This window comes from Pristis pectinata, chromosome 14 (assembly GCF_009764475.1).
Source record: "Pristis pectinata isolate sPriPec2 chromosome 14, sPriPec2.1.pri, whole genome shotgun sequence".
NCBI lineage: Eukaryota > Metazoa > Chordata > Chondrichthyes > Rhinopristiformes > Pristidae > Pristis > Pristis pectinata.
Genome location: NC_067418.1, coordinates 7801072 through 7873160, shown reverse-complemented (window position 1 = coordinate 7873160; position 72089 = coordinate 7801072). Strand labels below are relative to the sequence as shown.

At 45.8% G+C, this 72089-nt stretch overlaps 1 protein-coding gene across 1 annotated transcript; it reads left to right on the top strand.

Moving 5' to 3' along the window:
* The first annotated feature begins 19515 nt into the window (after nt 1-19515).
* On the top strand, nt 19516-68380 carry LOC127577959 (uncharacterized). The gene is made up of 2 exons (XM_052029666.1): nt 19516-19742; nt 67984-68380. Exons 1-2 carry the CDS (start codon nt 19516-19518, stop codon nt 68378-68380), a joined length of 624 nt encoding a protein of 207 aa, XP_051885626.1.
* Nucleotides 68381-72089: the final 3709 nt, after the last annotated feature.

Below are 72089 nucleotides of genomic sequence, written 5' to 3'. Positions count from 1 at the left end.
GGGTAGGAAGGGGGATGAGGTCCTGAAGAGTGAGTTCAGGGAGCTAGGCAGAAGACTGAGGAACAGGACCTCAAGGGTAGCAATCTCGGGATTGCTGCCGGTGCCATGCAATAATGAGGAGGAGGAGGTGGCAGATAAATGAGTGGCTGAGAAGTTGGTGCAGGAGGGAGGGTTTTAGATTTCTCGATCATTGGAATCTCTTCTCGGGAAGGTGGGACCTGTACAGAGAGGACGAGTTACACCCGAACCAGAAGGGGGCCAATATCCTTACAGCTAGGTTTGCTAGGGTGGTTCAGAAGGGTTTAAACTAGTTTGTGAGGTGGATTGGAACCGGAGGAGTAGGTCAGAGGAAGAAGGGGATGGGGAAAAGTTAGATCAAACAGGTAGAAAGGCTTTGGGGAAGGAGAAGCAGAATACAGGCCATAAAAGTAGTAAGGTAGATGGACTGAAGTGTGTTTACTTAAATGCAAGAAGTGTCAGGAATAACGGAGATGAACTGAGGGCTTGGATGTATGGGGGACTATGATATTGTGGCTATTACTGAGACATGGCTGATGTCAGGGCAGGAGTGGATATTGAATATTCCTGGTTTTCGGTGTTTTGAGAGGGATAGGGAAGGGGGGAGAAGAGGAGAAGGGGTGGCGATACTGGTCAGGGACACTGTTACGGCTGTGGAAAGGATGGGTTGTAGAAGGATCATCTCTAGAGTCCGTATGGGTGGAAGTAAGGAACAAGAAAGGAGCAGTTACTCTACTAGGAGTATTCTATAGGCCCCCCGGTAGCAGTAGAGATATAGAGGAGCAGATTGGCAGGCAATGTTTGGAGAGAAGCAAAAATAACAGGGTTGTTATAATAGGAGACTTCAACTTCCCAAATATAGACTGGAATCTGCTTAGTGCCAAAGGTTTAGATGGGACGGAATTTGTTAAATGTGTCCAGGAGGGATTCCTGATGCAGTATGTCGACAGGCCGGCTAGAGGGAATGCCATGCTAGACCTAGTTTTAGGAAATGAACTGGGACAGGTGAAGGATCTATTGGTGGGAGAGCATTTGGGGGACAGTGACCATTGCTCCATAACCTTTAAAATTGTCATGGACAGGGACAGGTGCAGAGAGGACAAGAAGATATTTAACTGGGGAAGGGCGAACTATGAGGCTATAAGGAGAGAACTTAGGAGTGTAAATTGGGATGTCCTTTTTGAAGGGAAATGTACCATGGAGATGTGGTTGATGTTCAGGGATCTTATGCAGGACGTTAGGGATAAATATGTCCCGGTGAGGCAGAGAAGGAATGGCAGGGTGAAGGAACTGTGGGTGACGAGAGAGGTGGAATGACTAGTTAGGGAGAAGAAGGTAGCATACATAAGGTATAAGCAGCAAGGTTCAGACAGGGCCCATGAGGAATATAGAGTAGCGAGGAAGGAACTTAAGAAAGGGCTGAGGAGAGCTAGAAGGGGACATGAAAAGGCGTTGGTTAGTAGGGTTAAGGAAAATCCCAAGGCCTTTTTCACGTACGTGAAGGGTAAGAGGATGGCTAGGGTAAAGGTAGGTCCGATTAAAGACAAAGGTGGGAGAATGTGCCTGGAGGCGGCGGAAGTGGAAGAAGTTCTCAATGAGTACTTCTCTTCAGTATTCACCGAGGAGAGGGGTCTTGATGACGCGGAAGGGAGTGCTGGTAGGGGTAATGTTCTCGAGGTTGTAGATATCAAGAGAAAGGATGTGTTGAAGTTGTTAAATAATACCAAGACAGATAAATCTCCGGGGCCTGACTGGATTTTCCCCAGGCTGCTTCGAGAGGCGAGGGAGGAGATTGTTGAACCGCTGGTAAGGATCTTTGAGTCCTCGTTGTCCATGGGGATGGTGCCGGAGGATTGGAGGGTGGCAAATGTTGTCCCCTTGTTCAAAAAAGGTAGTAGGGATAGTCCAGGGAATTACAGACCGGTGAGCCTTACGTCTGTGGTGGGCAAGCTGTTAGAAAGGATTCTAAGGGATAGGATCTATGAACACCTGGAAAATCATGGACTGATTAGGGACAGCCAGCATGGCTTTGTGAAAGGAAGATCTTGCCTCACAAGCCTGATAGAGTTCTTTGAGGAGGTGACGAGGAAGATTGATGAGGGCAGTGCGGTGGATGTGGTCTATATGGATTTTAGTAAGGCATTTGATAAGTTTCCTCATGGTCGGCTTCTTCAGAAGGTCAGAGGCCAAGGGATCCAGGGAAGCTTGGCCGTGTGGATTAGGAATTGGCTTGCCTGTAGAAAGCAGAGGGTTGTGGTGGAAGGAGTGCCCTTGGATTGGAAGGCAGTGACTAGTGGTGTCCTGCAGGGATCGGTTCTGGGACCTCTACTTTTTGTAATATTTATAGATGACTTAGATGAGGGGGTGGAAGGCTGGGTTAGTAAGTTTGCGGACGACACTAAGATCGGTGGTGTTGTGGATAGTGTGGAGGGCTGTCGGAACTTACAGAGGGATATTGATAGGATGCAGAGCTGGGCTGACAAGTGGCAGATGGAGTTCAATCCGGAGAAGTGTGAGGTGGTACACTTTGGAGGGACAAACTCCAGGGCAGAGTACAGGGTAAATGGCAAGGTACTTGGCAGTGTGGAGGAGCAGAGGGATCTGGGGGTTCATATTCACAGTTCACTGAAAGTTGCCTCACAGGTGGATAGAGCAGTTAAGAAGGCCTATGGGATGTTAGCTTTCATAAGTCGTGGGATTGAGTTTAAGAGCCGCGAAGTGATGATGCAGCTTTACAAAACTCTAGTTAGACCACACTTAGAGTACTGTGTTCAGTTCTGGTCGCCGCATTATACGAAGGATGTGGAGGCGTTGGAGAGGGTGCAGAGGAGATTTACCAGGATGCTGCCTGGATTAGAGCGTATGGAATATGAGGAGAAGCTTAAGGTGCTGGGGCTTTATTCACTGGAAAAGAGGTGGATGAGAGGAGACATGATCGAGGTATCTAAAATATTGAGAGGAATAGATAGAGTAGACAGTCAGCGCCTCCTTCCCAGGGCACCAATGCTCAAGACGAGGGGGCATGGCTTTAAGGTTATGGGTGGGAGGTTCAGGTGAGATGTCAGGGGGAGGTTTTTCACCCAGAGAGTGGTTGGTGCATAGAATGCACTGCCTGGGGTGGTGGTGGAGGTAGATACATTGGACAGGTTCAAGAGTTTGTTGGATAGGCACATGGAGGAATGTGAGATAGAGGGATATGCGGGAGGAAAGGGTTAGATAGTGTGAGGGTGGTTTGATGGACGGCACAACATGGTGGGCCGAAGGGCCTGTTTTGTGCTGTATTGTTCTATGGAGAGTGAGAGAGGGCGAGGGAGAGAGAGAATCACACAAGCTAACAGGAACACCACTCCCAGAACCACAACTTTCATTGTGTTGATCTAGACAGGATTCAGCGCTGGTGTGGGAAGAGGTCGGTGTGCACACACTTCGCGCCAGTCTCCAGTCACTTCACTTCAATGCCGAGAGTATAAGAATAAATTACACCCATGAGAGTTCAATGTTTTATTCCTTAGTTCATTGTCTTATACAAACTGTTCTTGTTCATGAAATATGAAGGACAAACACCAAAACAAAAGAAGAGATGGTTACTGCACTGCTCAAAAAGATTAACGATACCTTTTATTGAATGAGTTCCCTGGGAACACAGAATGATGCCAGAATGTCCCAGCAAGATGAGGCCTTGTTCTCTTGGCAGAGCATAGAATGAATGGGGGATCTCTGGATTCAACAGCTCCAGCCTCATGTATATCACCTCCACTTCCTTCAAGTGCCATCAGTGACACTGATCCAGACAGGTTCTTGACTCAGTATCACATTGCTCTTTGTGGGAGCTTGCTCTTAGAACGGTGGCTGCAATGATTCCCACATTCTAAAAATGGCCAAACATATTTCAATGGCTGTAAAGCACATTGGGAGGTGCTGTAAGGGAGCTGCTATAGAAATGAAAGTGTGTCTTTATTCTGAAGCAACACACACAAAGTGTTAGAGGAACTCAGCAGGTCAGGCAGCGTGTGTGGAGGGAAATAAACAGTCGACATTTCAGGCTGAGACCCTTCATTGGGACTGGAAAGGAAGAGGGCAGAAGCCGGAAATAAAAGTAGGTGGGGGGGGGAAGCAAAAGATGGCAGGTGATAGGTGAGTCCAGGTGAGAGGGGGAGGGTAGGTGGGTGGGCAGGGGAGGGGGGATGAAAGGGAGTGATGTGCGCAGCTGGGAGGTGATAGGTGGAAGAGGCAAAGGGCTGAAGGAGGAGGAATCTGGTCCTGATGAAGGGTCTTGACCAGAAACATCGACTGTTTATTTCCCTCCATAGATGCTGCCTGACCTGCTGAGTTCCTCCAGCATCTTGTGTGTGTTGTTCCAGATTCCAGCATCTGCAGAATCTCTTATGTCTCTGTCTTTATTTTAAACTCCAGAATTCTCTTACCACCTACCTCTTCCCTTAGGCTATTCTTAAAAGCTACTGCCTCAAGTTTAGGGCATGCCTCTCAATGTTTCCCTCGTTGACTCAATACTGGTATATGTGCATGTGAAGGGGCTTGGATGGTTTTGATATGTTAAAGGTGCCATGTCAACACAAATGAGAAAGTGGCTGCACAGGAAGGAGGGAGTGCTGGCTCAAGAGGGCAGGCACGGTAGTAGCGGTTAGTGTAATGCTATTACAGCGCCAGTTACCCAGGTTCAATTCCCGCCGCTGTCTGTAAGGAGTTTGTATGTTCTCCCCATATCTGCATGGGTTTCCTCCAGGTGCTCCAGTTTCCTCCCACATTCTGAAGATGTACGGGTTAGGAATTTGTGGGCATGCTGTGTTGGCGCTGGAAGCGTGGCGACACTTGCGGGCTGCCCCCAGAACACTCTGCGCAAAAGATGCATTTCACCGTGTGTTTTGATGTACATGTGACTAATAAAGATATCTTATCTCATATGGAGCAAACAACAAACTGCTGGAGGAACTGAGCAGCTCATCTTGATGCAGCTTCTTGACCCGCAACGTCTGCCTACACAGACACTGCCTGACCAGGGGAGATTCCAGCTCAGCACAAGCCAATGCCACGCAGCTCCTCCCGTCATTGTTTGAAGCGTTGGAGCAAGTGACCAATCATCCTTAGTCAGGAATAACCCAAGGAAAGACAATGAACTGGATATAACTTCGAAAGCAAACTATGTTCTACCAATAGCAATAATCTGTTTTATTTTTCAGCTGGCATTAGCGCTGAAGTTGAAATCAGTGTTTGAAGACCGTTCAATAAATTCAACATAAGTTAATGTGATAGTTGCATTGTAAAGTCCCCTTGTGGAGCTTGTTAATATGTCACTGCCCCAGGGCAGGTTGGATCATTAACATGAGAATACTGGAAACCTGTGGAGAATGTTTGCTGTTCGAAATTGGCAGTGAAGATGATTCTGTGCAGAAACTGGGATTGAGGCGGTTGGAACAAAGCTCACTGAAGTAAGGTATCTCCTTATTAGGTATTTGCTTACTTTGGCTGCTGCTTGCAGTCAATAAATCCCTTGGATTCCTGAATCCTTTGGGTTGTCACAAGGACGATTGGCATCCAAGTACTGAATCCCAGGATCCTGGTGTTGATTTCAAGCATCCACACTGGATCTCAGCATTCAAGCTCCAGATCCCAGCATCCTGGGACTGGATTCCAGCAACCATACTGGATCCACGCATCCAAGAACAGGAACCCAACATCAGTACCAGACCCCAACATCAGAGTATTGATCCCAGCATTCTCATTCTGGATCCCTGCACAACATTGCAGAACTGGATCCCAGTATCTAAGTATCAGAGCCCCACATTGGATCTCTGATCTGAGCACTGGATCCTAGCATCTGAGTCCCAGATCCCAAAATTTGCATGCTGACTCTCAGAGCCTGGAGCCCATGTACTGCATCCCAAAGTTCATGTCCTGGATCCCAGCACTGTATTCCTGCAGTGGACTCTGACATCCGAGTACTGAATCAGAGGACGGGAAGCTGACACCCATCTAAGACTTCTGCCATCTGAGTACTGGAGGTGCAGTACGCGGCCTTTCTCTAATCCTTTCAGATAAGATATTTATTTATTAGTCACATGTACATCGAAACACACAGTGAAATACATTTTTTTATGTTGCAAAGAATGTGCAGGGGGCAGCCCACAAGTGTCGCCACGCTTCTGGCGTCAACATAGCATGCCCACAACTTCCTAACCCGTATGTCTTTGGAATGTGGGAGGAAACTGGAGCACCCGGAGGAAACCCACGCAGGCACGGGGAGAACGTACAAACTCCTTATAGACAGCAGCGGGAATTGAGCCCAGGTCACTGGTGTTAACTGCTATGCTACCATACCACCCCTATGCTGCTTATGCAGCAGTACACTTTGCAGTTTTGTAGAACGTGTCCTCCAAAGGTACCTCAAAGGACATTTTCCTGCAGTATAAGGCAGTGACTCAGGCAGGCAGATATTGAGGGTCTGTAATTGGCCTTGCAGTGCCTGGGGAGGCAGGGATAGTGAGGGTGGTGTGTATCTGGCATCACCATACATTTGTGTTACGTGCATCTGATGCATTCCTCTGTCTAATTCATTTTGTAACCCACATAACAAATCTGCCTTACAATTGCTGTGTGGAAAGATTTTATGTGTGAATGCTACGAGTTCTCTGTCTTAAAGTCTATCTGTTAACGTAGACGTTGTTGGGTGAGTAACCCAGGGGTAGGATTTGGCCTGTTAGTACTTTACAGCCAAGGCCCATTTGAAGTCAAACCCTTACAGCTCAGACCCCACTTGTTTTCAAAGGTGTTTATTGTCATATTCCTACTTTAATCATTGCCAGACATGCCTTCAGCTATCGGAGCTCTGAATTCTTTCTCTAATCGTCTCCATCCCACTGCCTCATTGTCCTCCTCAAACTCACCTCTTTAACCCATGTGTCTTCTATTGTGACTTTTCATCAACCTTTGTTTGATGCCTTTCCCATAAGCAGCTTGAATTGCCTCAAAACGTTAACGCTGTTGTATAAATTCAAATTCTTTCTCAACTTATCTAATCCTTATAATGACACAAAAGGCCATTCAACCCACTGGCTCCATGATGGCTCCCAGGATACCTATCCCATAGTCCCATTCCCCGGCCTTCTTCTCCTGTATCTTTGCAACATTCCCTCTCACGTGCCCATCGACCCACCCCCCCCCTTGATTTATTTGCCCCACAGTCCAACAATTACAGTGGGCAATTAACCTACCAGCATACCTTTGGGCTGTAGGAGGAAACCAGAGTACCTGGAAGAAATTTGGCTGGTCACAGGGAGGACATGTAAACTCTGCACAGATGGCACCCGAGGTTAGGATTGAACCCAGGTCACTGGTGATGTGAGGCACTAACTGCTGCAACACCAAGTAGAACAGTTTCCTAGTTTTTTAAAGAAGTTTTATTTGCCAAGAGTGGTCTTACCTGGACTCTTGTAACTAACTTGAGAATGAGGAATCACAACCTTGGGATAAGGGTGGGTCCAAGGACAGAGTGATGGGACATTCCTCACAGAGGGAGTTGCCAGCCTTTGGAATACTCTACCTCAAGAACTGTGGATAATTGAGTCTCAAGACTTACATTGATAAATTTTGGAATGAGAAAAGAATCAAGGAAAATGGGAATTAAACATGGAATTGGATGAGGTAAGGGATCAGCCAAGATGTTATTCAATTTTGGACCCAGGATGGAATTACTGGGATACCTCAGGATGTGTCAGTGAGCCATGGTGGGGGTCATCCTTGAGTTGAGAGGTGACCAATAATGGAAAAACACTCTGTACTTAAGGGGACATTTACTGTTGGATGGTGTTGCAGCTAGTGGAGCCACTGCCTCACAGCTCCAGTGACCCGGCTTCGATCCTGACCTTTGGTGGTGTGTGTGTGTGTGTGTGTGTGTGTGTGTGGAGATTGCGCATTCTCCCTGTGACCGTGTAGATTTCCCCCGGGTCCTCTGGTTTCCACCCACATCGCAAAGACGTGCTACAAACAATCTGCTGGAAGACCTCAGCGGGTCAAGCAGCATCTGTGGTGGGGGAAGCAATTGTCGACATTTTGGGTGACACGAAACGTTGACAATTCCTTTCCTCAGATGCTGCTTGAGCTGCTGAGTTCTTCCAGCAGATTGTGTGTTGCTCCAGATTCCAGCATCTGTAGTCTCTTGTGTCTCCAAAGATGTGCTAGCTGCTCATTGGTTTCTGTAACTTGACCCTAGGACAGGAGGGTGGTAGGAATATTGGTGCTGAGGTCAAGAGGGTTGAGACCTTCAAGTTCCCAGGAGTGAACATCACCAACAGTTTGTCCTGGTCCAACCACTTAGATGCCACGGCCAAGAAAGCTCACCAGCGCCTCCACTTCCTGAGGAGGCTAAAAAAATTTGGCATGTCCCCTTTGATACTCACCAACTTTTATCGATGCACCATAGAAAGCATCCTATCTGGATTCATCATGGCTTGGACTGCTCTGCCTGGGACTGCAAGAAACTGCAGAGAGTCGTGGACACAGCCCAACACATCATGGAAACCAGCCTCCCCTCCATGGACTCTGTCTATACCTCTCACTGCCTAGGTGAAGCAGCCAGCATAATCAAAGACCCCACCCACCCACCCAGGTCATTCATGATGGAAATCAGGCTGAAGATACAGGAGCCTGAGGGCACATACCACCAGGCTTAAGGACAGCTTCTATCCCACTGTGATAAGACTATTGAACGGTTCCCTTATACGATGAGATGGACTCTTGACCTCACAATCTACCTTCTTATGACCTTGCACCTTATTGTCTACCTGCAATGCACTTCCCTGTAGCTGTGACACTTTACTCTGCATTCTGTTATTCTTTTTACCCTGTACTACCTCAATGCACTGTGTAATGAATTGATCTGTATGAACGGTATGCAGGACAAGTTTTTCACTGTACCTCGGTACAAGTGACAATAATAAACCAATACCAATATTGGGTGGAGTTGGTGGAGAATAGGTCGCAGGAAATAAGTGGGGGGATGGAACTGATGGATTCACTCTGAGAGGCAACATAGACTCGACGGGCGGAATGGCTTCCCTCCATGTCATAAGAAAATATAAAAATGTATGTTCCTGTTTCCATTTCCCCCGAGACAAAACCTTTTTGTTCCAATGATGTGCAACCTCACATTTTGTTTACAGTTAGCTTGACGGTTTGGTGTGTTACTTTCATGGCTAATTCAATCTGTTGGATAATTCTTTTCTTTTTAAGTGCCAGAGTGACTTGAGCGTTATCAGGAGGAGTCAGCATGAGATCTGTGTGCCACCATTCATTATGCACGAGTTAAATTGTCACCTCTTTTGGAAGAAAAATAATGAAAAGAGCATCCTTATAACATTAATATCGAAGGGCCTAATTAGCAAGTCTGCTGAAAGGCAGCCAGGTGCCTTCAGGGCAAAGAGGAGTGTGTACTCATTAACCTGTAAACACCAGGAGGGTTGTTGGCAATTTTGTTGAGAACGGAAATGACATAATGTGAGTTCCTAACACGACATTAGAAATACGTGCTGCGGGAAGCGAAGCTCCCTGACTTCACTCAAGGTGCAGACTCCCCACAGGAAAAGCCCTGAGCTAGGGGGGTGCATTCTGTGATGATAAACATACGTAAACTACATAAACGCCAGGCATTGTGGGGGTGACAGGGGTTGGACTTGGGGACACTGTTACCCAACTTTTAAGAGGATATCTGTCATCATGTAGCTTCAGAGAGACACTCACCATTCTGGGAGCAATCCACTGTAGTTGGATATTAATTAAATTTATTAAACAAATAACACTGTGGCCTGGGGAGGCAGGGGTCCATCTGTTTGCTTTGTGAATTGATCTCTGTGGAAATGGATTTTGAATGGTAGTTAAACTTCAGATGCAAAGCTCAGCAGATGGGTCCTGTGTCTCCAGTGAGGAGATTTGGAGGCTGTCCAACGTCTATTTTCCCTCCAGCTTTTTTTATGTGACTGTGAGACGGCATCTAGATTCCTGTTTTGTTTATCTGAATGAGGTTTTAAGTCTGATTGATATGGTTGGTGCGATGTGTCCCGACTGATCCTAGTTTTGCCTGTTTGTTGGAAAGACAAATCGGGAGATAATTAGCAGAATTTAATCCTGTTGATTTAATATCTTGTGTGTATACATGTTGCTGCCACACAGCCCTTGCATCTGAATCTAACAATGAAGGACAGGCCTGACTTCCTATCAGTGATTTATTCAAACTTGTAATAGAGTCATAGAATCGGACAACACCAACACCAAAACAGGTGCTTCAGCCCACTGAGTATCACTGACCGTCAAACACCCATTTACACTAATCCTACACTAATCCTATTATTATTCTCCCCACATTCTCGTCAACTCTCCAGTCCAGATGAAGGGTCTTGACCCGAAATGTCCGTCGTCCGTTTCCGTCTGTAGATGCTTCCTGACCCGCTGATTTCCTCCAGTAGTTTGTTTCATGCTCATCAACTTCTCCCCAGATTCTATCATTCACCCACGCACCAGGGGCGATTTACACTGGCCAATTAACCTACCAACCTGCATGGGTTTGGGTTGTGGGAAGAAACCAGAAGAAATCCCACACAGTTAAAAGGAGAACATGCAAACTCCACACGGACAGCACCGGAAGTCAGGATTGAACCCAGGTCATGGGAACTGTGAGGTAGGAGCTCCACTGGCTACTAGAAGCATCGTATCTGGACGTATCATAGCTTGGTACGACAACTGCTCTGCCCAGGACTGCAAGAAGCTGCAGAGAGTTGTGGACACAGCCCAGCGCATCACGGACACCAGCCTTCCCTCTTGGACTCTGTCCTTACCTCTTGTTGTCTTGATGAAGCAGCCAGCATAATCAAAGACCCCACCCACCTGGGACATTCTCTCTTCTCCCCTCTTCCATCGGGTAGAAGATACAGGAGCCTGAGGGCATGTACCACCAGACTTAAAGACAGCTTCTATCCCACTGTGATAAGACTATTGAATGGTTCCCTTATACAATGAGATGGACTATGACCTCACGATCTACCTTGTTGTGACCTCGCACCTTATTGCACTGCACTTTCTCTGTAGCTGTGACACTTTACTCTGTACTGTTATTGTTTTTACCTGTACTACCTCAATGCACTCTGTACTAACTCAATGTAACTTCACTGTGTAATGAATTGACCTGAACGATCTGTATGCAAGACAAGTTTTTCACTGTACGTCGGTACAAGTGACAGTAATAAACCAATACCAATACCAATACTAGCTCTGTACTGCCCCTGGTTATGATTTAACAAACCATTTTAGTATTATCACCACTGTGTTTCCCTATCCCAACAGCATCTTGGACCTATTTATAAAACTTCCTTCATAGGATATAGATGTTGTGAGTAAGACTGACATTTATTGTTCATCCTTATTTGTCCCCTTGTAATGGCTTTACAAATATGTTTAGGTACAGAATATATACATCCAAAAGAGTTAGTGTTTTACTTAAGAGAGACACAAGAGACTGCAGATGAAAAACACGATGATGCTGGAGGAACTCAGTAGGCCAGGCAGCATTGTGGAGAAAAGCAGGTGGTCAACGTTTCGGGTCAGGACCCTTCTTCAGGATTGAAGATAGGAAAAGGGGAAGCCTGGTATATAGGAGAGAAAAGCAGAGCAGTGAGAGGTGGGCAAAAGAAGGGGAGGTGGGGTGGGCACAGGGTGGTGATAGGTAGATGCAGGTAAGAGACAGTGATAGGCAGGTGCGGGGGAGGAGGGGAGAGCAGATCCACTGGGGGATGGTGGGATTTGAACATGTCTGTAGATGAATGGTCCAGCCTTTGGATATCAACCCAGTATCTTAACCAGTGTCCTAACCGTCCCCAGTTTATTGACTCCCTAATACTATGTTAGGATTATCATCAATGAAATCACTTCATTCATCTAACCCAGCACTAACTTATATTTGTACAGGGCCTTCCATGTAGCAATACACCTCAGGAGCATCTTCATGTAAATATTAGCATCAAGTCACACAAGGGGATGTTCAGGAAAGTTGGGCATGGAGACAGGAATGGATGGGATGAGGGGAAAGAGAGATGGAAAGGCTCAGATTTGGGACCTCGTCAGCTGAAGGAATGTAAGTGTTAAAAATTAGGCATGTGGAAGGGGCCAGATAAGGTAGAGAGCAGAAAACCTGGAGGCTTGTAGAATCGAAGGACGTAACAGAGGCTGGGAAGTGCAAGGTCTTGGAAGGATGTGAAAATAAGGATTTCAGATCAGGAGCCAATGTCGGTCAGCGAACTCAGGGCTGACTGGTAATCGGTGTGAGTTAGGGGACTGTCACAGACTCTTGGATGAGCTCATGGTTACAGAGGGAGCAAGCCATTAATCTGGCCAGGAGAAAGTCGGATAGTCACGTTAAGATCCACTGAAAGATGACATATTTCACCTGGGATCCATTTCAATTCTATTCCCATCATTTTCCCCTTAAAAGAAACATTTTGTTATCCGGGCTTAATGTGAAGTAATTACTGATTAACATTTTTGGCTCTGTCCCAATATTTACTTTTGCTAAAAGCAAGTCTAGTAATGAGTCACTGTTCTGACTCTCGACTTGTGGCAGTACTAATCAATTGTGTATGAATAGTGTCAACATACAGATTTCCTCCTGCTGTTCAAGGCATCATTTGCACTCAGCCGAGGGTTGCAGTGTCCAACACAATGTGCTACAAATGCGTTTTGATGTGGTAACCTAATTACAAGCAGTTATTTCTATATCTGCAGAGTCAGTACATTTTAAAGAGACCTTATCATAAACTTTCTACAACAAGTGAACTGAAACCATAAAAATTAGCAAAAAGAAAAGCAGATTTAAGTGCTCAGAGAAGGGGTTTCCATTCAAGACTTAGTGAGGTATGAGTGTGGTTTGCTCATTGTTTCTTTGGTATCATAGTTCTGATACTGCTTCTGTCAATTGACAGTGTTTGTTGGAAGTGGTTGTATTTGTTGGAGATTTCAAAACTCTTTGTTACAGGCACGGTAGTGTAGCGATTAGCATAACGCTTTACAGCGCCAGCGACCTGTGTTCATTTCCGGCTGCCATCTGTAAGGAGTTTGTACGTTCTCCCCGTGTCTGTGTGGGTTTCCTCTGGGTGCTCCAGTTTCCTCTCACATTCCAAAGACATATGGGTTAGGAAGTTGTGGGCATGCTATGTTGGCACCGGAAGCGTGGCGACACTTGCGGGCTGCCCCCAGAACACTCTCCACAAAAGATGCATTTCACTGTGTGTTTCGATGTACATGTGACTAATAAAGATATCTTATCTTATCTTAGAATGTCTCATGGCTTGAAACACATTCACTGCTGGTGTGTGTACAAGAACATTGTCAGTCAGGATACTGGGAGAATTCCACTGGACCGCCAAAGGCCGACACAGTGACCCAGTTAATGGAGCTCTCTTTCACAGCTTCAACAACCCAGGTTCAGTCCTGACATTGGGTGCTGTCTGCGTGGAGTTTGCATGTTCTCCCTGTGACCATGTGGGTTTCGCCCAGGGGGCTCTGGATTCCCCCCGCCTCCTTGAAATGTGTGGGTTGGTAGGTTAATTAGCTGCTGTAAATTGTCCCTAGTGCTTAGGCGTGTGGTGGAATCTGGGGGAGTTAATGTGAGTGTGGGGAGAATAAAATGAGTGTAAATGTATGCTTGACAGTCAGCACGGACTAGTTGGGCCAAAGATCCTCTTTCTGTGTCGTTTGACTGTTTAACACAGAATCATGCTGAGAGAATGGTTAGCATCTTGTTGGATCTCATCTGAACTGTGTGGCTTCTCGGCCATTTCTGCTTCTAATTTTCCAGAGGGTTCTTCACCCTGGCAGTTTTGCAATCACCACGACTGATACTAGGTTTTTAATTTGAGAAGTAACTGTTTGTAAATTCATCGGCTGCCAAAGGAGGAATTATCATTTGACCACATCTTTGTAATAGTAATACAGTGACTCATTTACTAGAGTGCTGTTCTGGAGGAGGACTTGAACTCACAACCCTTCCTGATGAAGGGATGAGAAATACATCAGTTGAGCCACAGTTAGGCTCTGCGTTAAAGGGTGAGGAATTTGACCCTTTTGTAGTTAATGGAACTTGCTTTTATTAGGAGTTGATAACTGAATAACTACGAGCAAAACAGGCAGGAACATTTTGTGAAGTTGCTAACTTCTTTCTAAGGAAGTGAGAAATTACATTTATCTCGAGCATCTCACCATATCATAATGTCTTGAAGCATTTTTCAGACAACTATGTGCTTCTTTTGAAGCACATTCACAACTATAATTAGGAAATGCAACTGCTAATAGTGCACAATGAGGTCCACAAAACAAAACAATACAATAGTGACCAGATTATCTGTTTCATCAGGTGTTGGGTGAAGAGTAAGTATTGGCCAGGAGATAGGGGAGAACTACCCTAGTCCTTCCAGATTAGTTTTGGGGATTGTGTTGACTAGCAGTGGCAAGTAGTGTCTTGGTTTAACATCTAAGATATCTTTATTAGTCACATGTACATCGAAACACACAGTGAAATGCATCTTTTGCCTAGAGTGTTCTGGGGCAGCCCGCAAGTGTGGCCACGCTTCCGGTGCCAACATAGCATGCCCACAACTTCCTAACCCGTATGTCTTTGGAATGTGGGAGGAAACCGGAGCACCAGGAGGAAACCCACGCAGACACGGGGAGAACGTACAAACTCCTTACAGAGAGTGGCCGGAATTGAACCCGGGTCGCTGGTGCTGTAAAAGCGTTACACTAACCGCTACACTACCGTGCCTGCAGGGTTTTCTTACCAATCACTTGAGATTAGGCTCTGGAGTCAGTGAGTTTAACAAAGCATCACCCTATTAGCAGCAGAAGGTCACAGGAGCTTCCTGGGTTGGAGAACAGGAGAGGTGGATCAGCCAGTGCCAGTCCAGTAGCTGTGAGGTACCTTCTGGAGTGTGAGAGATCTGGATCAGTAAGCTTCATGTGGACTATATGCTTCAGACTAAATGCATTGGACAATTGGTGACACCATTGGCATCACACCTTAGCCCACTGGGTCCTTCTGTTGCGTTCTACTTGCCCTTCCAGCAGAGACCAGATACAATGAGATGCATTAGTGACTCATAGTAAACAAGACCAGCATTTATTGCCCGCCCTCTATTTTTCCTTGAGAAGAACATGATGAGTCTCCTTCCGGAGCCACTGAATTGTTCTGGTTAAAAGTAAGCTTTCATTGGCTTTAAGTAGGGAATCCCAGGATTATGACCAAGCACCAGCGAAGTTTTGGTGATTTATTGAAAAACACGATGATGCTGGAGGAACTCAGCAGGCCAGGCAGCATCTGTGGAGAAAAGCAGGCGGTCAACGTTTCGGGTCAGAACCCTTCCTCAGGACTGAAGATAGGTAAAGGGGAAGCCCACTATATAGGAGGGAAAAGCAGAGCAGTGATAGGTGGACTAAAGAGGGGAGGCGGGGTGGGCACAGGGTGGTGATAGGTAGATGCAGGTAAGAGACAGTAATAGGCAGGTGTGGGGGAGGAGGGGAGAGCAGGTCCACCGGGGGATGAGTCAAAGGTAAGGAGAGAGAGGATAAAAAAAGCTAGGAAAGAGAAAATGAGAAGAAGCATGGTGGGGGGAGTGGGGGGGTGTTGTGGGGAAGGGGGTTGGGGATTACCTGAAGTGGGAGAATTCAATATTCATGCCGTTAGGCTGCAAGGTTCCAAGATGGAAAATGAGGTGCTGTTCCTCCAGTTTGCACTTGGAATTCTCCTGGCAGTGGAGGAGGCCGAGGACTGATGTATCAGTGATAGTGTGGGAGGGGGAGTTGAAGTGACCGGCAATGGGGAGATGCAGGTCGTGGTTATGGACAGAGCGCAGGTGTTCTGCAAAACCATCACCTAGTCTGCGTTTGGTCTCACCCATGTAGACGAGGCCACACTTGGAGCACCGGATGCGGTAGATAATATATCAGGGGAGGTGCAGGTGAATCTCTGTCTCACCTGAAAGGACTGTTTGGGTCCCTGGATGGAGGTGATGGAGGTGGTGCTGGGGCAGGTGTTGCACCTATGGCGGGGGCAGTGGAAGGTTCCCTGGGTAGGAGCGGGATGGGTTGGGGGGGGGCAGTGAACCCGGGAATTGCGGAGAGAGCGGTCCCTGCAAAAGGCAGAAAGAGGTGGGGAAGGGAAGATATGCTTGGTAGTGGGGTCAGGATGTTGTGCATCTTGGAGGGAGTGCTGCAGGTTGTAGTGTCTTAAGAGAGGGTCAAGTTGAACTGGTAATTACTTCTAATAATCTCTCAGAGACACCAGGAACTTCAATGTTAACTCTTCAAACTACCAACAGCTACCACACAGGTTTACATCACACATGTTGTGGTGGCGTGTCCTGGTGCCTCCTGCATTCCTCCTTTTGGGTGGTATAGTTGGAGAGTTTGAGCGCTGCTGTCGGAGTAACCTTGGCATGTTGCAGATGGCACATTGCAGCCACTGTGCACTGCTGGTGGAGGGTGTGAATGCTTAGGATGGGGAATCGAGCGCTAAACAATGAAAATAATACTGTTGGTACTTGGAGCAGTTGGGTTACATACCTCCCAACCGTCCCGAAAGTGCTGTCCAACATTGGCATTCTGGGGAGGAGCCACAAGCAATGGAGAGCAGGGCGGATGGTTTCATGGTGATCATTCCAAGTCAGTGGAAAAGGCCCAGCTTTCCCCCAGTGACCTCAGCAAATGGTCACCATTATTTACACTGGCCATTAAAGTGATAGTTATACAGCAGTGAAACAGGCCCTTCAGCCCAGCACATCCATGCTAACCAAGATGTCTATCTGAGCTAGACCCATTTGCCAGCATTTCTCCCATATCCTTCTGTTTCTATCCGGAGTGGAGTGCAACGTTGGGAATCGACCACTGAACACTTCTGTCTGTCACAGTCCATCGCCATCACATAAGATATCTTTATTAGTCACATGTACATCGAAACACACAGTGAAATGCATCCTCTTGCGTAGAGTGTTCTGGGGACAGCCTGCAAGTGTCGCCACGCTTCCGGCGCCAACATAGCAACATAGCTCCATTGCTTTTTGTTTAATTTGCTATCAACTAGTTACATTTTGGTTAGTTTGCTTTATAGGTGCATTGCACCTTACTTGTATTGGTATTGGTTTATTATTATCACTTGTACCAAGGTACAGTGAAAAACTTGCCTTGCATACCGATCGTACAGATCAATTCATTACACAGTGCATTGAGGTAGTACAGGGTAAAAACAATGACAGAACAGAGTTAAGTGTCACAGCTACAGGAAAAGTGCATTGCAGGTAGACAATAAAGTGCAAGGTCAAACAAGCCCATCTGTCAAATTGTCTGCCTGCACTGCACTTTCCTTGTAACTATAACACTTTATTCTGCATTTTGTTATTGCTTTTCCCTTGTCCTACCTCGATATACGGGCAGGCACGGTAGTGTAGATAGGCAGTCGCGGTAATGTAGCGGTTAGCGTAACGCTATTACAGCGCCAGTGACCCGGGTTCAATTCTGGCCACTGTCTGTAAGGAGTTTGTAAGTTCTCCCCGTGTCTGCGTGGGTTTCCTCCGGGTGCTCTGGTTTCCTCCCACATTCCAAAGAAGTACGGGTTAGGAAGTTATGGGCATGCTATGTTGGTGCCGGAAGCGTGGCGACACTTGCAGGCTGCCCATAGAACACTATACACAAAAGGATGCATTTCACTGTGTGTTTTGATGTACCTGTACATGTGACCAATAAAGATACCTTATCTTATACTGATGTGATGAAATGACTTGTATGGATGGCATGCAAAACAGTTTTTCACTGTACATTGGTACACCTGGTGATAATAAGCCGATTTACCAATTGAAATTTTACCAATTTTAGGATAGCTTGGAACTTTTTTTTCTACACAATAGGACACATCTATCAAAATTTATCCCACAACTGGAACGTGTTGTGGCAACTAATTTGTTGAAGTGTTAAGCATTCTTTCACAGTTGGGGGATGGTATGATGTTAACAGAAACCTGGACTATTGATCCTGAGATTCAAGTTCAAATCTCACCGAAGCTGTGGGTAACTCAATGAATGTGGAATTTAAAAAGCACTCTAGTGATAATCGTGGTGACCCTGACCTTCGAGGGAAGTAAATCTGGTCTCCTTACCCAGTAATGTAAACCCCCTCCCTGCCTTCTTCCCCCTCCCCACTCCAAGACCCACACTGAACCCAACCCCTCCCCAGACTTGCACCAACCCCACCCTCTGATGCACCCTGCACCAGACCTACAGCAAAGTGGTTAAGTCATAGCTGCCCCCTGAAATAATCCAACATGTCACTCAGTCCCAGGGCAATTAGAGATGTGTATCCCTGCATGTGTTTATGATGATTGAATTTTGGTCTATTCATTATCACTCAGTTCTGCCTTGTGTGGGGTCACTGTGTTTTTCAGTTTGCCGCTGGTGGATTCTATGTGCTGCTTGTTGATGTTTCGTTAGGTCAAAGGTGTTCAATGATGAGCTGCAGGAAATACAGGCGGCCTGCTACCTTTAGCTGTGAATACCCAGGGTAATCAATGGCTGGTGCTGTGACTTGTGGGTTCATTGCTCTCTCAGGCAGTACCTAGTTTTGTTTGACCAAGGCGATGTGATGGCACTGAACTGTGAGAAACAAGAGGGCTAGTCACTCAGTACTTAGCATGGCATGGCTGCGGGCACCTCCTGATCTGTGTGAATTGAAAGGAATAAACCCATTAGTTTGATATCCTTTCCTCGATTAAACACAAAACTTACCAGAACAAAAACTACACATTTTCAATGCACCGTTCACAACATCTGGACATCCCAAAACTTTTCATGTGTATTCACTGTCATAGTGTAGGAAATGATGCTGCCAATTTGCACACAGAAAGATCCCACAAACAAGCAATTGAGTGATCTGCTTTCAGTGTCGATAGAGAATTAGTGATGGGCAGAAAGGAAACACTGGCGATTTTTCTTGAAGTAATGTCATGGTATCTTCTGGGTCCATTGTAGAGGGCAGGAGCTTTAACATCTCAGCTAAAGGAAGCACCTCCAACAAACAATCTGCTGGAGGAACTCGGTGGGTCAAGCAGCGTCTGTGGGGGGGGAAGGAATTGTCAACGTTTGGGGTCGAAACCCTGCAAAATACCTTTTGTCCCATAGGTGCTGCTCGACCCATTGTGTTCCTCCAGCAGATTGTTTGTTGCTCCAGATTCCAGCATCTGTAGCCTCTTGTGTCTCTGGCATGTCCAACAGTGTGGCACTCCCTCTGGGAAGCACTGGTACATCAGCCTTGACTAACAGCCAGACCAGAGCTTCTGACCGTGAAAGACTACCAAGTAAGATTTAAAATCAAAGGGGAACTTAATGGTTCATGATCATTTTGCTCGACTAATGGACATGTTACTTCCTCAGAGTTCCCCTCTGCCTTAGGAGAAGGATCATGAGACTGTTGGGCCACCTCAGCATGCTCCGTCCCTTTGGCACCACCGTGAGACGGACTGCCCTAGCCCAGGCCACCGACTCTGAGAACGCCTACCGGCTGCGAGGGACCTATCCCTACTTCCTGCCAATTCAGACCCGTTGGCAAGACAACGATCAGTATGGCCACGTTAACAACATAGTATATCACGGGTACTTTGACACACTAATCAACTACTATCTTATCAGGTAAGGAATCGCTAACTATTTAGTCTGTTCACACTTGCCTTCATCTAATGATGCTGAAGTAAAGGATTTAATGTGGCAATAAAAGGTTTATTGTTATCAGTGACATAGAAGGGTTAATTCTTTTGAACAGTTTATCTCTTATCAGTTGTAATTAAATGTGCTTATAATAAATTATTTGGTGTAATTAATGTAAAAATCTTCTTGCCTGTACTGTTATTAGAACCAGATGCTGAAGGATCAACAATATTACAACATGGCGATATACCCTTGCCAGCTGCCTAACTGTAATTACTTTAATCTCAGCTTGTTATCTAATTATCACCTTTGTAAAGGGAATACTACCCTCTATTGCATGCTGATTGTTTCAGATGATGATGAAGAGTTTAAAACAGCTGTCAGAAATCTGGGGCCTGCCTGGATATCTCGGTTACCAGGAGGCTGTGTTGAGGCCTAGTTCAGGCCTGATTCGTCTCCCACAGGAGACGTGGGCTTTGAGCTGGCTAGTCTCCTCCTGCGAAGAGGTGAAAGAATGTATAGACTTCAATGTGGGGCAGAGTTTGGCTCTTGTCAGTGAAAAAAACAACCTTATGACCAGCCTCATGTTACTGACCTCTCTGTATCTGTGCACTGGGACCGGAGTGAAGGAAGATGTTCTAAACAGAGAGAATAACAAGGGTCAATTACTTCTGTAAATCAGCTCAGCTGTGGAACACTTCCTCTTCTGTTTAATGAGGAAATATTCGCAAAAGAAACAAGTTTGTCAATTGAAGGTCAACAATGGAAACTGATATTAGTTGTTACCTGGCTAGAAAAATATGAGTTTAAAAATGATGGAAAAATATGAGTTAAAAATGATGAAAAAATATTCATTGGTATCATTTATTTATACTTTAGTTTCAAGAATAGTGAAAGAATCATACAATTGTCTGTAAATAAACAATCTTTCTCAAATGGTAGTTCAGGCAGGCAACTCGGTCGGTCTGGATGAGTTGGGCTGAAGGGCCTCTTTCAGTGCTGTATACCTCTGTGGTTCTATTTTGTGTATTAAATATTGAAGAAATGTCATCAGGAAACAGTGAGAGTGTCAGCAGGGTGTTTGGTAAATTGGCAGAATTGGTGATTCTCTCTTTGGAGAGGAGGATGAGAGGTGACTTGATAGAGGTGTACAAGATGATAAGAGGCATCGATGAGTGGACAGTCAGAGACTTTTTCCCAGGGCGACAATGGCTAACAATGAGGGGACAAAATTTTAAGGTGATTGGAGGAAGGTATAAGGGGGATGTCAGAGTTAAGTTTTTAACACAGAGTGGTGGGTGCGTGAAACGCACTGCCTGCAGAAGTTGGGGCAGATACATTGGGGACATGTAAGAGACTCTTAGATAGACACATGAATGACAGAGAAATAGGGAGCTATGTGGGAGGGAAGGGTTAGACAGATCTTAGAGCAGGATAAAATGTTAGCACAGCATTGTGGGCCGAAGGGCCTATACTGTGCTGTAGTGTTCTATGTTCTATTTCTGGCTTTGTTTTGACACTATTTTCCCACATTCTGTTGTACACCCAGTAGTCATAGGCTGAAGTTCGTGGGAGAACTATCCTTGCTGCAGACAGCATCACCTGCTCTCTGTTTTAGTGGGAATTAATACTTGAAAGAAAATGCCCCAAGCGTCAGCCAAATTAAAACACCTTCAATACTTCAAACTGGTAAGCACATTTTGCAATTCGGAGCTGCAAATCTTTTGATGAGGATTAATCCTGTCACTGAAGGTTAACATACAGGTACAGCAAGCAATTAGAAAAGCAAATGGTACATTGGCTATTATTGTAAGAGGATTTGAGTGCAAGAGAAGTGATGTCTTGCTGCAATTACATAGGGCCTTGGTGAGATTGCACCTGGAATATTGTGTACTGGCCTGGTCTCCCTGCCTAAGAGCAGATATACTTGCGATAGAGGGGGTGCAACAAAGATTCACCGGGCTACAATGAATCTTAGGAGCACGAGGAGCCCATTCAGCCCCTCAAGCCTGCCCTGTCATTCATGGTGGATCTGCCCCACACCTTAACTCTTCTTCTGTGCCAGTTCTCCAGAGTCTCAATTCCTTGATCACTCAAAAACTTACCTGCTTATTCTTTCTTTAAATACCCCCAGCAAACTAATCCCCACAACCCTCCAGGATGGAGAGCTCCAGGGATCCCCTACCCTCTGAGAGAAGAACTACACAGTACACACCTCATTTTTAAATGACTGCTTCCTAATCTTGTAACTATGTACCTCTTTCGAGATTTCCCTCACAGACATCTACCCCGTCGTGGCTCCTAAGAACCTTGCATGTTTCAATGAGATTTATAGTGGTCCTGGGAATGTGTCAATACTTACAGAAGTCTGGGAGTGTGTCAGTGTTTAAAGGGGACCTGGAAGTAGGTTGGAACGTATAAGAGTCCTGGGAAGTATGTTGGGATTTACTATGGTCCCTGGGGGTGTGCCATTATTTACAGGGTGACCCTAGGAGTGTGTTTGTCTTGGGAATGTGTTGATGTTTACAGGAGTCATGGTAATTTTTCAGTACTAAATAGCCATTAAGCTGGAAAGAGTGCAGAGGAGATTTACGAGGATGTTGCCGGGACTCAAGGGACTGAGCTATGGAGAGAGGTTGAGCAGTTTGGGACTTTTTTCATTGGAGTGTAGGAGAATGAGGGGCGAGCTTAATAGAAGTATATGAAATTATGAGTGGATTAGATAGAGTGAATGCGCACAGTCGTTTTCCCAGGGTTGGGGAATCAAGAACTAGAGGGCATAGGTTTAAGATGAGAGGGGAGGGATTTAATAGGAACCTGAGGGTTAACCTTTTCACCCAGAGAGTGATCAGTATATGTAATGAGCTGCCAGAGGAAGTGGTTGAGGCAGGTACATTAACAACATTTAAAAAAGGTTTAGAGGGATATGGGCCAAACATGGGCAGATGGGACTGGCTTAGGTGGGAATCTTGGTCGGCATGGACCAGTTGGGCTGAAGGGCTTGTTTCCATGCTGTATGACTCTAGATGGATATTTACTAGTGTCCCTGAGTGTCACAGTATTTATAGGGTTCCTGAGAACATCTCAATATTCACAGCGGCTCCACAGATTATTTATTGACAAAATCTGCAGTGTGTCAGGGGTTCTGGGGGTTCTGTGAGAGTGTCAGGATTTACAAGAGTCCCCATATGTTTCTGTCAGTATTTACAGGGTTCCTTGGGAATGTGTCAGCATTTACATGGGAGGCTGTGTATGTCTCAGGGATTATGAGGGTCCATGGGAATCTGTCAGAGTTTTCAGGGGTGCTAGGAGTGTCTCAGTATTTACAAGGGGACTCTGGGGGTATGTCAGTATTTAAAAGGTCCCTTGGTGTGGAAACATGGGAGTGTACTGCGGTACATCACTAGTCACAGACTTTAAATTGCAAAGACCTCTGACCAGTGCCCTCTGCCTTCTAACACAAAGCTAATTTTTGGTCCAATTTGTCAAATTGCCCTGTTTCCCATGGGCATTTACCTTATGGACCAGTCTCCCATGAAGCTCACACAGACTATATCAATGGCACTGCAGTCAGAGAGGATCTCCCTTTAATAAAGACCCAATTAATCAAGTGTGGATTAAATCTGACCCTCAGTATTTATTGCAAAAATGTCCCTACCACCAATGTTAGGCTCACTGGGTAGTAATTACATGGCTTTGTCCTGCTGTCTCGGTATTTACAGAGACTACTGGGAGTGTGTTAGAACTTAGATGGATCTCTGAATGGGTTTTAGTATTGACAGGTGTCCTGGGAGTGTGTCAATATTTACAGTGGTCTCTGGGAGTGTTTTAGCATTTAAATACCACTACTTGGAACATATCATTATTTACAGCGACTTCAGTAAGTGTATCAGTGTATACTGAAGTTCCTAGCTCAGAGTGAGTATTTACTGCACTTGTCAGGGAGCGGTCTCTGTATTTACTGGGTGTTGCTGGGTGTGTGTGATTATCGACCGGGTGTTGCTGGGTGTGTGCGATTATTGACCGGGTGTTGCTGGGAGTGTGCGATTATCGACTGGGTGTTGCTGGGAGTGTGCGATTATCGACCGGGTGTTGCTGGGAGTGTGTGCTTATCGACCGGGTGTTGCTGGGAGTGTGTGCTTATCGACTGGGGGTCGCTGGGACTGTGTGCTTATCGACCGGGGGTCGCTGGGACTGTGTGCTTATCGACCGGGGGTCGCTGGGACTGTGTGCTTATCGACCGGGCGTCGCTGGGAGTGTGTGCTTATCGACCGGGCGTCGCTGGGACTGTGTGCTTATTTATTGGGTTTTGCTGGGGGTTCTTTAAACAGGGCATTGCTGGGATTGTACTACTTTGTACAGAATGTTGCTAGTATGTATTAGTATTTCTTGGCTGAAGTCACAAATAAGTAATATCTTGGCATGGGTAGTGGAGTAATGATCCACTAGGAAACAGAATGTGAGGATAAATGGGTCATTTTTGGAAGCACGAATGGTAGCAAGTGCACAGAATGTTCTCTGTGTGTTTGGGTTCAACATCCATCACCCAGAGTGTCTTCGTAGCACCACCAAAGTCAAAGTCAAGTTCATTGTCATCGGCACAAGTCCATGTGTGCACAGGTGCGATGAAAATCTTACTTGCCGCTGCATCACAGGCACATAGCATCAGATAAGCAGCCTTCACATTGAAAAAAACAGAAATTAAACATAAATTATACACAGTTTTTACAAGAAAGAACACAATTAGAACAAAGTCCATTTTAGTGCAATGTGATGTTACGGACTCGGTGAAAGTCCCTTTAAGATAGAGAGTGTGTGTGTGTGTGTGTGTGTGTGTGTGTGTGTGTGTGTGTGGCGTGCTTACGTCAACAGAAGATAAAGGATGTAATGACGTTGTTGAAGAAGTCAGGAGAGAAGGGAGAGAGACACCAGCCTGCTAGTGTTCTCTGTCGATGGATGAGAAACAATAACTGTGTCTGCCATTGAAATCCATGTATGGAAGTTGGAAGTAATCCGGTGGAGTTCACTTTGTTGCTGACCTGTAGAAGGAAACAGGTATTTGTGTGGACGACCACGATTCAGATGCTTTTCGGGGTGAGGAAGTCACTACCCAGTAAACACTGAAGTGTCGTTTGGGTTCCATCGTGGAACATTTGGATTTCGTATTTACTCTCTCTATGTTTCTCTACATCTACGTCTTATCTTCAGACAACGGTGGTTGTTGAAGAAGCCCTTGCTCATGCTTCACCTTATGGCTTGCGGAACTGAACTTTAAGAACCATTCCTCAACTTGGAGTTTGGGACTTTGCCACACACACACGAAGAGTTTAGTTTTTGGGGTTAACGTTCAAGGTTTAACATTTTTGAATTTTAACATACTAACATTTTTACTTTTATTTTACGTATGGTCATAAGTAGTGATTAATAAAATAGTTTTTAACACTGAATCATGCTCAGTGTGTTTCTTTTGTTGCTGGTTCGTGACAGTGATCAAAGTGGTCCTAGTGTTGCTAAACTGTAGTGACAACAGTTGTGCCAGTTGTGCTTGTACTTGTACATGTAGTAGTGGTGACTAGTGTAGTGTCACAGGGATCTGTGAAGAGGTTTCAACTATTTATAATATATATGGGTGACTGGATGAAGGGATCAAGTTCATTGTAGCCACATCTTCAAATAATACAAATACAAGTGAGTTGCAAGTTCTGAGGAGGACACAGAGAACTTGCAGTGGGATACAGAAACAATAAGAAGCTGGCAGCAACAAACAGACTGCTGGAGGAACTCAGCAGGTCAGGCAGCACCCGCGGATGGTTCGGGTCAAGTCTCTGCATCTGGACTGAAGTTGGCAGATGGAGCATAATGTGGAAAATGTGACATTCTCCACTTTCAAAGGGAGAGTGAAAAGCATTCTTTTTACTTAAATGGGGTGCAACCATAAAAATTGAAAATCACATGGAACTCCAAAATAAAAACAGAAAACGCTGGAAGTTCTCAGTAGGTCAGGCAGTGTCAGTGGAAAGAGAAACAGAGTTAATGCTTCAGATGGAAGATCCTTCATCAGCAGTGGCAATGCGAGAAGTTAAGTGATTTCTCGATTGCAGAGAGGGTGGATAAAACAAAGAGGTTTTATCTGACACTGTGAGGCCAGACGATGTGGTGATAGATTGTTTATGCAACAGTTTGGTTGATAGATTAACGAGGGCAGTTAGAAAAAGAGAAAGCAAAGGGACATGTAAAAGCTGTGAAATACAGGTCAGAGCTGTGGCAAGGTTCTGATTCCAAGCAGACAACGTTAGAAATGCCCAGCAGTTCAGGCAGTGTCTGTGGAAAGGGGAAAGTTAAGCATCTTACTTTAGAACTGGCTGGTCTTGATGCAAGCAGAGAAAGCAAACCACGGTTACTGAATCCGTGTTCCCCTTCTCCAACATAGAGGAGACCACATCGTGATTGATAATTGGTTTATTACTGTCACATGTACCGAGATACAGTGGGGAGCTTAGTTTGCGTGCCATCCAGACAGAACGTTTTGTACATCAGTTCATCGAGGTAGTACAAAGGGAAAACAATAGCAGAATGCAGGATGTGGTGTTACAGTTCCAAAGAAAGTGCAAATAACAGACAAATAAATTGCAAGGGCCACGGTGAGGTAGACTGAGAGATCAAGAATTCATCTTTATCATATAAGATCAAGAGTTCATTTTTTAAGATATCTTAACTAGTCACATGTACATCGAAACACAATGAAATGCACCTTTTTGCCTAGAGTGTTCTGGGGGCAGCCTGCAAGTGTCACCACGCTTCCTGCGCCAACATAGCATGCCCACAGCTTCCTAACCCGTACGTCTTTGGAATGTGGGAGGAAACCGGAGCACCCGGAGGAAACTCATGCAGACATGGGGAGAACGTACAAACTCCTTACAGACAGCAGAGGGAATTGAACCCGGGTCGCTGGCGCTGTAATAGCGTTACGGTAACCGCTGCACTTCCATGCCTGCCCTATCATTTGTCGTATATGATCCGTAAATAGCTGTGGTACAAAAGGATCTAGTGATCCTAGTGCATTGAAACGTGTGGATTTGGCATTCAGGTGCAGTAGGTAATTAGCAAGGCTATTGGAATGTTAACCTTGGTTGCAAGGAATATGGAATATAAAAGTAGGGAGGTTTTGACACAACTTTACAGAGTGCTGGTGAGAATGCATCTTGAGTAAGGTGTACAAATAAGGAAGGATGTGCTTGTGCAGAGAAAGATCATGGGATTGTTTATAGAATGAACAGTTGGGGCTTACATTTCTTGGCTTATAGATGAATAAAAGGGGGCATTGAAATCTATAAAGTTGCGAAGGGGCTGGGCAGGGTGAATGTTGAAGGGGTGTTTCCCCTTGTTGGACTGTCTAAAATTTGAGAGCATATTTTCAAAATTAGGGGTTGTGCATTTCAGATGAAGATGAGGAAGAATTACTTCTCTCAGGAGGTCATAAATATTTGGGGTTCTTTACCCCAGGCACCTGTGGAGATGGAGCTATTGAATATTTTCAACAAAGGTGTCATGGGATATGGAAAGAGGCTGGGAGAGTGGTGTTGTGGCCAATATTGACTCAGCCGTGATATTATTGAATGGTGGAGCAGGTTCTAGGGACCAGCAGGTCTACCCCTGCTTCTGTTTCTTCTGTTTTTATGTGATTATGTATCAGTAATTAACGGCTGCCTCTGGCAATGTGAATGTTTGTCAGGTTGCTGCTGGGACCATGTCAGTGTGCAAACTGTGTTGCTGGGGTTGTGTTGATATGTACATGGTGTCACTAGTTGTATGTCAGTGTGTGTAGGGTGTTGCTGTGAATATGACAGTGTGCATACAGTGTCGCTGGGTGTGTGTCAGTGTGCATACAGTGTCGCTGGGTGTGTGTCAGTGTGCATACAGTGTCGCTGGGTGTGTGTCTGTGCGTACAGTGTCACTGGGTGTATGTCAGTGTGTGTACAGTGTCACTGGGTGTGTGTCAGTGTGGGTACAGTGTTGCTCATTATGTGTCAGTGCGCATACAGTGTCGCTGGGTGTGTGTCAGTGCGCGTACAGTGTCGCTGGGTGTGTGTCAGTGCGCGTACAGTGTCGCTGGGTGTGTGTCAGTGTGCGTACGTTGTCGCTGGGTGTGTGTCAGTGTGGGTACAGTGTCGCTGGGTGTGTGTCAGTGCGCATACAGTATTGTTCATTATGTGTCAGTGCGCATACAGTGTCACTGGGTGTGTCAGTATGCGTACAGTGTCAGTGGGTGTGTGTCAGTGTGTGTACAGTGTTGCTTGTTGTGTCAGTGTGTGTACATTGTTGTTGCAGGCGTTCCAGTGTGTATACAGTGTTGCTGTGTGTGTGTGTGTGTGTGTGTGTGTGTGTGTGTGTGTGTGTGTGTGTGTGAGAGAGAGAGAGAGAGAGGGAGTAGGTACAGATGTTTAAAGAGTTTTCAAGTTCGAAGGGTATAGTTTAATTGCGTGATTGTGTGTTTCTGTGCAAGACTTCCCAACCTGAAGGTCAGGAAATAGAAGATACATCTAAAGTCAATATGTATGGTCATTGGTTCCACCATGACTGGTTAACATTAAATAACATAATTTTGTGAGGTAGGGAGATTGGGTTATTTATCACTGTAGGGCAATGGAACCGAATTATTCAGGTGCAAATATCGTTGAAGTAGATGCAAGCATATTTTGGTGCCAATTTCTTTCCGTCCCTACTACAGGGGCCCTTTGAATGACATCCGTGGCCCCTTCATTAACTTGCATTGACGTTCCTTTTTCCCAACATGTGGCTGCCTGCATTAGTCTGGTTGGATAATCCTACACTTTTTTGACTTACCACCACTAAATCACTCTCATTACCGGGGATCGAGCTTATTTCTAGTTGCTAAGCTGCTTAGCTTGCATGACTTCATCAATCATTCCACTGGATAAATTCCCATCGGCATGACTTGTCAAATGAGGAATGGGGTTCCAGTTCTGCTGAAAGAGTTTCTAAACACAGGTGGAAAAGATGAGTTGAGAAAGAAGAAACCTGAATATCCGCCGAACCTTTCCTGATCTAAGAATATCACAATCAAATATCTTTGAAGTGTGGTCACCTTTGATATAGAGGGTAGGGAATGTTTGGGTATTTTGACATTTTTGGAAGATCCCTGCGATAAACTCGGCCTAAAGCTCAATTGTTCAGTGGTGAAACTGTGAGGTTGATGGTTGCAAAAGTCTTTGTATGCTTTTGCTGCCTTTTAATGCCTCTTGGTATGAACTGCAAGTTGGCACCAATGCCAGTGAGCACATTGGGTTTGCCAGTAATGCACAGATGCTGCATTACCTGGGAATGGATCATTGGATGTGTTGGCAACTGTTCTGGTTGTGTAGCTTGCTGAAAAATCAAGCATGTTTGTGCAATTGGCTGGAACTGAAGGAAATTTACTGAGGGACATGATCTTTCATTGATATAGATGCAGAGGAATAAGATGAGATTAAGTTATCTTTATTAGTCTCATGTACATTGAAACACACAGTGAAATGCATCTTTTGCGTAGAGTGTTCTGGGGGCAGCCCGCAGGTGTCGCCATGCTTCCGGCGCCAACACAGCATGCCCGCAACTTCCTAACCTGTACGTCTTTGGAATGTGGGAGGAAACCGGAGCACCTGGTGGAAACCCACGCAGACACGGGGAGAACGTACAAACTCCTTACAGACAGCGGCGGGAATTGAACCCGGGTCGCTGGCGCTGTAATAGCGTTACACTAACCGCTACACTACCGTGCATTCCAGGTAGCACCTTGGTTTAACATCCCTTCTGAAGCAACACCACCTCCAACAGTGAGGGAGGGAGGGAGGGTGTCACTCTCCATTAATAGTGTCAGCCTGGATTACCTTCTATAGAATGGGTCCTGAACCTTCAAACTTCTGCCCCAGGGGTGTGTCTGATGCACACAGAATCAAGATTTACGCCTTTGCTCTAAGGCAAACAATGAAGGCTTGAGATCGTGTTGCACGTGAAAAGGTGCTCACTTGGTGTTGTGCAGGGTTAAATGCACAGGTTCGTCGGGAGCAAGTGTCCTGCACTGCATTGGGCAAAGCTCTGTGCACATGTGACTCATTTCTCCAGTCTCTGGTGCATTAACTGTATGTGGTTACATGGGCTCATGTGCAAGGTATAAACTTACTTGAGCATCACTCTGACTGGGCCGGAACTCTTAAAGGAGCCATCCACCAGATCTGCTGCTGCAAGTGGTGGTGCATCAGGGCCACCTCTTGGATGCAATGGAGGGAGAGACACAAGAAGGGGACACCAATCCTTCAGTGCTTGATTAGGTACACAGGTAGTCTTCACGGCAAGAATCTGGGGGGTTACTCATATCACCCTCCCTCACTCACCACCCCCCCCCCCAAAGGAAATAGATTGCCCACATGCAAAATACTAAGAGATTTGGTCCATGGGGATACTGGACAAGAATTCACTGTTGTCTCTTGTGGCAAAAGCCCCAGCGATTGGTATTGGTTTATTATTGTCACATGTACCAAGATACATTGAAAATAATAGTTCATAAAAAAAGATCAATTACTTTCAGAGGGCCATTCCTGCTGTGAACATATATAGTCTGCAATTAAGGACGAATGCATTTAGTGCATGCTACCAATTTATTAATATATTAAGCTTCATCAGCTTTGTAAATAGTTTTATAGGGTGCAAGCACAATGAATTGGAATTTGTTGTAGTGCATTTCATTCTGCAGAGTTCTGAGTAAAAACAGTGACACCAATAACTTGGGAACAAAGACAAAAAGCAGAAAAGGAAAGGATCTTCCTTCCTTTCCCTTCATAAAATTTGCTTAAAATTCCACGTACTCTATCCCAGCTCCTCTGGGATCAGGTATTTGTATGCCGTACAGTCAGATCATGCCATACATAAGTACATCGAGGCAGTAAAAAGGAAAACAGAATGCAGAATATAGTGTTACAGCTACAGAGAAACTGCAGTGCAGGTAGACAAGTAAAGTGCAAGGGCCACGATGAGGTAGATTGGGAGATCAAGGATTCATCTTAAGCATACAGGAGGTCCATTCAAGAGTCTGATAACAGTGGGATAGAAGCTGTCCTTGAGTCTGGAGGTCTGTACTCTCAGGCTTTTGTACTTTCTGCATGATGGGATGGGGGAGGAGAGAAAATGTCGGGGTTGGGAGTAGTCCTTGAATATATCCTCTGCTTCCCAGAGGCACCAGGAAGTGCAGACAGAGTCAGTGGAGGGGAGGCTGAGGGTCTGTCACTTTAAGGGGTAAGGGCTAGAGGAGAACACCTTCCTCCTGTTAGGGACCACTTTCCTGCTGAAGCCCCACTTGATTCCCCAGTTAAATAATCACACTCGAATCAACTACATTACACGGTGATTGATGTCACCCGTGTTTCTCTTTTGGGATTTGGGCATCGCTGGCAAGGTCAAGTGAACCACTCTAACCTCCTGGTGAAGAGGCTCTCTCCGTGCTTTTCCAGGAGTTAGACCCAGTCACACTGAGGGACCAGCAATGTTTTTCCAGGTCGGGATGATGTGCAACTAGGAGGGGAACCGGCAGGTGGCGGAGGTTGCAGGTTTGGGGTAGTCTGGCTGAGTAACAGCAGTGCATTTTGTAGACAGTACACACTGTCACCACTGTGCACCTCTGGTGGAGGGAATAGATGTTTGATGGGCTACCAATCAAGGAGGCTGCTTTGTTCTGGGTGGAGTTAAGCTTCCGTGGAGTTGTTGGTACTGCACTCATCCAAACAAGTGGCGAGCATTCTGTCACGCTCCTGACTTGTGCATTGTAGATGGTGTCACTCATTGCAGAATACCCAGCCTCCAACCTGATCAGTTGCCATATCAAATTCAAGTTCAAGTTACTTCATTGTCATTCACCCATATGCTATAAAAACACATGGAGGAACAAAATGTCATTTCCCCCAGACTCTCACAATAGAGGACATACGTAAAACAGAAGACATACAATAAACACAGATAAAAAAATAACTGTGGAAGTACAAATAGTGCAAAAAACAGTATATACAGAATACAAATTCAGTGCAGAGTTAGTGCAAAGCCGAGTTGGACGAAGAAAATACAGAACTCAGTGTGTTGCACTTATTGTATAAGCATATTCAGCAGCAGCCAAAGTTCTTATACGCTGTTGTGCAAACCAGGGCTTTTGACGGGGCATTTGTCTGAAGCTGATCCATTTGAGTTTTTGGTTAATGGTGAGCCCCAGGACTTTGATGGTGGGGGACTCAGTGATGGTAATGCCAATGATTCTCTATGGCAGGTGATTAGACTCTCATGGGAGATGATCAGTGCTTGGCTCTTTTGTGAAATGACTGTTAACAGCCTATGCATGAACGTTGTCTGGGTCTTGCTGCATGCAGGCATGGCTTGCTTCATCTGCTGAGGAGCTGTGAATGGAATTGAATGTTATGCAATCTTCAGCGAGCATCCCCACTTCTGACCTTATAATGGAATGAAGGACACTATTGAAGCAGCTGAAGATGGTAGGGCCAAGAACACTGCCCTGAGGAACCTCCAGCAGCCTTTCTGTGTCAGCCCGTCATACCCAGGGAAGGACACAATTCAGTGCCTCTTCAAGCACAGGGTTCAGTTGGAAATGCCGACCACATCACACAATCAATTTTGCACCATTTTAGTTGTGTTGGCACATAGAAAATGGGTGTAAGGCACTTGAATTTTTTTTAGCTCAAAGTGCTGGAGAGCCTCTGGCTAAACCCAAGGGAATGGAAAAGTGAGCAATGGATTTCTGAATAAGAATGAATGAGTTCTTCCAAATATTCTGTGGCTTACCACTATTATCATAATGCAGTCAGTGTTAAGCATTTACTCTGTGGCTTCAAACTGGTCTAAATGCTTACAAAGATGCATTGAAGCCTTTTTACTAATGAGACATTTATGTCTCATCTGGAAAATTTATTGTGTCTTGTACCTTTCTCAAATAAATTGTTACAGACTGAAGTGAGAGTCAATAGGATTTTAATGTCATTATTTCCCTGAAAATTCAGGGTTGAATGAACATCACTCTTAATTACTGCGGGAAATTTTCTTTCCATATTGTTCATGCAATAAATGTTTCTTAAGAATAAAATAAAATAACAGGAGAGCTCTCAGTAATTGTGGCCCTTTGAGTACATTTAATTTAAATTAGAATGGCAAAGAGACACATTTTAGACATGGTTTAGAAAATACACACAGAGGAAAATGCCTTAGAAAAGATCCTGGGCTCTGGATGGAGGTGAAACTGTTCTTGTATTTTAATAAAATATAAATGCAATGAAATGCATGCTCATTAATTCATACAGGGTGTGAAAATCCAAGCCATAGGTCCTGGGTATTTAAGGCTAGAGTACTCCTGTAGGACTGCAATTTAATTCAGATCTCCATTAACCCAGGGGAATATACTTACAGTCCCACCAAAATTAAATTACTTCAGGGAGGGCATTCTAATGAACAAGCAGTTAAATGATCTATGTCCAATCAGCCTAGTTGCTTTAGCAAGAGTGCCCCAATAAATGTCTCTCCTTACGTCTGACATCTTCCTATTGCCAGTTCCCACTGGGTTTGCAATGACTCCTCATTAGAACTTTCATTTCCTTTCCTGAACTGTTTTGAGAGTTGGAATATCACTATAGTCCCATCTTCTCCCTTGTGTAGTGTCATAAATGACTGTGGATCGATACAAATCCATTGTCCTGTTCAAGTATGATGAGGTACCCCCGATCACCCATGATGTGAGATGAAGGGTCAAGAACCAAATCAGCTTTAGGTCAAGGGATAATGGAATCAGGTAGGAGTGTAATTCAGTCTCTGTCTTAAAGTAATTCATGCTGCCCTTATTTTTATATTTCGAGAATAAATTTTATTGTTCCACTACTGGTGATCGTGTCGTCAGCTGCCATGGACCAAAGTCATACATTCCCTCTATAAACCTCTTCTCCCTAACCTCTCTCCTGCTTTAAAATCTGCCTGAAACTGGTCTCAGCTTGAGCAGTAAAGTCTGTGGTGTTCTTAGCCAATCCTTGCTGAGTGATATTGGTCATTAGTTTTGGCTACAGGCAGTTCTAGTCACTGGTCGTTGTGATATACCACACATTGCTCCCTCTCTGCCTTCTGTTAAAGAAATTCCCTTGCTGCATAGATATCGATGTCATTGTTCTGCTTGTAACTTGTGTTTGGATTTGCACACTGTGAATCTGCCCTCTCTCCTGGTGTGTATGGCACATTGTCTTCTGAAGGAAATAACTCTTTAACCTTAGAAACACACAGATGGAGGCCATTCAACCCATCCAGTCCATGCTTGCTCCTCGAGATGTTACTTGTCCCATTCCCACTCTCCTCATTTCCCTGTACCCCTCTCTTGCACGATGGATCATGGCTTGGTACGGCAACTGCTCTGCCTGTGACTGCATGAAACTACAGAGAGTTGTGGACACAGCTCAGCATATCACAGAAACCAGCCTCCCTTCCATGGACTCTGTCTACATTCTTGCTGCTAGAAAAGCAGCCAGCATAATCAAAGACCCCAGCCACCCCGGACATTCTCTCTTCTCCCCTCTCCCATCGGGCAGAAGATACAAAAGCCTGAAAGCGCGTACCACCAGGCTCAAGGACAGCTTCTATCCCGCTGTTATAAGACTGTTGAATGGTTCCCTAGTACGATAAGATGGACATTTGACCTCACAATCTACCCTGTCATGTCCTTGTACCTTACTGTCTGCCTGCACTGCACTTTCTCTGTAACTGTAACACTTTATTCTGCATTCTTTTATTGCTTTTCCCTTGTCCTACCCCGATGTACTGATGTGATGAAATGATCTGTATGGATGGCATGCAAGACAAAGTTTTTCACTGTACCTTGTTACATGTGACAATAACAAACCAATTACCAATTACCAAATATTGGCCAAAACAGTTCCCTTGCACCACATCAAATTAGTTAGATGAGATCTTTTAAGCCCACATGGAAAAGCAGTGGTCTTATCAGTATAATACCTGATACGTCCCTTTTCTGGGGACCATATATTAAATTAGGGCAGGCACAGTAGTGTAGTGGTTAGTGTAACACTATTACAGCGCCAGTGACCCGGGTTCAATTCCAGTTGCTGTCTGTAAGGAGTTTGTACGTTCTCCCCGTGTCTGCGTGGGTTTCCTCCGGGTGCTCCAGTTTCTCCCACATTCAAAAGACGTACGGGTTAGGAAGTTGTGGGCATGCTATGTTGGTGCCAGAAGCGTGGCGACACTTGCGGGCTGCCCCAGAACACTCTACGCAAAAGAAGCATTTCACTGTGTGTTTCAATGTACATGTGGGTAATAAAGAAATCTTATCTAAACTTTGTATATGAACGAAGGTACCTGTGACACTGTAGCACTCCTTCAGTATTGAACTAGAACCAGACCCTCAGTGCTCTAGTCCTTTGTAATGAGGTTTTAACCCCTAACCATCCAGTGATAAATTGGTTTATTATTGTCACATGTACCAAAATACAGAGAAAAACTTTGTTTTGCATGTCATCCATACAGATCATTTCATCACATCAGTACATTGAGGTAGTACAAGGGAAAACAATAACAGAATGCAGAATAAAGTGTTACAGTTACAGAGAAAGTGCAGTGCAGGCAGACAATAAAGTGCAAGGTTACAACGAGGTAGATTGTGAGGTCAAGAGTCCATCTTATTGTACAAGAGGTCAGTTAAATAGTCTTATAACAGCAGGATAGAAGTTGTCCTTGAGCCTGGTGGTACGTGCTTTCAGGCTTTTGTATCTTCTGCCTGGTGGGGGGGGGGGGGGGGGGGAAGAGAGAATGTCCGGGGTGGGTGGGGTCTTTGATTATGCCGGCTGCTTTACTGAGGCAGTGAGAAGTGTAGACGGAGTCCATGGAGGGGAGGCTGGCTCATCCCACCGTTGCATCCCGCGTCATTTTCCAGCACCATTTTAAAATCAAAATATAACCCCTGCTTAACCAAGTGGACACAGTGAAACAGGGAGGCCCCAAATTTTAAATGCAGTGGACTTTAGAGAGAGGCCTTCCATTGCGGGGCTTGAGTGCCACATTTCACCTCATCCCTTGACCAACCCTCCCTCGGTGAACGAGGCTGAGGGCCAGGTCTCCTTCAGCCCCACCGTCGCTGACAACCATGCAAAATCCCAGGTGACTGTCACCTGGAAGCATTGCTCTAGGAGCAGCTGCAGAAGGCTTGTCTTATCAGTTAGGTTGTCAATTTGGTTTAGCCTTGACATTGACTGACGGGGCTGGGCCAGTGAGTGGGATAGGGCCCAGGGAAAGTTGGGGCAGAGTGGAATGGTATAAATTAATTGCTACATCAGGAAAAATTGAGAGATAATTATTCCAGGGCTTCCTGTCGGGGAGGGAGAGAGGGAGACTGACCTCATTAACTCACTGATTGTACACAATTCAATTACTTGGAGATGCAAAATACATTTTTAATTACCTCAGTCGCTTGGGCTCCTTTCATCTCCATTTACGTCGAAGCTTTTAATGCAGGGACATGCTGAACATATTTTCTTTGGTGTGTAAAAAAAAGAAAGTGAAATTTCTAGGTGCAAACACAGTCAGTTTTGCTCCTGGGGTAGAGTTTACCATCTCTTTTCTTCACTCCCTCGCCACCCCCAGTGGCAATTCTGATGTCCAAGACCAGAGGAGTTAGTCTGTTTTTTACCTCCTTGCTCCTTATTGTACAGACCCTCCCTGTCACCCACTGACACCATGACTTGTAGCCAGTGGCTGAACTGCAGGTCTTTGTTGGTTTATGCCTTTAGGGGAGTTTAATCTTAATGAAGACATACACGGGAAGTCATTAGCTAAAGTCGTAATTTCTTGCTTTATGTTTGTAACTTACTGTCCAATCTCTCTGTGAATGGTTACAGTCTTTTTCCCAGGACTGGGGTGTCTGAAATTAGAGGACATGGGTTTAAGGTGAGAGGAGATAGATTTAAGTTAGGAGAAGTGAAGACACACAAGTCAGGAGAACACACACCAGTCCTCATTGAGGGGTCAGCAGTGGAAAGGGTGAGCAGCTTCAAGTTCCTGGTTGTCAACTTCTTAGAGGATCTATCCTGGGCCAAACACATTGATGCAATCAGGAAGACATCACGCCAGTGGCTCTACTTTGTTAGGAGTTTGGGGAGATTTGGTATGTCACCAAATTTCTACAGATGTATGGTGGAGAGCGTTCTGACTGGTTGCATCTCTGCCTGGTATGGATGCCCCAATGCCTAGGATCGCAAGAGGCTGCAGAAGGTTGTAGACTCAGCCAGCTCCATCACGGGCACAACCCTCCCCATCATCGAGGACATCTTCAAGAGGCGGTGCCTCAAGAAGACGGCGTCCATCTTTAAGGACCCTCAACATCCGGGACATGCCCTCTTCTCATTACTACCATCGGGGAGGAGGTACAGAAGCCTGAAGACCCACACTCAACATTTCAGGAACAGCATCTTCCCCTCCGCCATCAGATTTCTGAACGGTCCATGAACCCATGAACATGACCTCATTATTCCTATTTTTGTTCCTTTTATTTTTGTCATTTATAGATTTTATGTCTTTGCACTGCACTGCTGATGCAAAACAACAAATTTCACATCATATATTAGTGATAATAAATCTGATTCTGATTCTAAAGGGGATCTGAGGGGTAGGATTTAACAGACAGAGGGTGGTGGGTATGGAACAAGCTGCCAGAGGAGGTGGGAGAGGTGCGTACAATTACAACGTGTCAAAGACATTTAGACAGGTTCATGTAGACACTAGAGACTGCAGATACTGGAACCTGGAGCAAAAAGTAAACTGCTGGAGGAATTCAGTGGAGGGAAATCCGAGACCCTTCATCTGGACCTGTCCAGCAGTTTGTTTTTAGACTGGTGCATGGATAGGAAAGGTTTAGAGGGAAATGGGCCAAATGCAGGCAAACGGGACTGGCACGGACGAGTTGGACCGAAGGGCCTGTTTCTGTGCTGTATAATTCTTTGACTGTTAAAGATCAGATATCTTTATTAGTCACATGTACATCGAAACACACAGTGAAATGCATCTTTTGCCTAGAGTGTTCTGGGGGCAGCCCGCAAGTGTCGCCATGCTTCCGGCGCCAACATCGCATGCCCACAACTTCCTAACCCATACATCTTTGGAATGTGGGAGGAAACCGGAGCACCCGGAGGAAACCCACGCAGACACGGGGAGAACATACAAACTCCTTACAGACAGCGGCCGGAATTGAAGCCAGGTTGCTGGCGCTGTAATAGCGTTACGCTAACTGCTACACTACCGTGCCTGTTATGATTCTAACCTCTCTATTACTGAGAGTCACACAGCACAGAAACAGGCCCACTGGATCGATGTTCACCATTCAGCACCCATTATAATGATTCTATCCTTGTTATTCTCCCAACCCCCAACTCCCCCCACACACTGACACACACACACACACACACACACACACACACACACACACACACACACACACACACACACACACACACAAACCGACACAGACAGACAGACACACACACACACACGCACACACACACCATGCCCTCAACAAAAATAAAAGATGTTATGTATGAAGAGCCTTTGAAGTTTCTGGGCCTGTACTCAGTGGAGTTTAGAAGGATAAGGGGGGATCTCATTGAAACCCACTGGATACTGAAAGGCCTGGATAGAGTGGACGTGGAGAGGATGTTTCCATCAGTAGGGGAGTCTAGGATCCAAGGGCACAGCCTCAGAATAAAGACTTCCCTTTAGAACAGAGATGAGGAGGAATTTCTTCAGCCAGAGGGTAGTGAATCTGTGGAATTCATTGCCACAGATGGCTGTGGAGGCCAAGTCATTGGGTGTATTTAAGGCAGAGATTGATAGGTTCTTGATTGGTGAAGGGGTTAAAGGTTATGGAGAAAGGCAGGAGAGTAGGGTTGAGAAAAAAATCAGCCATGATTGAATGGCGGAGCAGACTCGATGGGCTGAATGGCCTAATTCATCTCCTATATCTTATGGTCTTATGGCTTAATGGTCCCCTCAGCTTCTACCACTCACCTTCACCCTTGGGGGAAATTACATATGCCAGTTATCCTACCGACCAGAAAATGCTGGAAACTCTCAGCAGGCCAGGCAGCATCTGTGGAGGGAGAAGCAGTTAATTCATTCTTTCTCTCTTTCTTTCTGTATCAGGACTGGCCATTCCTGCGCGTTATCAGTTTGGATCAGTTTTTCTTTTTAAACATAGAACATAGAACAATTACAGCACAATTCAGGCCCTTCAGCCCACAAAGCTGTGCCGAAAAAAGCTTGCTTTCTTTTCTTTTTCTTTTCGTATAGTCTGTCTGCTGGGCATGTCCCACAGCTTGGTTATTAACAACAGGTAACTCAGACAAAGAAGCACAATATGCTTCTAACTTTATAAGGATGTGGCAGGACTTGAGGGACTGAGTTATAGGGAGAGGTTGGGCAGGCTGGGATTTCTCCTTGGAGTGTAAGATACTGAGAGGTGATCTTATAGAGGTGTATAAAATCATGGGGGGCATAGATAGAGTGAATGCACACAGTCTTTTTTCCCAGGGTTGGGGAATCAAGAACTAGAGGGCATAGGTTTAAGGTGAGAAGGGAATGATTTAATAGGAACTTGAGGGGCAACCTTTTTGCACAGACGTTGGTATGTTTGTGGAGTGAACTGCCACAGGCAGTGGCTGAGGCAGGTTCAATAACAATATTTAAAAGACACTTGGACAGGTACATGGATAGGAAAGGGTTAGAAGGTTGTGGGCCAAACACTGGTAAATGGGACTAGCTTGGATGGGCATCTTGGTTGGCATGGGCCAGTTGGGCTGAAGGGCCTGTTTCCCTGCTGTATGACTCTATGCCACTCACACTGCCCCCATTAACTCATCTGGTCTCACCCTATCAGAGATACTCCCTTTGTCCCACCCATCCCTCCCCCAACCTTCTCTACTACTGAAGACTAACTTACTTTTCTCTCTTTCGTCAATCTGACAAAAGGTCTCAAACCTGAAACTTTAACTCTGTTTCTCTCTTCCCAGATGCTGCCTGACCTGCCGAGTATTTCCAGCATTCTCTGTTTTTACTGCAGGTTTCCGGCACCTGCAGGTTTTTGATTTACCAACCAGTACATCCTTGGGATGTGGGAGGTCAGGCGGCATCTGTGGAGAGGGAAGCAGTCAACAAAGGAACTACGAAAGAGAGAGATATAAGTTTGTTTTCGTTAGGAGAGAAGGATGTGTAGAACAAAGGAAATGTCCGTGATAGGATAAGTTGAAATGGTTTAATGGGGACACATGAAGCTGCTCGGTCTGGGTAATGTGTTGTTCATGGTAAGGCCAGACCTATAGGATAAGATAAACTGAGCCAATGTGAGTTTTTTTTTATTGTTCATTCAAGAGACATGGGCTTTGCAGGCTGAGCCAGCATTTAATTGCCCATCTCTAGCTGCCCTTGAGAAGGTGGTGGTGAGCTGCCATCTTGAACCGCTGCAGTTCTTGAGGTGTGTGTGTACCCACAGTGCTGTTAGGGAATGGATTTCCAGGACTTTGACCCAGCGACGGTGAAGGAACGACGATATATTTCTAAGTCAGGATAGTGTGTGGCTGGGAGGGCAACTTCTGGGTGGTGTCCCCCATGCTTTTGCTGCCCTTGTCCTTCTAGCTGGTAGAGGGTGTGGGTTTGGAAGGTTCTGTCTAAGGAGTCTTGGTGAGTTGCTGCAGTGCATCTTGTAGATGGTACAAACTGCTGCTACTGTGTATCGGTGGTGGAGTGAGTGAATGGTTGTGGATGGGCTGTCTATCAAGCAGGCTGCTATGTCCTGTATGGTTGGAGCTTATTGAGTGTTTTTGAAGCTGCACTAATCCAGGCAAGTGGAGAGTGTTCCATCACACTCCAGACTTGAGCCTTGTACATGGTGGACAGGCCTTGGGGAGTTAGGAGGTGAGTTAATGGCTGCAGGATTCCTAGCCTTGGACCTGCTCTTGTAGCCACACTGTGTATAGGGCTACTCCAGTTCAGTTTCTGGTCAATGGTAACCCCCAGGGTATCAACAGTGTCAAGTCAAGTTGAGTTTATTGTCATATGCAAAGTTCATGTGTGCACAGGTGCAATGAAAAACTTACTTGCAGCAGCATCCCAGGCACATAGCATTAGGGACACAGCATTCGAAAGAAAAACAAACTAAATATGAATTGTACAAAAATTATACTAGAAAGAACTCACTTAAATCAAAAAGTAGTGGTGGATTCAGTGACAGTAATGCCACTGAATGTCAAGGGGTGATAGCTGGATTTTGTCTTAGAGTCATAGAGCAATACAGCACGGATACAGGCCCTTCGGCCCAACCAGCCCATGCCGACCATGGTGCCCCAGCTAGTCCCAATTTCCTGCGTTCAGCCCATATCCCCCTAAGCCCCGCCCCTCCATGTACCTATCTAAGTGCTTCTTAACTAATACTATTGTACCTGCCTCACCCACTTCCTCTGGCAGCTCGTTCCATATACTCACCACCCTTTGTATGCTAAAAGTTGCTCCTCAGGTCCCTTTTAAATCTTTCCTGTCTCACCCTATACCTATGCCCCCTAGTTTTGGACTCCCCTACCCTGGGGAAAAGACTGTTACCGTCCACCTTATCTATGCCTCTCATAATTTTAAACACTTCTATAAGGTCGCCCCTCATTCTCCTGTGTTCCAAGGAATAAAGACCCAGCCTGGCCAACCTCTCCCTGTAACTCAGGCCCTCTAGTCCTGGCAACCTCCTCGTAAATCTTCTCTGCACTCTTTCCAGGTTAACCACATCTTTCCTATAACAAGGCGACCAGAACTGTACACAGTACTCCTAGTCTTGTTGAAAATCATCATTGCCTGGCACTTGTGTGTCGTAAATATCAAAACTGAAAATGGAAAATGCTGGAAAGATGAAGGCAGAAAATGATGCTGTACGATCGGTGTGCAAGACAAGTTTTTCACTGTACCTCAGTGCGTGACAATAGTAAACCAATACCAATGTCCCCGCACAAGGGAGCAAAGAGACCCTGAGAGAAAAGAAAAAAAATTGATAGGAAAACAGTAATTGTTCGATGGAATGTAAGACAACCAGGTGTAAACTGACCCAGGCCGAACTGCTGCTAAAAAGCCCCCAGATGACCAGTGGCAGGTTCAAAGGTCGTTGGGATAGGAAGTCCACCCCACTTGTTTTAAGTTAAATCACTTTTATGTGATTAGCCCCCACCACCCTATCTCTTTCCCCTCCCCCACCACCTGCCCATCACCCCACACACTCCTCCCACGGGTTCCCCTCCCCACCTCCCTCCCTTTATTCTACGCTCCACTGTCCCGTCCAGCTCTTGCTCCACCCCTTCCCCCCCCCCCCCCCATCTGAGTATCTTCCCTTCTGAAGTCTTTCTGACTTCAGAAATTCAGTTGCGACCCTTCATCTGGACAGGAGGGTCTCAAATGAAACACTGACTGTCCATTTCTCTCCACAGATGCTGTCCGACCCATTGAGTTCCTCCAGTGCTTTGCTCCAGATTTCAGCATCTGCAATCTCTTGTGTCTACACTTCCAGCACCATTGGTTGAGGCCACTGTTCCATCACAATCGCACAGCTTCCCTTCCTTTTATTGTCTCATTTTTAATCAACACACCGGTACCTCTGGCAGCCAGCCAAGATGTTGCCTCAACTCCCCAGAGGGGTTTTGAACTCGCAACCTTCTGACTTCAGAAGGAAGGGAGTAAGCCCTAGAGCGACAGCAGATGGCTGATACAAACTTGACATCAATTCCTATTCGCTTTCAAGGGCAAAGCTTCCCTGTACCATATGGTGACCAGTGTTCTGTGTGCGCTTCCACAGGTTTGCAACCTGTGGGCAGTGAAGTGGGGAATCCAGAGGTCAAGAGGACAGATCAGCCTGGGAGCATCTCTGAGCTAACTTCTTTGCAATGTTTCATGATTTTTCAACAAGCTAGGGAGGAGCAGAGTCAATGGGTGCCGTTTAGTTCCCCATCGAATCATTGAAAATTAGCCTCGCACTGGACTTGGCTTCTTCAAAGCAGCAGATGTAAGCTGCAAATGAAGTGCTTTGTTGGAGAGGGTTCAGAGAAGATTCACTAGAATGATTCCAGGAATGAGAGGGTTAACATATGAGAAACGTTTGACGGCTCTTGGGCTGTACTCCTTGGAGTTCAGAAGAATGAGGGGGGACCTCATAGAAAAATTTCGAATGTTAAGAGGCCTGAACAGAGTAGATGTGGCAAAGTTATTTCCCATGGTAGGGGAGTCTAGTACAAGAGAGCACGACTTCAGGATTGAAGGGCGCCCATTCAGAACAGAGATGCGGTGAAATTTCTTTAGCCAGAGGGTGGTGAATCTGTGGAATTTGTTGCCACGGGCGGCTGTGGAGGCAAAGTCATTGGGTGTATTTAAGGCAGAGATTGATAGGTATCTGAGTAGCCAGGGCATCATAGGTTATGGTGAGAAGGCAGGGGAGCGAGGCTAAATGGGAGAATGGATCAGCTCATGATAGAATGGTGGAGCAGACTCGATGGGCCGAATGGCCAACTTCTGCTTTGTCTTATGGTCTTATGCTTTTTCCCCTCTCTGTGCAGATGTTGATCACAAAATGACAGCCACTCCAGATGTGCGAGAGAAAGGCATAAGCTCACACATTAGCATCACAAAGGGATCGTAGGGCAGTTTCCATTGATTGCAGTGTGTGAAAGGCCATTTGGCCCCACTTATCCAAGCTGGTGACCCTGTTCCACATGAGTCTCCACCTCCATCTTACCTCATCAGTGTGACGGTCTAACGTCCCCTTAAAGACACTTTGCCTCATCTACACCTACTCCGACATTCCAACCGTTCCCTGGAAAAAGAAGTTTCAATCTGAATTCCTTCCTGGATTTCGAAACAGCTCTCCTGCCCTAACTAAAGTAAAAAAAGTAGCACAGAGTCTCACAGCAGAGCCCAGTCACACTAAGACTGTCCTGTAACACACCTGGTGAAACTCCCCACTCATCTGAATGAAAATTGCTGGCTGAAGATTTCTTTTAACTTTATATGAATGTTTTTTAAAATTATTTATTAATTTTTGAATTTGTCTTCAATATTTGCTTTAATAGTGTTATGCATTTTGCTTTTTCCATTACATAAATCAATATAAATTCCTTTTTAATGCCTGATTATCAGAGACCTTTACAAGTTCTTACCAAGTGTCATAGATTTTGAGAGGGGCGAGGCTCCATCCCCAGCCTCTCGTCCTGTCAGAGGATGCCAGAGTGTCCTGGGACAGGGCTTCAGCAGATGTCTGCTGATGCCTGGTCATAGCTAAGGACCTCCTGCCAGATTGGGATTGGGAAAAAGGAACTAATCATGTCACTTTCTGTCCCTTCAACCTTTGGCGATCTCTCTACACCTCCAGCTTTGGCTTCCTGGACATCCATCAGCCCACCTTGGCAACCTTCTGGGCTCTGAGCAATTTTCCTCCACAAACATCATCACCAAGGCAAATGAACTGTGCAATTGCCTCGTTGCTGTTTCTGAGATCTTACTGTGTGTAAAATGACTTGCCATCGTTTCAACATCGCTACATCGAATGTGAATGATCATTGGTCTCATGGAGGTCTGGAGAACTCCCCTGGGTTTTCAAACAGTGGTTTTAAGAGCTTTTTGGCTGATTTCTCACAGCAAAGAGAGAGCTTAGAACATAGAACACTACAGCACAGTACAGGCCCTTCGGCCCACAATGTTGTGCCGACATCTTATCCTGCTCTAAGATCTATCTAACCCTTCCCTCCCACATAGCTCCCTATTTTTCTGTCATTCATGTATTTATCTAAGAGTCTCTCATATGTTCGTAATGTATCTGCCCCCACAACCTCTGCAGGCAGTGCGTTCCATGCACCCACCACTCTCTGTGTAAAAAACATACCCCTGACATCCCCCTTATACCTTTCTCCAATCACCTTAAAATGATGCCCCCTCGTGTTAGCCATTGTCGCACTGGGAAAAGGTCTCTGACTGTCCACTCGATCTATGCCTCTTGTCATCTTGCACACCTCTATCAAGTCACCTCCCATCCTCTTCAAAGATCTTCATCCTCTTCTCCTCGAAGAGAAAAGCCCTAGCTCACTCAACCTATCCTCATAAGTCATGCTCTCCAATCCAGCCAATATGCTGGTAAATCTCCTCTGCACCCTCTCTAAAGCTTCCACATTCACACATTACGCCAAGTATTGTGCATAATGTACACAATTCCAACAGCAGGAGCTTCCAACAGTTCAGGACTCAGTTGATTATGTTCTTATTTCTGAGTCTGAAGAAGGTGATAGGGTGGTGAAGAAGGCGTTTGGCATACTTGCCTTCATCGGTCAGGGCACTGAGTACAAGAGTTGGGACGTCATGTTATAGCTGTACAAGGCGTTGGTAAGACCAAGGTTGGAGTATTGCGTGCAGTCCCGAGCGCTCAGCTATAGGAAGGATGTCATTAAGCTGGAAAGGGTGCAGGAAAGATTCACGAAGATGTTACTGGGACTGGATGGCTTAAACTATATGGAGAGACTGGATAGGCTGGAACTTTTTCCATGAGAGTAAGAGGCTGAGGTTTATAAGATCATGAGGTGAATGGTCACAATTATTTTCCCAGGGTAGGGGAGTCTAAACCTAAATAGGCATAAGTTTAAGGTGAGAGGGGAAGATTTAGAACATTGAACATAGAACATAGAACAGTACAGCACAGGAACAGGCCCTTTGGCCCACAATGTCTGTGCTGAATACGATGCCGAATTAGACTAAATCTCTTCTGTCTCCACATGATCCACATCCCTCCATTTCCTGCATGTTCATGTGTCTATCTTACAGCCTCTTAAACACCACTATCGCATCTGCTTGCATCACTGCCCTTGACAGTCCCTTGCAGGCACCTACCTCTTGTTGTGTAAAAAACTTGCCTCGCATATCTCCTTTAAACTTTCCTCCTCTCACCTTAAATTCATGTTTTCTAGTTCTTGATATTTCTACTCTGGGAAAAATATTCTGACTGTTCTGACTCTAAAAGGGATCTGAGGGGCAACTTGTTTCAGGGTGGTGGGTATATGGAATGAACTACCAGAGGAAGTGGTAGAGGTGGGTACAATAACAACATTTAAAACACATTTGAACAGGTATTGGTATTGGTTTATTATTGTCACTTGTACTGAGGTCCAGTGAAAAACTTGTCTTGCATACCATTCGTACAGGTCAACTCATTACACAGTGCAGTTACATTGAGTTAGTACAGAGTGCATTGATGTAGTACAGGTAAAAACAATAACAGTACAGAGTAAAGTGTCACAGCTACAGAGAAAGTGCAGTGCAATAAGGTGCAAGGTCACAACAAGGTAGATCTTGAGGTCATAGTCCATCTCATTGTATAAGGGAACTGTTCAATGGTCTTATCACAGTGGGGTAGAAGCTGTCCTTAAGTCTGGTGGTACGTGCCCTCAGGCTCCTGTATCTTCTACCCGATGGAAGAGGAGAGAAGAGAGAATGTCCCGGGTGGGTGGGGTCTTTGATTATGCCGGCTGCTTCACCAAGACAATGAGAGGTAAAGACAGAGTCCAAGGAGGGGAGGCTGGTGTCCGTGATGCGCTGGGCTGTGTCCACAACTCTCTGCAGTTTCTTGCGGTCCTGGGCAGAGCGGTTGCCGTACCAAGCCATGATACATCCAGATAGGATGCTTTCTATGGTGCATCAGTAAAGGTTGGTGAGAGTCAAAGGGGACAAACCAAATTTCTTTAGCCTCCTGAGGAAGTAGAGATGCTGGTGAGCTTTCTTGGCTGTGGCATCTACATGATTTTACCAGGACAGGTTGTTGGTGATGTTCACTCCCAGGAACTTGAAGCTCTCAACCCTCTCGACCTCAGCACCATTGATGTAGACAGGTGCATGTACACCGCCCCCTTTCCTGAAGTCAATGACCAGCTCTTTTGTTTTGTTGACATTGAGGGAAAGGTTGTTGTCATGAAACCATTCCACTAAGCTCTCTATCTCCTTCCTGTACTCCGACTCATTGCTGTTTGAGATACGGCCTACAACGGTGGTATCACCTGCAAACTTGTAGATGGAGTTAGAGCAGAATCTGGCCACACAGTCATGAGTGTATAGGGAGTAGAGTAGAGGGCTGAGAACGCAGCCTTGTGGGGCACCAGTGTTGAGAATAGGTACAAGGATAGGAAAGATTTAGAAGGATGTGGGCCAAACGTGGGGAAATGGGACCCGTTTAAGTGTACAACTTGGTTGGCATGGACGTTGGGCTGAGGGGTCTGAATCTATGCTGTATAACTCAATTACTCAATGACTCATTGATTCAAGTCCCAAGAGCTGAGCATGAAAGTCTGTTTTGGAATGATTTCTTAGGCCCTGTTTCGAGAACAGTTCCTACTGTGCTCTTGCTGGTGTCCTAAGCAATATTTGTTTAGCTTTTCAAACAAACTTGTCCAGAAATTCACCCAATGGTGATGATAAGATAAGATAAGATATCTTTATTAGTCATATGTACATCAAAACACACAGTCAAATGCATCTTTAGCGTAGAGTGTTCTGGGGGCAGCCCGCAAGTGTCACCATGCTTCTGGTGCCAACATAGCATGCCCACAACTTCCTAACCCGTACGTCTTTAGAGTGTGGGAGGAAACCGGAGCACCCAGAGGAAACCCACGCAGACACGGGGAGAATGTACAAGCTCCTTACAGACAATGGCTGGAATTGAGCCCAGGTCGCTGGCGCTGTAATAGCGTTACGCTAACTGCTACACTACCGTGCCTACCCGATGCTAAACAATTGTGGAGTTGTAACCGTACGCGGTTCGTGGCAGAAAAGAAAACGCAGAAACGCGGAGGCTGGACTGGAGCATACTTTACTGACTCAAAACAAAATGCGTGCGCTTGCTAAAGGAACTGAGAGCATCTCCAGCGGACATGACTTGCAGTCCCCGCTGGAAGGCCCGCCCCGCGGTTAGTCTGCGTCGCGCTCCCGCGCATGCGCCTGTGGCTGCCAATGGCGATTCGAGTCCTGCAGGTCCGGGCCACTACAGAGTAACAATTGAATGTTCTACTGTGTGTCTGAAGCTCATTCCATTGACTTTAATGGAACTAAATTTCAGAGGCAGAATAAAGTGCAGAGACTGCTAGGCTGTCCATTTCATGGCCAGGATGAATTTCTAGCCAATTATCTTCCACTATCAAAATGTTGAACGGCAATCTGCTTGAGGAACTCAGATGGTCGAGCAGTATCTGTAAGAGGAGAGGAATTATCGACGATTTGGATCGAAAGCCTGCACCAGGACATTTACAAATGGTCTTAATGCAGGGTTTCAACCCCAAACGTCAACAGTCTGTTGCTCCAGATTTCAGCATCTGCAGCCTCTTGTGTCTCCATTAGCAAAATGTTGTTTATGGGAGCTTGCTGTGTGCAAATTGGCTGCTGCGTTTCCTACATTACAATAGTGGCTGGGCTTCAGAAGCATTTCATTGACATTAAAGTGCTTTGAAATGTCCTGAAACAATTGTGAGAGGGGACCATTGAAATGTGAGTCTGTTTTTTTTGAACATTCTGTACAATTATAAATTGCCTCTCAGTGCTCAGCATGTGAAAACCTGCCTTGTTACTCTGCATCCTGCTACAATTAAATTCACTCGCCTCGCAAACTTTAAATTTTATAGTTATTAAAAAAGAAGCCATTAAATTATTTTAGTGTAATCAGACAATACGAGAGGTAATCATGTTTTGGTACACGTGCATTTTAATTTCCCCAGTGACATGGAAATGAATTTTACTAACATGTTAATTTTGTGTGTTAATCAGTGGCTCCAAGCTGGATAAAAGGATTTGCTCTGTAAAACTGTTTGATATTGAAACAGGTCCTTTCGACCCCATCAAAATTGCCTTTATTCCCCTAAAGACGGGTAAAGTTAATTAAGCACTCAATAGGTTTATAGTGCTTAAATTAAAATATATTACCCTCATTGTGTAGTCATCAAATTAAAGCTTACTCCTCCTGGCTACATGACTGTCTAATGTGCTTATCAAAATTCATGATGTATTAAGTGGGATTTGCTGTTGGATCCCGTCAGTCCCTCTGCAGCCTTTTCCTGAACCTGCCACTAGATGGCGGTGCCCTCTATGAATTACCTCTCAAAGAAAGTCAAAGGAGTTTGCATTCTTATAGCAACTATCACAGCCTCAAGATGCCCCGAGGCACTTTACAGCCAATTAAGTGCTTTTGAAGTGTACTGGCTGTTGATCTGCAGGTAAATGCAGCAGCCATTTTCTCCACAGTCATCTCCCAACTGCCATCTTCCGGTATAGTTGGTTCACAGGCATAACCCTCCCCACCATTGACAGCATTTACATGAGCCATTGCTTCAAGAATGTGGCATCTATCATCAAGGATCCCCACCATCTGGGTCATGCCCTCTTCTTGCTCCTACCGTCAGGCCTGAAGTCCAGGTTCAGGAACAGCTACTTTCCTACAACTATCAAGTTCTTGAACCGACCTGCACAACCCTAACCCTACCTCAGCAACAGAACACCACGAACCACCTCTTGCACTGCCATGGACTTGCCTCTGATTGAGTTTATGTCTTGTTTTGCGGTCTTTATTTTCTTCACTGTCTGGTATAATTTATGTATAACTTATGTTCTCTGTGTTGTCTGAACCTATGTGACTGTGATGCAAGTTTTTCATTGTACCTGAACCTCACCGTACTTGTGCACATGACAATAAACTCAACTCGACTTGAAAATTAAGTGTTGATCAGCTTTCACCCACTCTTCTTCAAAGAGTAACCTCGGATCTTACTTATCCATCAGACAGGTGGATAAGGCCCTCAGTTTGTCTCATCTGAAAGTCTGCACTTCTAGCAGTGAAGCAACTGCCTCAATCCTGCCTTGAATGTGTGAACATGTCTTCAACTGTCTGATACTGCTAGGAACTCTTACAGTAAGCACTATTTGTGTCCCCACAGGCAGTTTCTTAGAAGCTGACAACTCGTTTGTTTTGCCTGACTTTGCAGAGCTCAGTGCACAGCCCTCTTTTTCGTGAGTCAGGTGGTTGTAGGTTCGAGTCTCACATCCCTAGCCAACACTCCAGTGCAGTACTGAGGGAGTAGCACCCTGTCAGAGAATGGGAAATCAAACCTGCTCTCTTTGTGGATGTAAAGTATCCAACGGCAATATTTTGTAGTTATCTGTGGAATCCTGATGAATAGTTATTGTTCACTCAGTATCATTGAAACAGATCACCTGATCGTTGCTGCCAGTGGGAGCTTGCCGAGCACAAATTGGCTGCCACATTTCCTATATCAGAAAAGTGACAACAAAATTACTTCAAAGGCTGCTTTGACAATATGTATCTTTGATTCAATCATTCACAGGATGTGGGCTTTTCTGAGCAAGGCTAACATTTAGATATGAATGGCATTGGGTACAACAGGCAGATTCTCATTCCTACTGGACAATAGTAAACAAGACAGGTTTTTAACAACAGTCTGGTAGCTACATCATTACTGAGGCCAGTTTTTTAGCTTAGAGGGAAGAACTCAAACGTTCGAAGCGTGAGTTTTAAGGTGCACCTTCGATCAGGAGAGGTGGACATGCAGAGATGCTTAGGGGGGGATTTCCAGAGCTTGGGAACTAAAGAGAGCTGGAACTCTTAATTACATGTAGAAGAAAAAAAACGTTTCATTAACGGACTGCACAGTATCAAAGGCAATTTACTTTCAATCTATTTCGGCTGCAGTCCCATATTAGAAAAGCACAAACGAGCGCAGAGAACCCTAATGACCAGAGAATTCTATTTTACGATCAATTGAAATTAGAAATAGGAGCCATGCACCTTATATATTGGCACTCATTTAAGCAAAGGATTTAAGGCCTGTTTGTCAACACCTTGTAAGGCGTATCAAATGAGGAAAACATTAATGCAACCCATTCAGCTTAGTTACAGCTGTAATTGCATTTATTAAATACGTGTCAGACCAAGCTGATGAACGCTAAACAGAATTAAGCACCATTTTTTTGAATATAGAAGGGCAACAGTTATCAATTCTCTTTGAAAGCACGTTGTCTTTTAGGCTAAGAGTTTAATTAAGTTATTTCTCTCATCATCAGTTAATTTTAACGAATATTATTAATTGGGTATTGGAAAGTAATCTTAAAATATGGAGGTGCTTCGAAGCAAATTTTAACCATCAAGGTTGCATTTGTGTAGCGTCTGCAACGTGTGGCTCTCCTCGGGAGTATCATAATATTTTAAAGGGGAGGAGGAGAGAGGCAGAGGATTCAGGGAGGGAATTCCGGAATTAGGACCTTGGCAACTGAAGTTATATCTGCTAGTGGAGGAACAATGACCTTCAGCAATGAGCAGAGACCAGCACTGAAAGCATCCAGCGATCTCAGAGGTTTTATTAGCATATGCCCATTGCATCTGTACAATGACGTGGGTCGTATTCCCCTGAGACATAAGATTGAGGGACCTGTTTACTTTCTCTCCCTCTCCTTCTTCCCCCCCTCCCCACTCTCCTCCCCAATCCTATTCCCACTCCCTCACCCTCACCCTCTCTTCCTCTCCCTCTCCCTCTTCCCACTCCCACTCCCACTCCCTCTTCCCACTCCCCCTCCCCTCCCCCATCCCCCTTCCACTCCCCCTCCCACTCCCCCCCACTCCCCCTCCCCCTCCCCCTCCCACCCCCTCCCCCTCCCCCTCCCACTCCCACTCCCCCTCCCCCTCCCACTCCCACTCCCTCTTCCCACTCCCCCTCCCCTCCCACTCCCCCTCCCCCTCCCCCTCCCACCCCCTCCCCTCTCCCCCTCCCACTCCACTCCCCCTCCCCCTCCCACTCCCACTCCCTCTTCCCACTTCCCCTCCCTCCCACTCCTCCTGCACTCCCACTCCCTCCCCCTCCCACTCCCTCCCCCTCCCACTCCCCCTCCCACTCCCACTCTCACTTGCATCTCTCTGCACTACCCCAATGTAGCCACGAAGAACATCTGACCAGGCACTTTACAAATTGCTGGACTCACCATGGAGTCATACAGCACGGAAACGAGCCCTTCAGCCCAAATGGTCCATGCCGACCAAGATGCCCATCCAAGCTAGTCCCATTTGCCTGCGTTTGGCCAATAACATTCTGAACCTTTCTTATCCATGTACCTGTCCAACTGTCTTTGAAAAGTTGTTGTTCTACCTGCCTCAACCAGTTCCTCTGGCAGCTCATCCCTCAGACATGCCATCCTTTGTGTAAAAAAGCGGCCCTTCAAGCTCCTATGATGTCTTTCCCCTCTCACCTTAAACCTATGCCCTCTAGTTCTTCATTCCCCAACCCTGGGAAAAAGACTTGAGCGCATTCACTCTATCTATGCCCCTCATGATTTTATACACCTCTATAAGGTCACCCCTCAGTCTCCTACGCTCCAAGGAAAAATGTCCTAGCCTGTCAAACCTCTCCCTGTAACTCAGTGGCTCGAGTCCAGGCAACATCCTTGTAGATCTGCTCTGCACTCTTTCCAGTTTAATAGCATCTTCCCTATAGCAGGGCGACCAAAACTGAACACAATACTCCAAGTGCAGCCTCACCAGTGTCCTGTGCAATCACAACATGACCCTCCCAACTGCCATATTCAATTCAATGTGATTTCCAATAACAATCCTACATTTTCCATTTCAACCCCCACCAGACCTGCCTTTGGTTTCTCTCTTTGCCAGATTACAACTAGTTTGGTCTCATGGCAGCATCCTTCCTGTTATTCATTCTGTCCTGCTCTCCACCTGTCACAGGTCTTCAATTTGATTATCTCTGCAGATGCTGCCTGAACTGCTGAGTATTTCCTTCATTTATAAACTTCCTGATAGAGGCATAGATAGGGTTGACAGTCAGAATCATTTTCCCAGGGTAGAGATGTCCAGTCCTAGATGGCATAAGGTGAGAGGGGGAAAGTTTAAAGGGTATTGCGGGGCAAGTTTTTTACACAGAGGATGGTGGGTGCTGGACCACATGGACAGGGGAGGTGATGGGAGCAGATACAATTGTGGTATTTGAGAGGCATTTAGACAGGCACATGATGAACATATGTCTGTAAGGAGTTTGTACGTTCTCCCCGTGTCTGCGTGGGTTTCCTCCGGGTGTTCCAGTTTCCTCCCACATTCTCAAGATGTACGGGTTAGGAAGTTGTGGGCATGCTATGTCGGCGCCAGAAGCGTGGCGACACTTGCGGGCTGCCCCCAGAACACTCTACGCAAAAAGATGCATTTCACTGTGTGTTTCAATGAACATGTGACTAAATAAAGATCTTATCTTATCCAACATACAGGGAATGGAGGGATACAGATCATGTGCAGACAGAAGGGATTGGTTTAATTTGGCACCATGGTCGGCACAGACATTGTGGGCCAAAGGGCCTGTTCCTGTGATGTACTGTCCTATGTTCTCCAACTCTTCCTGGGTTCGGCTGTCGGAATGGCCCACTCCTGGTTCGTTATCCTGGTGTCTCCAATGCCAGCAACACTAAACCCACAGTGAAAGTTTGAATCCAGCTCACAATCTCATTCTACATGGGCTTCTGGGAGAAGATGATCCCACCTGGTATGGAACATCCTTGGAAAATATCCTTCCCTCCAATGTCTGCTGAGTTGAACAACCACACAGAACAGCTGTACTGCCCTGTGCTGTTAAACAACTGGCTGGGGAGCCCTGTGCAGCCATATATAACTGCATCGTATTTCTGTAGCATCTTTCACCTCCCCCACCCCAGAATATCCCAAAGCACTTTGCAGCTAATGAAAGCACTTCTGTAGTGTGGCCAATGAAAGAAGCACTGGCCAATTTGTGCACAGCAAGCTCCCACACCCAGCAATGATGACACAACCAGATAATGTATATCATTTCAGAGACTGGTGGTCAACCTCTGGACTAGAAGTCTGCTGTCCTAAAAGGTGGTGCCATTAAATCATTCATGTCTATCTGGCAGGACTTGGGCTTGCTTAACACCTTCACCCTGTGGGGACACCTCTGACTGCGCTGTACTCTGTCAGCGCTGCACGGGTGTGTCAGTGTGCAGAGCGGGGTTTGAACCTGTGACCTTCTTTCTTTCTTTTTCAATCTTTTTATTAGTTTTCAAATTAATACAGATTAATATATCAATGTTTATGCATGTAATACAAAGAGATCAGGAGAACAATCATGACATGGATAATCATAAAGAACAATAAAGTATAAAAAAAATCTGTAGATCCAACAATCTGCTAGTGAATGAATATAATATAGAAGAAAAAGATTTATTATAAAATATAAAAGAAAGAAAAAAAATCCCCAAAACAATAAGAAAAATTATAAACAATATATCAAACGAAACTTAGCTAAAGGAAAAAAAACGCAAACAGAAAACAGAAAAAAAAACTGGACTAAAATTTCTCAGTAGAAACAGAGCAATATTATGTCGTCAACTCTGTTCCTCTAAATTGAAAGGTTATTATAAGGGGATCTATATCATGTGAAAATATTGAATAAATGGACTCCAAACTTCCTCAAATTTAAGCAAAGGATCAGCAGTACCACTTCTAATTTTTTCCAAGTTTAAACATGATATAGTTTGAGAGAACCATTGAAAAGTAGTAGGGAGTATTGGATCCTTGCACTTAAGCAAAATGGAATGTTTGGCCATTAATGTAACAAAGGCAATCATACGGTTAGCGGAGGCAGATAAATGGCCAGATTCTATCCTTGGTAAACCAAAAATTGCAGTGATAGGGTGAGGTTGTAAATCAATCCTCAATACATTTGAAATAATGTTAAAAATATCTTTCCAATATTTTTCCAAAAGAGGACAGGACCAAAACATATGTGTCAAAGAAGCCACATTCGATTTACATCTGTGAACCTGTGACCTTCTGAGAGTGCCACCGGTTGAGCCACGGCTGACAAACAGGTGGGGTGAAGGCCAAATCAAGTCAGGGCAGGATAAGGTCAGTGTCCACACACAACTGGCCCAGAGTGCCAGTGGACAGCAGCTACAAAGAAGAAGCTCATAGTGAGGGAAGCGTGCAGAAAAGATTACAAGGATGTTGCCAGGACTGGAGGGACTGGGTTGTAGGGAGAGGGTGGACAGACTAGGATATTTCTCCTTGGGGCATAGGTAGGGTGAATGCACACAGTCTTTTTCCCCAGGGTTGGGGAATCAAGAACTAGAGGGCATAGATTTAAGGTGAGAGGGGAGAGGTTTAATCGGAGCAGCTTTTTTACAAAGAGGATGTGATGTATATAGAATGAGCTGCCAGACGAAGTGGTTGAGGCAGGTAAATTAACAATAGTTGGACAGGTACATGGATAGGAAAGGCTTTGAAGGATATGGGGCAAACACGAGCAAATGGGACTAGCTTGGATGGGCATCTTGGTTGGCATGGACCAGTTGGGCCGAAGGGTCTGTTTCTGTGCTGTATGACTCTTATGATTCTAAAGGCATCTCCAACAGGTGGTCCCTCCACTCCAGGTGGGAAGACGTGGTGTCTGCGATTCAGAGCCGGAACCCCCTGTCAGTGTCAATTCCCCCACTGCCAATTTGGGATTGAGGACTACCATAGAATGCAGCACACTTTGGATAGACAGGCACAAACCAGGACTGGCAAAATGGGCCTCCTTTTGTGCTGTTGACTTTGATAGAGAGATCCTGTATAAGTGAGACAGGAGAACGCATATAGGACCACTGGGACTGTAATTGTGACCACATCTTTGGCACAGTGAGTGCTCTGGGAGGGTTTCTCCCCTGTTCATTATAATCACTGAAGGAGACGTCACATGTTTGAAGTATATTGTAAACAAGGGTGCACTTGAAGCTCAGGGTACAGTGGCGGTCTCATTCCCCTGTCTTGTCTGAGCGTCGTGTGGGCTGATGCTCTTTCACGGCTAGGGAACTAATTGCCGGAATGTCCCAGCCAATTGTGGGACTTGATTTTTCCCAGGGGACAAGAACACAGTAGAATAATTCTTTTTCCCAGAGACACAAGTGTCACTATGGGGACTCAATGTAATTTGCTGATATGATATTAAAAAATAGCATTAAAGTAATTACATTGAGCATTGAGTAGTATTTCACTTGGAAGAACTCATTCGTAGCTTGTCCTTACAATAACCTGGTCACTTTTAATAGGCTGAAGGAAACAGGCTCAAATAATAGGTTAATGTATTATAGGTTCAGTTTATGTCATTAAGCCGCTCTTGTGCTGAGGCTGCCAGACTTATTCTGTAAATGAGACTCTGAGCTGGCTGCTACTCTTAACCCTTTCCAAGCCTAGCCCTCTGACAGCGTTGACGTTGCTGAGGCTTTCTCCACAGAAAGAAATTGCACCGTTCATATTTTACAGCCAACAAGGTACTCTCTGAAGCGTTGTCACTGTGCGATGTAGGAAACCAGGAAGAAAAGTGTGCATTGCAGAATGGGATAATAACCGGTAAATCTACTAGTCAAGTCGAGTTTATTGTCATGTAACACAAGGATGGGTGAGATGCAGGTACAATGAAAAACTTGCTTGCAGCAGCAACATAGGCACATAGGTACAGACAACACACAGAACATAAGTTATACATAAATTAGACAAGGCAGTGAAGAGAGAGAGAAAAAAAGACTGCAAAAACAAGGCCTTAGTGCAAAAAAAAGACAATCAGAGACAAGTCCGTGGTAGTGCAAGAGGTGGTCATTTTCATCATTGTTACTGAAGGATAAAAGTTGGCTGGATACAGGAGGAGCCTCCCTGAAGGATGCAGTCTTGGGATTCCTTGTATGCATTATGCATTCGCTCTTTAGGGGCAGGCCCAGTAGTGTAGTGGTTAATGTAACGTTATTACAGCGCCAGCGACCAGGGTTCAATTCCGGCTGCTGTCTGTAAGGAGCTTGTACGTTCTCCCCGTGTCCGCGTGGGTTTCCTCCAGGTGCTCCGGTTTCCTCCCACATTCCAAAGACATATGGGTTAGGAAGTTGTGGGCATGCTATGTTGGCGCTGGAAGCGTGGCGACACTTGCGGGCTACCCACAGAACATTCTACGCAAAAGATGCATTTCACTGTGTGTCTTGATGTACAAAGGGTCCGTTTCCTCTGGAGGCTGACAGGAGACTGGATTAGAAATTTGTAAAATTATGAGAGGCATCGATAGGGTAGACAGTCAGAATCTTTTTCCCAGGGTAGAAATGTCAAATGCTCGAGGGCAAAGGTTAAGGTGAGAGGGGGAAAGTTTAAAGATGTGTGGGGCAAGTTTTTTTTTACACAGAGAGTGGTGGGTGCCTGGAACGTGCTGCTAGGGGTGGTGGTGGAGGCAGATCCGATCATAGCATTTAAGTAGCTTTTAGATAGGCACATGAATATGCAGAGAATGGAGGGGATATAGAACATGTGGAGGCAGAAGGGATTAGTTTAATTTGGTTTCATGTTCGACACAGACATCGTGGGCTGAAGGGCCTGTTCCTGTGCTGTACTGTTCTATGTTCTATTTTCTATGTAGAGTTCATGGTCCTAAATTCAAAGAGCCTCAAGACTGCTTTGAAGTGTCAGCTTAGATTTAGTGCTCAGATCTCTGCAGTGGGACTTGAACCTACAGCTTTTGGTCTAAGAGGTAGGAGTGGGGCCCAGTACAGCCTCCCAACTACCTTACTGCATCGGGAGTGGAGGCACATCAAGATGCTACCCAGGTCCTTCCAGTGTTGCAAGAGTGTACTGCTCCTTACTCCTTCGCTCCTGCAGGTGTTTAAAGTTCTGGGCAATGGTGCAGCCAGTAGATCCGCTGCCTCAAAGCTCCAGTGACCCAGGTTCAATCCTGACCTCAGCGCTGTCTTGAGTATGAAGTCCGCACGTTCTCCCTGTGACTCCGTGTGTTTCCCTCAGGTGCTCTGGTTTCCTCCCACGTCCCAAACATGGGCAGGTTGGTAGGTTCTGATGCAGGGTTTCGACCCGAAATGTCAACAGTTCGTTTTGCTCCCCAGCCCCCAAATGCTGCTCGACCCACAAAGTTCCTCCAGTACATTATTGCTCCAGATTCCAGCACCTGCAGTCTCTTGCGTCTCCAGATTGCCACTGTAAATTGCCCGTAGTGTATGCGTGAGTGATGGAATCGGGGGAAGGTTGCTGGGAATGTGGGGAGAATAAAAAAGGGACTTAATTTAGGGTGTGTGTGGGTTGTTACATGATGGTTGGTGGGGAGTTGGTAGGTCAAAGGGCCTGTTTCTGTGCTGTATCACTCTATGAGTCTATGCAAGGGTTACCCCATATTGTCAACGCTCTCCTTTTCTCTTCAGCTTCACAGCCTTTCACTTAATTACTCAGAAGTGCTAAAAAGTGAGATTAAGGACCCACCGCACCACTTCCATCAATGGCAACCAGTCACAGTGCGGTCATCTCCACTAACAATGGTCTCAGGGCTTCCTATCACCGTTGGGTGAAGAGGGTGGGCACAAAGACCTGGAGCGGGACAGGGGTTGAGTGTCCCGGGGATCCTTGTCATCCCCTTTTTTTACTTGACCTGCCCTACGCCCCCAGCAGCATTCACTCGCTTTGCCTTTGAGGCCAAGATGACCTCAGGTTTACTGGTGGACATGGTGCACTCTGGCAACAGCTGAAGGGAGCTTAAAGGAAGAGATACCGTAATGTCTCTCCTACATGCCGCACCACTGGGTGTCTGCCGTGGGTCTGTGGATAGAACTCTGTGCTCTTGAGCTCAGTTCCGATGCTTGGCACGTGATGTGGGCTGTCGTGCAGTACCAAGGGAGTGTTGCACTGCTGGAAGTGCGTACCTTTGGATGAGACATTTAACCAAGGCCCCATGAGGTGGATGTTGAAAAACACACAGCAGTGGTTTCAAGAAAACAGGAGGGGTATCCCCCAGAAACAAGAACAGAAAGTGCTGGAAACACTCAGCAGGTCAGGCAGCATCTGTGGAAAGAGAAACAGAATTAACATTCTGAGAACCAGAGCTGGGGAAGAGAGAAAGCAAGTTTGTTTTAAAGTTGCAGAGGGGATGCGGGAAAGATGGACAGGACAAAGGGAATATCTCCGATAGAGCGAGACCAAGGTTGCTGATTACGATGTTTACAGAGGAGTCTGGTTAACAGATTAATGAGGGTGGTGAGAGAGAGAGAGAAAGTCAACAAAGGGCTGTGAAATGCAGGTCAGAAACCAGACAGGGAGTGTTGGAAGTTCCCAGCAGATCAGGCAGTGTGTCAGTGTAGAGAGAAAAATTGGAATTGGTTTGTTATTGTACTGAGGTACAGTGAAAAACTTGTCTTGCATACCATTCGTACAGATCAATTCATTACACAGTAGCTTGAGGCGGTACAAGGTAAAACAATAACAGAACATAAAGTGTCACAGCTACAGAGAAAGTGCAGTGCAGGCAGGCAATAAGGTGCAAGGCCTTAACGAGGTAGATTGTGAGGTCAGGAGTCCATCTGATTGTACAGTCAGTTCTGATACAAAGAGGGAGACAAGTTATCTGAAATTGTTGAATTGGATATTGAGTCCAGAAGGCTGCAATGTGCCCAGATGGAAGGTGAGGTGCTGTTCCTCTGGCTCATGTCAGGCTTTTATGGAACAGTGTGGGAGACACAGACATGGTCAGAATGGGAGTGGGAAACATCGACTGCTGGAGGGCAGCAGAGATAAGTGCTGGTCTAGACACCAGCTACAGGGGAGGGGTATGGTTATCAGCACAGATGTCCGACAACTTACAATGTAGGAATGGGAGGTCATTTCACCCCTTGAGGTTGTTCCACCATCCAATGGCGGACCTCTGACCAAATTCTGTAAAAGTCTTTGATCCAGGTCCCTTGATTAACAAAAATGTAAAATTAAAAGTTGCCCCGGTGCCAGAACATGTCTGTGGAAGGGAATTTCAACCTTTTACCACGTGTAGAATTTCCTAACTCATGAAAGGCCGGAGGCCTGGCCCACAGTTGTAGCCTGTCCAGCAAGTGGAAAGAACTGTTCTCTCATTCCCCAATCAATTCTCCTTAATACCTTCGAAATTACCCTTCAACAATCTACAACCTTCGTTTCTGTTACCTCATTTCCTAAGAGGGCAGTGGTGATGGGTGCTGATTTATGCTGCTTCAAGCATCCTTTGACTAACACCATCATCTCCTGACGGACAGGGTGTAGGAGACTGATCATCTAATCTCCCTACTGCCTGTGACTGTTCCCAATGAGGTCTGGCTCATCATAACCACAGTCATTCAGCTCATCGCACCAATGCTGTCTCTTTGGTGTTTCGTTATCCAATTAATCCCACTCTGCTGCCTGTATTTTATATCTCCTGCTAGTATTTCTCCATTTTCCTTTTGCAAGTTGGTGTTGAACTGCTCCCACTGCCTTTGCTGACACCTGAAACGTTGACTCTGTTTCTCTCCCCTTGGATGCAGGCTGACCTACTGAGTATCTCCAGCATTTTCTGTTTTTGTGCCAGACCACACTTTGCTCCATCACCTCCATAGGACAGTACAGCACAGGAACAGGCCCTTCGGCCCACGATGTCTGCGTCAAACACGATGCCATTTTAAACTAAATCTCTTCTGTCTGTACATGATTCATAGCCCTCCATTCCCTGGCACGGTAGTGTAACGCTATTACAGCCAGTGACCTGGGTTCAATTCCCGCTGCTGCCTGTAAGGAGTTTGTATGTTCTTCCCACGTCTGCGTGGGTTTCCTCCGGGTGCTCCAGTTTCCTCCCACATTCCAAAGACGTACGGGTTAGGAAGCTGTGGGCATGCTATGTTGGCGCTGGAAACGTGGCGACACTTGCGGGCTGCTCCCAGCACATTCTTAGCAACGCAAAAAGATGCATTTCACTGTGTGTTTCAATGAACATGTGACTAATAAATAAATATCTTATCTTATCTTATATATTCACATGTCTAACAACCTCCTAAACCCCACTATTATATCTGCTTCCACCACCACCCCTGGCAGCCTGTTCCAGGCACCCATCTCTCTCTGTGTAAAAAACTTACCCTGCACATCTCCTTTAAACTTTTTCCCTCTCACCTTAAATGCATGCCCTCTAGTATTTAACATTTCTATCCTGGGAAAAAGATTCTCTCTGTCTACCCTGTCTAAGCCTCTCCATAACTTTATAAACTTTATAAACTTCTATCAGGTCTCCCCTCAGCCTTTGACACTCCAGAGAAAACAATCCAACTGCTCATACCCTCTAATCCAGGCAGCATCCTGGTAAACCTCTTCTGCACCCTCTCCAAAGCCTCCATATCTTTCCTGTAATGGGATGAGCTGAATTGCACACGCTATTCCAAGTTTGGCCTAAGCTAAGTTTTATATAGATGCAACATGATGTCACCTCATGTCACTCCTGGCAGTTTTGTCAGTGACCTGGAATGTGTGCCTTCTGGTTAATGACCCTTTGCCGGACATGTCTTGAAGACCTAAATATATGAAGAGTAAAAGAGAGACACGGGTTGATATAAGACCAATTGAAAACGGTGCGGGAGAGATTATAATGGATAACAAAGAGATGGCAGAGGAACTAAATGAGTATTTTGCGTCAGTCTTCACAGTGGAGGACCCCGGCAATATACCTGACAGTCAGGGGTCTCAGGGGGTAGAACTGAGTTCAGTTGAGATTACTAGAGAGAAGGTGCTCGGGAAGCTAAATGGACTAAGAATAGATAAGTCTCCCGGACCGGATGAAGTCCACCTACAGGTTCTGAAGGAGGTGGCTTAAGAGATTGTGGAGGCATTGGTGATAATTTTCCAGGCATCAATAGACTCCAGTATGGTTTCAGAGGACTGGAAGGTCGCAATTGTAGTTCCGCTGTATAAGAAAGGTGGGAGGCAGCATAAGGGAAATTACAGACCTACTAGTCTGACATTGATGGTGGGAAAGTTATTGGAATCGATCCTCAAGGATGAGGTTATGGAATACCTAGAGGTGCAAGGCAAGATAGCTCCAAGCCAGCATGGTTTCATGAAGAGAAGATCCTGCCTGACCAACCTATTGGAGTTTTTTGAGGAAATCTCAAGTAGGGTGGATAAGGGAGAGGCTGTGGATGTTGTGTACTTGGATTTTCAAAAGGCCTTCAATAAGGTGCTGCACAAGGGGCTACTTAATAAGATGAGAGCTCATGGAACTACAGGAAGAATATTAGAATGGGTGGAGCATTGGCTGATAGGCAGAAAGCAAAGGGTGGGAATAAAGGGATCCTGTTCTGGTTGGCTGCTGGTTACCAGTGATGTTCCGCAAGGGTCGGTGTTGAGGCCGCTTTTTTTTACACTGTATAGCAATGATTTCGATTATGGAGTAAATGGTTTTGTGGTTAAGTTTGCAGACGACACCAAGATAGGTGGAGGAGTAGGGAGTATTGAAAAAACAGGAAGGTTGCAGAGAGTCAGTTTAGGAGCATGGGCAAAGAAATGGCAGATGAGATTCAATGTTGAGAAATGTGCTGTTGTACACTTGGGAAGAAGAAATAAACGGGCAGATTATTATCTAGATGGGGAGAAAATTCAAAGTACAGAAGTGCAAAGGGACTTGGGGGTCCTTGAGCAGGATACCCTAAAGGTTAACCGCCAGGTCGGATCGGCAGTAAGAAAAGCAAATGCTCTGTTGGCATTCATTTCGAGAGGTATAACATATAAAAGTAAGGATGTGTTGATGAGGCTCTAAGGGGTACTGGTGAGAACTCATTTGGAATACTGTGTGCAGTTTTGGGACGCTTATTTTAGGAAGGATGCACTGATGTTGGAGAGGGTTCAGAGAAGATTTACGAGGATGATTCCTGGAATGAAAGGGCTTACATACAATGAGCGTTTGTTGGCTCTTGGACTGTACTCACTGGAGTACAGAAGAATGAGAGGGGACCTCATAGAAACATTTCGAATGTTGAAAGGACTGGACAGAGTAGATGTGGCTAAGCTATTTCCCTTGGTGGGTGAGTCCAGGACTAGAGGGCACAGTCTTAGAGGGTACCCGTTTAGGACAGAAATGAGGAGAAATTTTTTTAGCCAGAGGGTCATAGATTTAAGGAATTCATTGCCACATACAGGTGTGGAGGCCCGATCAGTGGGGGTGTTTAAGGAGGAGATTGATGGGTATTTAATTAGTCAAGGTATCAAGGGATATGGGGAAAAGGCCGAGAATTGGGGCTAGATAGGAATAGTTTAGCTCATGGTGAGGTAGCGGAACAGACTCGATGGGCCAAATGGCCTATTTCTGCTCCTTTGTCTTGTGATCTTGTGATCTTATAGGGGTATCAAAGGCAAGAAGGTGTAGCTTTAAGATGAGAGGTTGAAATTTTAAAGAGGATCATAGGGGTAAGTTTTTTTACACAGAGAGTAGTTGATATTTGCAATGCCCTGCCAGAGGAGGGGGAGGAATCAGATATGTACAATTAATACATTTAAGAGGCATTTGGACAGGTACTTAAACAGGAAAGGTATAGAAGGATACGGTCCTAATGTGGGCAAATGGGATTAGTGCAGATGGGCAAAAAGGTCGGCATGGACGTGGTGGGCCGAAGGGCCTGTCTCTGTGACTCGATGATGTTGAAGCCCAATGCAGCAGGAGGAGCACCCTGCTCTCACTAAAACATTTGTAACTCCAGTTCCCGGTGCTGGTGACAACAGCTCCAGGGAGGAATCTGCCTGGCGTACCTCAGGTACAACAGCTTGCATTGATATGGCATACTTAACAATATGAAACATCCCATAAAGCGTTTTCAATCAAACATCAATCCACAAAGAGTATTAGCACAGACAACCAAAAAGATGCAGAAATTAGAATCTCTATTGAAGGGGCAGGTCTAACCAGCAGAGACATTTAGAAAGGGATTTTTAGAGCATAGGGCAGTTGAAGACAGACAAAATTTTGTGTGTAGTTCCCTCTGGATACAGTTCCAGCTGCTGAAAAGGATCTCAGTACATTCTTGCTGAGGGAATTTACCAGTGGAAGCCTGTGTAGGCAATCCTGCTCCATTGTGTTACTGCTGGTGGATAGCGGATAGTGATCACTGTACTGAGCTTGAATATGCATCACATTAGCGAGGGTATGTCATCTGATAAGGACAAATACAGAGGTGATGTCAAAACCAGGAAGGAACTAGGTTGCTGGTGATTTAATTCCACAATAAATCCATGCAGTAAAGCTGCCTCTTTTCCCAGCAGTTGGAGATGTTCTCCATAATCTGAGTGCACGTCACTGTGAAAGGCCAAGACTTAGCTGCAGCTGGACCCAGCCTTCAGTTATTGTCAAAGAGTCCGGGTCTGGGCAGGAAATTACTTTCATTTATTCCAAGTTACAAGAGGACAAAGGGTTTCATTAAAAAACAGAGCAGAGGACCAGGTCTACCTTTCACATCACATCCCCTCTCGTTCCATTCTCTGTAAACTTGCAGTCATTGAAAGCTCTGCTGCCACCCCCTGTCTCTCTCACTCATCCCTCCTGTGCTCGCTGACCTGCTCTGGTAAACGCCTCGATTTTAAAATTCTCACCCTCGTTTTCATATCCCTCATCCCTCCCTTTCTCTGTGAACACCTCCTGCATTGCAGGTACACACACTCCCCAAATTCTGATCGTGCCTGATCTTAACCACACTCCAACCCAGCCAAAGACACCCCAATTCCCACTCTGGATAAAGTTGGATTTACCCCATCTGGTTCATGTACTCTCAGTGCAGCCAGTCCTTCTGGCACCTCCCCTTTATCATTGTTAGCCCACTTAGAATCTAAACTACATCTTCTTTTGCTGAGACTCTAGCAACACCATCTTCTTTGGTAAAGATATCTTTATTAGTCACATGTACATCGAAACACACAGTGAGATGCATCTTTTGCAATAGAGTGTTCTGGGGGCAGCCCGCAAGTGTCGCCACACTTCCGGCGCTAACATAGCATGCCCACAACTTCCTAACCCGCACATCTTGGAATGTGGGAGGAAACCGGAGCACCTGGAGGAAACTCACAGAGATACAGGGAGACCGTACAGACTCCTTACAGACAGCGGCCGGAATTGAACCCGGGTCGCTGGCGCTGTAATAGCGTTACACTAACCACTGCACTTCCTTGCCTGCTTGATGGATACAGACAGCCATCCCTCTGTCTCTGTGAGTAGCCCTCCTTTTGACTAGCTGGTTCCTCGTCAGCCTCACACCTCCTTTTCCTATTCATTTCCTGTTAGAGTCATAGAATCATTGAGTCATACAACATGCAAATAGGCCCCTTGGCCCAACTGGCCCATGCCAACCAAGATTCCCATCGAAGGAAGTCCCAACTGTCCATGTTTGTCTCATATCCCTCTACCCACATTCACATCCTTAGAGAAGTTTTTTTGGAATCCATTGTATATTTGCTACCAACCTTTTCTCATTCTTTCTTTATGCCATCTTATTTCCTGTTTTACTTCCTCTACATACTTCTTTTAAACTTATATTATAAACCCAACAGTGCTTTCTTCTTGCTCTATTTTACTGACTATTTCTTTGGTCACCCAGGAAGCTCTGGTTTTGGTTGCCCCATCGTTCCCTCTCTTGGAAATGTAGCTGAATCACCTCTTCCTTGAGGAGTTTTGCCTGCCAGTCTTTGAACCTGTTTTACCTTGGCCAGATCTATCCCCACCCCTTTGAAATTGGTCCTTCTTTGATGGATTGTTTTTACCTTAAAGTGATCTATGTATAGCTATTCTAAAGGCTATGATACTGTAGTTACATGGAGCGTTGTGTGCAGTTCTGGTTACCCAGCTACAGGAAAGATGCCTTTAAGCTGGAAAGGACGCAGAAAAGATTCATGTGGATGTTACCAGGACTGGAGGGCTTGAGTTATAAGGAGAGACTGGGGCTTTTTTTAACCGAAGTGAAGGAGGCTGAGGGGTGACCTTATAGAGGTTTATAAAATCATGAGGGGCATAGGTAAGGGTCAGTGTTTCTCCCAGGGTAAGGCAGTCTAAAACTAGAGGGGATAGGTTTAAGGTGAGAAGGGAAAGATTTAAAGGGTACACAGTGGACACAACCCAGCACATCACAGAAACCAGCCTCCCCTCCATGGATTCTGTGTCTATACCTCTCATTGCCTTGGTGAAACAGCCAGCATAATCAAAGACCCCACCCACCCGGGCCATTCTCTCTTCTCTCCTCTCCCGTCAGGCAGAAGATACAGGAGCCTGAGGGCACATACCACCAGGCTCAAGGACAGCTTCAATCCCATGGTGATAAGACTATTGAACGGTTCCCTTATACGATGAGATGGACTCTTAACCTCACAATCTACCTTGTTTGACCTTGCACCTATTGTCTGCCTACAATACATTTCCCTGTAGCTCTGATACTTTATTCTGTTAGTTTTTACCCTGTACTACCTCAATGCACTGTGTAATGAATTGATCTGTACGAATGGTATGCAAGACAAGTTCTTCACTGTACTTCGGTACAAGTGACAATAATAAACCAATACCTGTGGGGTAATTTTTTCACACAGATGCTGGTGGGTATATGGAACAAGTTGCCAGAGGCAGGTACAATTACAATGAAAGACATTAGACAGGTTCGGATTGGAAAGGTTTCAAGGGATTTGGGTCAAATGCAGGCAAATGGGACTAGCTCAGGTAGGTACCTTGGTCAGCATGGACGAGTTGGGCCAAAGGGCCTGTTTCAATGCTGTATAACTCTGTGACTCTACAAATACCCCCAATGATCCAGCCTCCGCAACCTTGAGGGAAGAACATTCCAAAGATTCACCAACCTCTACAAAATGTTCCTTCACACCTCAGCTTTAAATAATCACCCTAATCTTGTAACTTGTTTCAGATCCCCCACACTGGTGGAAACTTCTCAACAACTACCCTGCCAGGCCCCCTAAGGATCTTATGTCCCCTAGTGTTGTAAATATGTATCCTTGACTGAAATTTTCCTACCAATGGAAACATCTTGACATCTACCCTCCAACCTTGTCCACTGTATTTGGTGCTCCCAACGTGGCCTTCTCCTCATTGGCGAGACCAAGCACAGACTGGGAGACTGTTTAGCAGAGCACCCTACGCTTTGTCTGCAATGGTCATCCCAGGCTCCCCGTTGCAAGCCATTTCAGTTCCCCTTCCCACTAACACCGACTGGTCCATCCTCGGCCTTCTCCCCTGCCAGGGTGAGGCCCAACGTAAACTAGAGAAACAGCACCTTATATTCCGCCTGGGTAGAACTACAATCCAATGGCATGAACACTGATTTTTTTCAATGTTAAGTGACCCTCCCTCCCCCCCCTACTCTTTCTGAACCTTCTCCAGTCCTCCCATTTTTGCCTCCTTTCCCACTGCCCTCCGACCCATCTTCATCCCCCTCTTCCTCCTGGTTCCATCCACCCACTACACACATAGTTCACCCAGAGGCTTCCCCCCACCCCCATCTGGTTCTGGTTCCATCTGCCATACGCCTCTCCCCTGATGGTTCCCATTCTCACCTCCTTTACTCATCAGAGTCCAGCACTGGCAGTCCTTTTGTGTTCCTGCCTATCTCCCTCCAGCACCCTCAGCCTCCCCTCCTCCCACCTCGGTCCATCTGCCTCTCTTTCTTTTGTCTTCGCCTCCATCTGTCATCCACCTACCTCTTTCTCCCAACTCCACCCCTTCCCCCTCCCCTCCCCTCCCCTACCAGCTACTACCTGCCTGTCATCTTTCACCCGTCCTTAGTCCACCAATCACCTCAGGCTCCTGTCTCACCACTCCCTCTCGCCACTTTATACTGGCCATCTCCCCTCTCCACTCTTAGCCCTGATGCAGGGGTTGACCCAAAACATCAACAATTCATTTCCACCTCTCCCCCCCCACAGGCTGCTCGACCCACTGAGTTCCTCTGGCAGATTGTGGCTCCAGATTCTAGCATTTGCAGTGTCTCCTGTTGACATCTACCCTGTAATGCCCAATAAGAATTTTATACATTTCAATAAAATCACTGCTTATTAGGAGTATTTAAGAGGGAATCTCAGGGCTTTGGACCTGAACAGGTGAAGGAACAGCCACCAATGGTAGACCAATGGAAGTTGACTCTTGAGGCAAGAGTGCTATTGACTGAGCCATTGATTGAAGGCTCACTGAGTTCCATGTGACATGGTAGGTGCCTCTCAATCCTACTGGGTGATAACGTCATTTCCCCCTTTGTGCTTTAGGTATTGCGGATTAGATGCCAACCGCCAGACCTCGTCGATAGTGGGGTTTATCGTGAGCTGCCGATGCACGTTCCACGCGCCCGTGATGTTTCCTCAGAACCCATTGGCTGCCTTAGGGGTGGAAAGCATTGGCCGTTCCAGCGTGTGCTACCGGCTGGCGCTCTTCAAGCCCCGAGAGGGCCGAGCCCCTCTGCCCTTGGATTACGACCTCCTCTCCGATGGCTGCCGTTCCAGCAGCCCCCTACTGGAGGGGTTCGAGACCACGGCCTGCACAACGGGAGTCTCCACCCTCGTCTTCGTGGACCCAGCCAATGAGAAGCCCAAGGAGCTGCCCGGGTGCCTCAGGAAGCACCTTGAGAGGATCCTGATGAAGCCAGCTGAGTGTCCGAGCACCTAAACAAACACAAAGAGTGCCGTCGCCTTCTCTTCAAAGGTAAATTTTGCGATTGCAAGGAACTAACAGAGGTTGGAACATTGTCCAGGGAAAAATCATTCCCAATTTTCCTCCCTCTGATTTACACAAGGGCATTCAGAATTTTCTGATGTGCGCTGGTCAGAGTGAAATCCCTGATCAAAGCCTTGCGAAATTTACCTGGAAGAGTAAATCAAGCGATAGTGTCTCAGTGAAGGAGTAGCCTCTTGAATGGAGGCAATGAAAGCATAGAAATTAACCTACTGATCTTTAGCTTAACAGATCACACTGATTGGTACATGCCTCACCTGAATATGGAATTAAGACAAGCGATTTCCTTCCCTCAGAAGTTTTACAGAAGTCCTGAACCTTGAGGAAAGTTCAGCAAGAAAAGATAAAAGTTTAGAGTCATTGTGTTTATACAGCACAGAAACAGGTCCTTTGGCCCAACTTGTCCCTGTCGACCAAGATGCCCATCTAAGCTGGTCCCATTTGCCTGGGTTTGACCCATATCCTTCTAAACCTTTTCTATCCACGCACCTGTCCAAGTGTCCTTTAAATTTTGTAGTTGTACCTGCCTCAACCATTTCCTCTGGCAACTTGTTCCATATACTGACCACCCTCTGGGTGAAAAAGCTGCCCCTCCCGTTCCTATTAAATCTCTCCCCTCTCACTTTAAACCTATGCCCTCCAGTTCTTGATTCTCAAACCCTGGGAAAAAGACTGTGTGCATTCACCCTGTCTATGCCCCTCATGATCTTATACACCTCTATCAGATCACCCCTCAGTCCCCTATGCTCCAAGGGGTAAGTCCTAGCCTGCCCAACCTCTCCCCATAACCCGGTCCCTCAAGTCCTCGTAAATCTTTTCTGCACTCTTTCCAGCTTAATGGCATCTTTCCTATAGCAGGGCGACCAAAACTGAGCACCCTGCTCCCAAGTGTGGCCTCACCAACATCTTGTACATCTGCACCATAACATCCCAACTTCTATACTCAGTGCACTGACTGATGAAGGCCAGTGTGCCAAACGTCCTTGTTTCTGTTTGTCAGGTTCCAGCTCTCACACAGTATTACACAGAATTCCACAGCACAGTAACAGACCATCAGGTCCATTGGCAAAGCTTCTGCTCTACACGGGCCTCTTTCCCTATCATTTCCTTCAATTTCTTCCTTTCATCGCAAACTTCAACTCCCTTCTCCCTCACATACAGACCTAAATTCAGTTTAAAGCATCAGTGAAGCCTACCTGCTCCCCTTGAAGGTTGGTATGATTTAGGTTAGAGTAATTCATTGGTATTGGTATTGGTTTATTATTGTCATTTGTACCGAGGTACAGTGAAAAACATGTCTTGCATACCAATTGTACAGGTCAATTCATTACACAGTGCAGTTACAGTGAGTTAGTACAGAGTGCATTGATGTAGTACAGGTAAAAATGATAACAGTACAGAGTAAAGTGTCACAGCTACAGAGAAAGTGCAGTGCAATAAGGTGCAAGGTCACAAGGTAGATCGTGAGGTCATAGTCCATCTCATCGTATAAGGGAACCGTTTAGTAGTCTTATCACAGTGGGGTAGAAGCTGTCCTTAAGCCTGGTGGTACGTGCCCTCAGGCTCCTGTATCTTCTACCTGATGGAAGAGGGGAGAAGAGAGAATGACCCCGGTGGGTGGGGTCTTTGATTATGCTGGCTGCTTCACCAAGACAGCGAGAGGTAAAGACAGAGTCCAAGGAGGGGAGGCTGCTGTCTGTGATGCACTGGGCTGTGTCCACAGCTCTCTGCAGTTTCTTACAGAGGGCACGGTCAGAATCATAGAACCAAGCCTGTGCCACTTCTTTCAATCAGTAATCCAGTTTGTTTCACTGCCCCACTGCTCTTTTGCTGTAACCTTTGCAATTCTTTCTGCTTAAAGTGATTCAGTAGATTAAGTGGTGGAGAAGGCATACAGGATTCTTGCCTTCATTAACTGCGGCACAGAATACAATGTTTTATACAACTTTATAAAACATTGGTTAAGCCATAGCTGGAGTGCTGTGTGCAGTTCTGGTCACACACCACAGGGAAGACAGGATTGCACTGGAGAAGGTGCGGAGGAGATTGCCAAGGATGTTGCCTGGGATGGAGTGTTTCAGTTATAAGGAGAGGCAGGAGAGGCTGGGCTTGTTTCCCTTGGAATGAGGGACACAAACCCAGGGTGCATCTGACAGAGGTAGACAAAAGCATGGGAACGTAGATGGGACAGACAACAGGAAAAAAAATTCTCCACAGCAGAGGGGTCTAAAACTAGAAGGCATGGGTTTCAGGTCAGGGCTAGGAGACTGAGAGGGGAGCTGAGGAAAACTTTTTTCACCTAAAGGGTGGTTGAAATCTCGATCAGACTGTCTGAGGAGGTGATGGAGACGCACCGTTTAAGAAAGAGTGTGAATGGAATCTGGATGCACTGCCTGAGGTGGGGGTTGGAGGCAGAGACTCTCACAACACTTAGTATCTGGGCAGGCACTTGAATCTGCGAGCTACAGAGGTAAATGGGGTTAGTATAGATGGGTAGTTGGACATGGTGGGCCAAAGGGCCTGTTTTGTGCTGTCTGACTCTCTGACTTTATCCATTTGCTTTCTGAAAGCTCATTGAAGCTGCATTTACTCTCCTTCCCCGTGGGACAAGAGGACGTGCTAACAAAATAAGCAAGCACTCACGTCAGACTGACGTGAGAAATTTCTTTCCTTGGAGAGTCGTGAATTTTTGGAGCTGTGACGATGGAGTCAGTGAATGCATCCAAGGCTAGAGTGGAGAGATGGGGGCGTCGACACCCATGGGAAACAGGCAGGAAAGTAGAGCTGAGGCCAAGATCCAATCAACCATGATCTCACTGAATAGCAAAGCAGGCTCGATGGGCCAAATGGTCTCCTTCCCCTTCTGTTTCTTATGTTCAAGGTGATGCTTTCCAAATCCTGACACCTTGTTGCTTTCAACAGCTTCCCCTTATGCTGCCTCTGGTTCTTTGTCCAGTCGTTTTAAATCGGTGCCCCCTAATAATTGCCCCAACTTGGAAACGTTTGCTCTTTCATCTAAACCCTTCATGATTTTAATCCCTATTACCAACCGGATCTTCTCTGTTCCAGAGAACAACCCCAGCTGTAACTTTATCCCATGAAGTCTCCACCCTCATCCCCAAATCCTTCCTCAAGTGCAGAGCCCAGAACTGAATGTGACCCTCCAGCTGGAACTGAACCCATGATTTACAGCAGATCTCTGATAATCCGCTATCTATTCGGAAATCCCAATGGTTCCGATCTGGCTCACAAGTTTCCTGTGCTCCCCTGAAACTCACTGGAGCCCCGGTTCCCATCCCTGAAACTCACTGAGACCTTGTTTCCCTGAAACTCACCAGGGCCTCTTCTCCCTTGAAACTCATGGGGGCCCTGTCTCCATCTCTGACGCTCACTGGCATCCCCCACTCCCCTCCCTGAAACTCACCATGGCTCCTTGTTCCTGTCCCTGGGGTCCCTGTTCCCACATTCCCCTGAAACTCACTGAAGTCCTGGTCCACGCGCACCCGTTAAACTTACCACCTCACTGGAAAATTTGCCATAATGCAGTGTAGCATCTTAAAAAAAAGTTATTTAAATTGTCTTGAGATATTAATAGGAATAACATCCAATAGTCCAGATAATCTGTCAGTCCAGCCCCACCAAA

Bases quoted from the DNA above. Each gene is read 5' to 3' on its own strand.
- LOC127577959 (XM_052029666.1), top strand. From the start codon at position 19,516: ATGAGACTGTTGGGCCACCTCAGCATGCTCCGTCCCTTTGGCACCACC. The intron at 19,743-67,983 runs GTAAGGAATCGC...TTTGTGCTTTAG, and splicing joins ATCAACTACTATCTTATCAG to GTATTGCGGATTAGATGCCA.